Raw genomic sequence first — 68,843 nt, forward strand, 5'->3', positions numbered from 1 at the left:
ATGGGTCCAGAGGAAGGCTACAAGGATGATCTGATGGCTGGAGCACCTTCCCTGTGAGGACAGGCTGAAAGAGTTGGGCTTGTTCAGCCTGGAGAAGAGAAGGCTTCAAGGAGATCTGATAGCAACCTTCCAGTTCCTGAAAGGGGCCTACAAGAAAGCTGGAAAGGGACTATTCATAAAGGCTTGTGGTGAGAGGACAAGGGGAAATGGGTATAACCTGGAGAAGGACAGATTTAGACTAGACATTAGGAAGAACTTCTTCACCATGAGAGTGGTGAGACACTGGAACAGGTTGCCCAGGGAAGCTGTGGCTGCCCCATCCTGGAGGTGTTTAAAGCCAGGTTAGATGGGGCCTTGGTTAACCTGATCTAGTGGGATGTCCCTGCCCATGGCAGAGGGGTTGGAATTAGATGATCTCTAAGGTCCCTTCCAACCCTGACTATTCCATGATTCTATGATTCTGTGATATCTCTTATACCCTCCACTTGCCTTAAGGCTTTATTCGCCTTTGTCCCAAGATTAACTAAAATTGGACCATGATCCATGGAGGCCTTTCTTTTCTTCCATCTCAGACTGTGATGTTTTACTAGTTGTAGTTACAGTTTACTAAATCTATATGCTTACAAAATGAAAGAAGGAAAACTGGGGCAATATTTTTACTGTTTCTGTTTTTATCTCTGAATTTGCAACTGTAGATCATGATGTCATTAGGCAGAAGTTCCACCCCTTCATCTCCATTGCTACTCCTTGCAGATCTATGATCTCATGGGTGATATGTAAAGAGGGTTCAAGCTGTGTTTTAGAAGGAGAAGCTTTTCCTTATTTTCATTTTGGTATAAAATCTTATAGATCTGATCTAAATGTTTGGAAATGATAACACTTTCCTTATTCTCTTTTTTTTCTCTCTCTCTTGTACTCTATCCTCTAATTCCTCCATATCTGGTCCTATTATTTTTTTTCTTCATCTCATCTTCTCCCACATACAGGAACATATTTATTAGAAATGTGGAATGTAAGAAAGTAGAAAAACAGAATGGAGAAAATCTGATTTTTCTAGTCAGACAAGACTCTGAATCTACATTTGTCCTCTTACAGCTAAAATTGCATTTCTGCTGTCTTACACCTATCCCTCCAATTTTGGGCCCAGTTGCTATACTGGAGGATAGGACACCAACAGTCAAGTCTTCCAGACTTCCTGTATTATATCAAAATCGTTGGCCAAAGGGGCTTAAATTAAGGTATTCAGGAGTCTACTTTTAAGAGAAGATTCCTCAATCCATGCCATTCCTGCCAGTTTGATGCTGGTGACAACAATGGATGCCAAGAGCCTGAAGAAGAATTGCAGGTCAGCAGGAGGGCACCTGAAGAGCAACACAAAGGATTTCCAACAAGTGTCAGCTTCATCAGGGGCCCAACTTAAGTCCCTCTATGTAAACACATGTAGCATGGGGAATAAACAAAAGGAGTTAGAGATGTGCACATTCCTGCAGGGCTATGATCTCATTGGCATCACAGAGACATGACAAATGGACCCTATGATTAGACAGTTGGAATGGATGGATACAGGCTCTTTAGGAAGGACAGTCAAGGGAAACAAGGTGAAGGTGTATCCCTCAATGTCAGTGACCAGCTGGAGGTGTTCCACCGGGGCAAGGATGAGGCATTAGCTGAGATCTCATGGCCAGGATTAAAGGAAGGGCAGGGGCAGGTGAAGTTTAGTGGGGCATTGCTAAAGGCCACTTGACCAGGAAAAGTGAGCAGATGAGGACCTCTGTAGACAGAGAGGCACAGCCTCATGTTCACAAGCCCTGGTCTCCATGGGCCCTCAACCACCCCAATATCGGTTGGATGTACAACACAGATGGGCACAAGAAATTCAGGAGGTTCCTGGAGTATGTTGATAATAAATTCCTTCTCCAAGTGATAGAAGAGCCAATGAGGAGAGGTACTATGCTGGACCTTGCTCTCACCAACAAGGAAGAGTTGGTAGGGAATGTGAAGCTCAAGAGAAGCCTTAGCTGCAGTGACCATGAAACGATGGCATTCAGGATCCTTTGGGCAGCAAGGAGGGTGCGCAGCAAACTCACTTCCTTGGACTTCAGGGGGGCAGGTCTCTTCAGGGGTATGCTTGTCAGGGTACTATGGAATAAAGTCCTGGAGGGGAGAATGGTCCAACAAAACTGGTTAATATTCAAGGATCACCTCCTCCAAGCTCCAAAGCATCCCAACAAAGAGGAAGTCAGGCAAAAATGTCAGGAGACCTGCATGGATGAATAAATTGTTCCTGGACAAACCCAAACACAGAAAGAAAGCTTTTAGAGGGTGGAAGCAAGGACAGGTAACCTCAGAGGAATAGAGATAAATTGTCTGAGCAGCCAGGGATCATGTTAGGCTAAAGACTTGATAGAGTTAAATCTGTCCAGGGACATCAAGGACAACAAGAAAAGCTTCTGTAAGTGTGCTGCTGCTGAAAGGAAAACTAGGTAGAATGTGGGCCCTCTCTAGAAGGAAATGTGAGACCTGCGACAGGTGACAGGACAAGAGGGAATGGCCTCAAGCTGCACTAGGGGACGTTCAGACTGGATATCAGAAAAAAATTTTTCACAGAAAGGGTCATTGGGCACTGTCACAGGCTGCCCAGGGAGGTGGTTGAGTCACCATGCCTGGAGGTATTTAAAAGACGGGTAGACAAGGTGCTTAGGATCATGGTTTAGGGGCAGATAGGAACAGTTGGATTCAATGACCCAAGAGGTCTTTTCCAACCTAGTGATTCTATAATCTCTTAGAGCAAGTCCAGAGAAGGGCTACAAAGATGATCAGAGTGCTGGAGCATCTCCCATACAAAGACAGGCTTAGAGCACTGGGCTTGTTAAGCCCACAGAAGAGAAGGCTCCAGAGAAACCTCACAGCAGCTTTCCAGTACTTAAAGGGGACTACAGGAAAGCTGGAGAGGCACTCTTTATCAGGGATTGCAGAAGCAGGACAAGGATAACAGTTCTATGATTCTTTGGGAATCTGCCTGGGCTATGGGTATTGCTGACCTCACAGGAAGCTGAAAAGTGAAGTGTACTAAACCTTGTAAGCTCATCACATAATATGGTAATACAGTCTTAAAAAGCATTCAATAGGGTAGACATTTCTTTGTAGATTTTAGAAAAAAATAAGATTAAAATATTTAATTAGGTTTAACTTTAATTCCATAAAGTAATCTTGATGAAATGCCCTGAAATGAACTAGATTTAAAAATAATTTAAAGATTGTCTTGGTCTTCTTTAATGTAGATCTGAGTTTAGAAGAAAATTTTCTTATACAATCAAAATGATTTTATGTTCAGTTTGAAGGTCACAACACAAAACCTTCTGAAAACATTCAAGTACTGCTATCACTGCAAAGAAGGTTGTTTTCAAGTATAACATTTCCCAAATAAGGCAATTACAGCATTGGGCCCAATTTTAAACTGCATTTTTACTAAATGAATAAAGGGTAAATGTATCTCCAAACAGGGGCGTCTATGACAACTTCATGATGTTTTGTTGATAAAAACATCTCTCACTTACTTGCTGAAAGTTATTTTAACTGCTTTCTTCTCATAATTCTGTTTTCTTCTCAAACATATTTCTATGGAGATGGATAGTTAGTCAATGCAGGTGTAAAAAAAGTAATAAAATAATGAGACTTGTCAAACAACATTTTGCATAAATTCCTAATTTCTAGAGGCAAGTGTCTTGACTTACTGGGCTGGCATAAACTGAATAATCAGGCTAATGTCAAAGACCCACTGCTTAACCTTCTGTATGTTACTATTAGGGAAGCAAGTTTAGTTAAATAAGCACCATTAAAAAGATATTGTAAAGAAAAAACACCCCACATAACTAGCAGAAAGAAAACTTATAAAATTTTTCTGGCTATTTGCTGTACCAGTCAACAAGTGGAAGCTTGAGGTAGTTCACCAAACAGAAAAGATCAAACTATTTGGAAGATGCTATTGCACCTCATAGAAGTGACATGCAAAGTAGAACCATACAGCTCTACCATCTAGCTATTGAGGATCTCCAGGGATGTCTGGGATGCAGCCTGAGCCAACATAGTTAACATCCTCTTCCTTCCCACTAGTAATAATTGCCATAATGATTATTCAAGAAGCTGGAAAATAGGGCCCAAATAAGTCCTAACAAATAGGTGTTAGCATCAATATTACAGAGTTAACATCAATATTAAGACTTCCATGAGTGGGTAGCACATTCAACCTTGTGAAATACTTGAATTGTTTACTTTCTCACCCATCTTGAAAAGAAGCTCTTCATCACAGTGTTTTGAGAAAGCACCACAAAGGGATTTTTTTAAGTAGAAAAGGTTTAAAGAATTGAGAGCTACCAGGGAGTCTTGTGCCATTCTGGAAAATGTAAGTTCAAATTCAAACAGGATACAGGTTGTAAGAGCCACAGCACTGTGTGCCCTCAAGGTGCAGACTAAACACTGCTTTTAGCACAACCTGAGAACACACCTAGAAGATGATGCTATGCACATGAGGTTTCCTTGAGAGTCTGAGAATCCCTTCAGGGTTTAAATACTTTTTAAATCAGCCAGGAATTGGGTAGCTGCATGCATGCCTTGTCAAATAAATGCTGATGATTAGGGTACCTAATGGGAAGAAAAGTATACTTAGGAATCTTCAGTATTAGAGGAATGTGCAAATTCTTTATTACCATTTTCACATCCCAATAAATCATTACCTTCATATTATTCTCCTCATAATTTTTGACACCTTTGTTATTTTTTTTCTGTAGCGATACTTAGTACTTGATCCAACAAGACTCGATGTTAATTAAATATGATTACACAGTAACTTTGATGTTATACTTGGAGATTATCCCAGAATCTATGTGAATAAAGCAGGAAGGGATTGGTTCACAACATGGCAGACCACTGAACTTTCCATTGCTCCATATGTAAACTGCTATAGATTGCTTGATTTTTGAAAACTCCAGTAGAGGTACGTAAGAATAGTTCCATATTCTTCCTCATCTGCAAGCATAAAAGGACCTGTACATCTTTCTGTTCATTGTTAAAACATATTTGTAATACAGCAACACATGGTATTTTCTTGAATAGGATACAAACACATCATGGGATCTCTTCCAGCTAATGCATAAATTTGAATTACTATGAAACCACAGTCACTCACTACATTGCCTGAGATAGCGTTATCTGCACTCAGTAATATGTGGAAAACCCCTTGTTTTCTTCAAGTCATTTGGAAAAACACTTATTTTCAATGAAGTTCTCATTGCTTTAGTTTACCTATGCATGATCAGCATGGTGTTACATCTGCAGACAAACTAGCATGAGATTTTTCGACTTTCATTCAAGGAGTCTTTTCCTTCACTAATGCAGAGAGTGTACGTGACCTCTTAAGATCTTACAGTTTGCAGTTCCCCGGGACTGCGTAATGGCTTCTAAATCATCTGCGTCTTACTGAAACAGATTGATTTTTTTTTTTTTAAAAAATTAACTTAGCTCTGGATCCAAAACATTATATCTAGTCACATTTCTTCATGCTAATAACTTTAGGTCAAGTAGCTGTTGTAATTAGTGAAGAGTGAATAGAGTCTTAGGATTGGAAATGGTAACAAAGCCCTGCCTTTTTCATAGTCTGAATACTCAGTGCAATACCCTTGTCTAGTAGCTATACTAAACCTCATTTTGTCCATAAACTGCTTGACACTTTTCCTTTCTACAGGTTTGACAGAGCAGATCCTCTGTCTGCTTTTTCATTTTTAGTATTTTACAAGCAGATGTTGGGTCATGAACATGATACTATGCTAAAGTTCACCCTGAAGCAGACTTCAAGTACTTAAAGATCATGGGTGCTGTCTGATGAGAAGCTCAACATAAGCTAGCAGTGTGCACTCACAGCCCAGAAGGTCAACTGTATCCTGGGCTGCATCAAAAGAAGGGTGGCCAGCAGGGCAAGGTAGATGGTTCTGTCCCTCTACTCTACTCTCATGAGACCTGACCTGGAGTATTGTGTCCAGTTCTGGAATCCCCAACATAAGATGGATATGGAACTTTTGGAACAGGTCCAGAGGAGGGCTACAAAGATGATCAGAGGGTTGGAGCACCTCTGCTATAAGGACAGGCTGAGGGAGTTGGGGTTGTTCAGCCTGGAGAAGAGAAGACTCTGAGAAGACCTTATAACAACTTTCCAATACCTGAAGGGGCAACAGGAAAGCTGGGGAGAGGCTTTTTACAAGGGCATATAGTAATAGGATGAGGGGGAGTGGCTTTAAATTGGAAAGTGGAAGATTTAGACTAGACATTAGGAAGAAATTCTTCAGGATGAATGTGGAATAGGTTGCCCGATGAAGTTGTGGATGCCCCCTCCCTGAAACTGTTCAAGGTCAGGTTGGATGGGACCTTAAGAAGCCTGGTCTGGAGGGGGGTTGGTACTAGAAGATCTTTAAGATCCCTTCCAACCCAACCCATTCTATGATTCTAGGACACAGGATGCCAATGAAAAGGTTTCAGCTTTCTTCCTTTGCTTATGCTTCCATTGTCCATGGTAACCCAACTTTAATTCCGATATGGGTTTCTATTAGATAAGCAGAAACTAAAAGCACATTTATGAAGGAAAAGAAAACATGTACTGACCCATTAGTGACCAAGCAGAAAGAAGTGCGATGATGACATTACAATTACTGAAAGAGGATCTTTCAGATTTTGCTTTGTCAGTCAGACATATTTTTGCTGTGAATAGGTTAATACAAGGTTAATAGCAAGGGCACACTGTAAAACTGGGAGTGGAAGGACTATCTAACCCCAGTGCTGCTCACATGGAAAAGAAACAGAACAAAACAAAACAAAACAAACCCTATTGTTTTGTCATACTGAATCAGTGAATCTTCAGTTAAGCTATTGTTGAATTATTACGTAGCTACAACGAAAATGTTCTCAGAAGTACTTGATAAGCAGGAAGAACTGCTTGTAGATGTGATTATCAGTGGCATCCTTGAAATAGGGGAGTTCGAGGTATTGAACAGTGTTGGAGTGGCAGTGTACAGAACCTGGATTTCAGCTGAAAAGATTTGACTTTGTCAAGGAAATAGGTGAGTAGGATTCCGTAAGAGAAAGCTCTAAAATGATCTCTAAAGGAGCTCAGGAAAACTTGGAGGTCTTTAAGGGCAGCATCCTCCAAGTGCAAGAGTAGTTCATTCCATTACTTAGGAACACCAATAGATGTCTCAGGAGATTGATTTGACTAAGCAGGGAATTCACGATGGTGCTCCAATGCAAAAAGGCAGCATAAAAAAAGCAAAAGAAAGGTCAGGTTACAAAGACAAAATATTGCTCAAACAGGTAGGAATGGTGTTACGAAAGCTAAAGGTCAGCTATAGCTGACAGTCACAAGGGTATCAACATCAACAAAAAGAGCTTCTATTGTTATGTTAGTAGTAAAAGCTGGAATAAAGAAAATGATGGCCTATTGTTGAGTGGGTGGGCAATTTAGAGTTAGTGGATGTAGAAAAGGATGAAGTACACCATGCCTTCTTTCCTCAGTCTTCATCAACAAGCTGCTTAGGCCTCTGTACTTGGCAGGAGAGTTCAATTAAAAAAGAATTACCAGTGGAAGAATGAGTCAATGATCACAGGCTGGGGAACTTCTGAAGCTGAATAGCTTCCCTTTAGTCACTGGACAAGACCATGGAGCAAGTCCTCTGGGATCATGAGGAGGAACTGGTTTGGAACAGTCAGCATGGATTTGCCAAGGTTAAATCATGCCTGACAACTTGACTGCTTTCTGTGATAAAATTATTTGAATTGTGGATAAAAGAAAGAACTACAAATGTTATTTACATCACATTTGGCAAAGTCCTCAATGGAGTCTAGCTCAGTATACTTGTATTCAAGTTGGGGCATTGTGGTCTATATGGGTGGACAACGACATGCAAAACCTGATTGAATAGTCAGGCTCAGAGGGAATGGTTAATCGACTAGTGGACTGTATTGTACCTGGACACCAATAGGCTGCATTCCACCTGGACACTGTATGTTATGGCAGGTATTAGTCTTGTTCAACATTTTTATCAATGATGTGAAGGAGGTGACAAAGTACTTGCTCATCAAATTCACATATGATGTCAAATTGAGAAGATCATTTCACATATGTGGGGCCAGGACTGCTATCCGAAGGGGCCTAGACAGGCTGGGAGAATAGACCAAAAGAAAGCTTCTGAAATTCAGCAAGTGCACATTCAAAATCTGCACTGCAACTCTGTGGGCTGGAAGCTGATTGGCTGGGGATCAGGGCTGTTGAAGAGGATCTGTGGAATCTTGCTCAACAGAAAGCTGAATATGAACTAACAGTGTAGCCTGACAGAGAAGGAGGTCAATGACACCCTGGGCTGTAGTTAAAGGGATGTAACAAGTAGATTGGAAGGCATGATTATTCCTCTTTACACAACAATACTTAGACCACATCTAGAGTACTGAATATAGGTTTTGGTTCCCCAAAACAAGGAAGACAAACTGAATGAGACAAGATGAAGGCCATAAAGATAGTCAGAAGAATGGAACACTTGCCCTATGAGCAGATGCTGGAGAAACTGAGTTTGTTCATCCTGCGCGAAGGAAGGCTGCAAGCAGATCCAACAGTAGACTTCAAGTAAATACAAAAGTTATTGGAAGGATGGAGCTGGGTTCTTCACAGCAGTACATGATGGGAGGATAAGAGGCAAAGTTAAAATAGGAGGTTCCGACTGGATACAAAGAAGAAGCTTTTTGATATGAGGACAGTTCAACACTGGAACAGATTTCTTGGAGGGCTTGTGCAGTTTCTTTCCTCAGGGTTTTCGAGATCAAATTAGAGAAAGCCTTGAGCAACCTTGTCAGACATCATAGATAACCTAGCTTTGAGTAGGAGTATGGACAAAATAACCTCCTGATGTCCCTTCCAACCTGAATTATTCAATTATCTTATGACTCTAGTTCTAGGAACTTGCCCCAACAGATACAATGTCAAACAATATATATTGTACTCTGTTCTATCCATGTTCTGTGCCACCTCCTAAAAATACAGAATAAGATGGTTAGACAGAAGATTCTCAGTGCTATCTGTAGGAATCCCTGGCTAACTCTTTTGATCTCATATGACAATAAACTTGAAAACTCAAAGTCTCCTTTGAAAACTAAGTTTTTCTTCTCTTGTAGTTTTATGATCCATATCATGAAATGAGGATCTTTGTTCAGAAAGGCTTGTAGTGATAGGATGATGGGGAATGGGTTTAAAGTGGAGAGGGACAGATTTAGGCTTGACATAAGGAAGAATTTCTTCACCGTGAGAGTGGTAAGGCACTGGAACAGGTTTCCCAGGGAAGCTGTGGCTGCCCCATCCCTGGAGGTGCTCAAGGCCAGGTTGGATGGGGCCTTGGGCAGCCTGATCCAGTGGGACATGTCTCTACCTATAGCAGGGGGGTTGGAACCCGATGGTCCTTAAGGTCCCTTCCAGCCCGAACTATTCTATGATTCTATGATTCTATGATTCTATGATTCTATGATTCTATGATTCTATGATTCTATGATTCTATGATTCTACAATCTATTCCTTACTAAAGAGCTCTACCTGGTTAAGTTTCTTTTCTTTAGATTTTTCAGTGCGAAGACAATGGGTGGAAACATAACAGAAAGGTTAATTAGTGGTTAATCACTTTCGTATTTTTCTCATGCATTTGCTTTGTTTCAAATAATTTTTAAAAACTCTCCTCTCCTTAGTTGATTTTGTTCTATTCAGTGACTTGTAGAACAGGACTCTCACTATTGCTGACTTTATATTGTTTATGTATGACAGGGCTTTCTCAGTCTCAAATGTTAAATATACAAGTAAGTGGCAAATACCAACAGGAAAGGGTTACTGATATTTGTAAGTGCAGAAAACACTCAATACTTACAAACATGCAATTCCCACTTGTGTGTATGTGGGTGTGTGTTTGATGTGATCAAAATTAATAGAAATAGACCAACCATGTGTCTGCAAATGTTCAGAAATCTTATTTCAAAAGGATGCAACTCATGAAACAAACACCCTTATTAGAAAGTGAGAGAGAAACTGAAGATCAGTTGCACATAACAGAAGAGAACAGAAACAGCATGACTAAGTAGTGCCCTGAAAACATATGATCCTTAACTACTGGAGACTGTGAAGATAAATGGGAACAGGGAGCCTGTAATAATGAGCTACAAGAAATACTCAGAAGACAGAATTAAAAAAAAAATAGAAACTGAAAGGAAAGACTGCAGGAATTCTGATGTCATTATTCAAGTGAAAAGAAACTACTGATCTGTAATATGGCACTTCTGATTACAAGATTTGATAGTATTTTTTAAATAATGATGAATTTAGGTAAAATCAGATCAGAGTGCAAATAAAACACTGCTAGATTTACTCTGTAGTCTGGGCATGTAAGACACTTATTTGTTCAGAAGCTGAAATCTTCATCTTTTTTTTCAATGACTGATTACAAAAAACTTGAGTAGCTTCTTGAGGGCAGGCTGAAAGAGCCAAAGCCTAGAGGTAACGGATGTGTATTCTGGTTTTGTATCTTGAAAACAGTGCAAACCATTTCTAGGCCCCTAAGTCCAAGGAAGTTTTGAGAGCTGCTGAGAGCTACCTCTTGTTGTTCTGACATGATCTGCCAAGAATATGCAGGACTGTCTGGTCATCTCTCTTTCCTTAAGCATTTCTTATTTGCTGACTCAGACGATTTCTCAACCAAGTTTCTGTGTAGAATGAATTTCTTTTTTTGCCTGGTGTTTTGCTGTTGGGAGTTAAACCTGGTAGGCAGTTAAGCCCAACACAGATGCTTGCTCATTCCCCCTAGCCTATGGGGAGAAAATTGGAAGGGTAAAAGTGAGAAAACTTGTGGGCTGAGATGAAGACAGCTTATTGACTAGACAAAAAGCTAAGTGTGCAAGCAAAGCAAAATAAATAATTCATTCATTACTTCCCATCAGCAGACAGGTGTTTAGCCATTTCCAGAAAAGCAGGGCATCATCACGAGTAACAGTTTCTGGGTAAGACTAACATCTCTACCTTCCTCTTTCTTCCTTCACCTTTTATTGCTAAGCACAACTTCTTATGGTACAGACCACCCATTGGTCAGTTGAGCAAAAGATACCAGTGTGGAAGAAAACCCCAAATTAGTTAGTACAATAAGAGAAGAACCTATCCCCTAAACATCCAAATCAGCCCAGGTATCTAATGAAATAATGTGCAGGCCCAGGAGAATGATTGAAGACAACCTCCATTAAATACCCAGTCATCTTATGTGCTTTTATATCCTAATTGCATGTTCTTCAGGTATGCCTAGAGTAAAGAAAATACTATGGAAATTGCCTGAACTTTTCTGTAAGTCTTATGTACTCCTTAGTTCTCAAAATGCTTTTGAAGCTGCTATGTGACTACCATTAAAAAAGAAATATTCTAGGAACAAGGTAGAATTCATGTTTGACCATAAAGACAACTTCAAGAGTAAAACTCTGCAGTTCTTGAGAAGAAAACAAACATGGTTTGTACAAACAGTGGAGAACTTAGGTACAGGTGCCTTGCAAAAGTGATGGTATGTATAGATAGAATTTTTAATGGATTTCAGCAATTAGAAGTCTGCAAATATGAGAATGAAAAACTGGTTTGTAAATTGGTAAGCTATCTCTCTTCTGACCTTCGGCAATGTCACTCTAAATGACAAGCCCATTAAGAGGAGGGAAATGGTAGCTTTCCTCACATTACTGTGGAAAACAAAATGGTTATGCCTTTATTCTCAAGGGACCCATCTGTTTTGTACGTGATTATACACAGTCAGCCCTATAACAAGTGCAGTTATGTTTCTCTTTATTTCATTTTTTGAATTTACTCCTTTGCCTATAAGCCTGTGCTGAAAGTACAAGTTTACATACTTTATGCACAGGGTTCAGAGGGTAAGTGAAGGTGCCCCACAGAAAAATACAATATATTACTCCAGAAGCAGCTTGTGTCTGAAGACGGAATTTATGCATGTAAAGTGTAGACAGAAGAAGACAGGAGGAACACAGGAGAAGACCCAGGATGAAGTATGTATGTGAGGAATATCTCAGAAGGTTGAGATTTTTTTCTGTATTTTAGCCCTAGGATAAGATCTCCCTAGAAAATCTCATTTTCTAACAGGCTGTGCAGATTAGTTTTGGTATCAGGTTGTGATCTTTAAAAAGAGAGCTTTTTCTTTTCACAGAGCTGCAAAACCATCAAAAGCAGCTTGTAAGCATATCATGCAATTGATCATAAAAAGTCTATCATATCTTGATGATACCTTTTCCTGTCAGGGTGTGGCCCCGGTGATACTGATCAAAAAAAAGGCATTTGGGATAAAAATAGAGAGTTTTAAAGAAAAACTGACAAACTGTTACTCAAAGAATTCTATAGAAATATATAGGGAAGGAGCTGTGGGAGTAGTGAACAAAGAGGAGGACAGAAGAAGAGGAACAAAAATACTTCTTCCTTCCTGCTAAAGAAAATAGAGGCATACATGCGGTTAAAATAGAAAGACAAATGCATGTCTAGAGGAAATGTTTCTTAGCATAGATCATCAAAAGAGGTGTGAGAACCAGTTATCACCAATAGTACACACACAACTGTTGTGAATAAAAGAATTCGTTTTATTAACTCTTAACAATTTCCTATGACCTAGTCTTATATAGGCAGACACACTTAAATATAAAGATTTTATTAAATACATCATCTAGTTTGTATCATGACACTAGATCATTCGGGCTGTATCGAATGTTCTGCTAATAAGAGAGACCTGTGGCTGCATTTGTACCTTCTTAAGGGGGTGCTCCCTCAGGGTCTCCTAGCACCCAGTTCACCACCCACTGATATTGGAAAGTCCTCTTAAAACATCCCAAAAATCACTTCCAATAATGCTGACTTTACCTGAGCTGTGTGTTCAAGGGTATAGATCAATATTAATGAAGGAAAAAATGTTAAACAAAGTTTTAAATGGCTACTCCCATTTGAAGTGATTAAGGTGGGGAAATACATAGCTACCATATGTAAAATATCCTATCTTTGCCCTTCACAGAGAAGGAGAACATCCAGGCTTGTTGTGGAAATGTAATAGCTAAAGATCCTAGCACAAGCAAATAACCTGGATTGACCACATGCCTTCTTTCAGCATGGATTCCACCAGACCTTGACTCTGAAGAAACTCTTACACTCTTAAGTCCAGCTAGGATCACCATCTGGAAGCTGATGAGCCTGTCCTTCCATCAGCCCCTCCCTGGTGAGATTAATATTTGTTAAAGGTCACTCATTTTAGAATTGACACCTAGATGTGTGTGTGCAGACTGTCCAGAGCCAGTGCCAGCTGTTGACAAAATGTCATAAAGGTGACCTTTTGCACACTGACATTTATGATCCATTCCTGATTATTTCATGCATGGAATATCATGTGGTCTTACAAAGGGAGTTGGTGAGGTCTATACCAAACACTGAGACGCAGGAGGAATAAACATGGCACAGTTCTCAAGAATTTCAGTTCTCAAGAATTCCCAGTGCATCACATTACAGTGAGACAGCATCTATTGATTCACCAGGCCAGGGCACTGTCCCCAGGAGACCAAGCAAGGTAACAGTACCATGAGCATAGTCCAAATAAATACTTCTTATCTGAATCCATTAGATTCTGTTTCATGTCTGTCACAAAAATAATAATGAGGTCCATATCAAATAGTGAGACACAGGAGTAATAAGCATGCTTCAGTTCTCACGAATTTCAGTTCTCAAGAACTTCAGTTCTCAAGAATTCCCAGTGCATCACATTATAGTGAGACAGCGTCTATTGCTTCAAGCAGTCCAGGGCACTGTCTCCAGGAGACCAACCAAGCTAATAGTACCATGAGTGTAGCCTGAATAAATAATTAACTCTTATCTGAATTAGATTGTGTTTCATGTTTGTCACAAAGGTTGATCTATAATAATAAGAAGAGTGAACAGCGAGTTAACACCGAGTGTCTTCTGAAACTGAAATCTGCAATGGAAACTTTTTTATTATTGACTGAGACTTACAGTGAAGAGATCAAGTCAGTGCTTCAAGAAACCCATTTTTTGTTGTTAGATATTTAAGCAAAAATGATGGAGACCCTCAATAACCATCAGAAAATGTTCTGTGGAATGGCTTTGAATGTTGCTGCATCATATGCAGCTGTATCTCAGCTCAGATGAAACTATAGAGCTTTATTTGTCAAGCACTGGACACTAAAATAAAGGGTGAATGGTAAATCAGTCGAATTTCCTTCCAGGAGATTTTTTTTTCTGGGCAGGGTAGTGAGTTTTCAGTTATCAGAAGCGTAGTAGGAAGAGCCAGAGAACAGTTTACAACATGCATGAGAACAGCATTGGGCAAGAACTTATTGTAACTTACTCTCATTTCCTGAAAGGCAGGACTGTTTCCTCTGCTCCATAGAAATTGCCATAAAATTCTTTTTATGCAGAATCAGATCTCATATTTCCTATATAAAAGTTTTCAAATGGAGATAATCTGAAACAGTGAGAAGACAGTAACTAACACCTTGATATCAGGTTGGGTCTGTGGAAAGCCTGAAACCACAACTACAAGAGGTATGAAGTGTCTCATTCATCTCAGTCAAAGTTTTAGATGTTCTATAAGCAGCTGGGCAGTTTAAAAATTTCTTTCTCAAGAGACTACAGAAATCATCACAGCTGTCAAAGAATCTATTTTTTTCCATCTGGTTACTGAGCACTTCGTTTGCCCATCCTTGGGGATTCTGTGAATCTACCACTTTCTTTTCAACTTTCCCGCTATGTTCCAGACAGGAATGGAGCTACAATCAATGCACTGCAAGTGGCTGTCAGGTCAGCTTAACTATACCGATAATAGAGTTGATTAGTAAATGTTGCAGATATTATCCCCTAGAAACTTTAATTTACTGATGGATATTTTACATTAAAATTCTTAGATCAACTTAGAACTTCTCAGAGGTTTTTAAAAATCGTTCATTCTGATAATGCAGGCTGGTTCAGCTTATGGAACACTGTAATATTTTCTTTCCCACTTCTACTTCTTTCTGAGATATAATTGGTTGAAACTAAAAATCAGCATCAGCCTACCAATGCATTTGACTAATGAGTTGGAAGGTGTTCTAAGGACAAAGTTTTCATGTACACAGAGGGATGATAGTAAAGTGTGCTTCTCTTGGAGCAGCAGACAGGAACAAATAGCATCAGATCTTACATACTTCGCAGTTATCAACCTGGCATAAAACAGTAGCAAGACCAGAAACTTATCGTATGGCCCATCTCAGAGATGCTTGCATCTTCACTAGTTTCATTTCTTGAATTGCAGATTTCTCAAGGCAGGCCCCAAACTCTTGCCAAAGAGTTCCCTCTGCACATTTAAGAGCTTGATTAAAATATTATAATTTCAGAAATAAAAATAAACTCATTCTTAAAATTGATATTTTATGTCTCTAAATATTACCCCAATATTCTGTGAACCAAGTATTTGTTGAATTGGTTTATTGCCATTTAGAAAGCTTTCAAAAAAAACCTGAAAGTTGATTTTAACTTGTTAAAGTTAACAAGTTGTTTTAACTTTTTGACTTCTATACAATACATAGATAAGAATTGTTTTGTTATTGTAGTTATTATAAAAATATGAAAAAATAACACATAATACTAGGACTAAAGTTAGATATTGGAAACAGGAAAAAAGAAGTGCACATGCAAAGTCCAATTAAACTATTTTTTCAGTAGATTAGAAATGTTATTGATATCTAATAAACAAGTAAGACACCCTATTTACAGCTGAGTTTCTCAAGAGTGTGGGAAGCACTTCAACAGGAGTTTATGGAAATTCATTATCAGGATTCATCCCATTTGTCTGGTTTGTCTTGTTTGCTTTAACACATAATAGAAAGTGAAGCTCTTAACCAGGCCAAAAAGGAAATTGTATTAATCATTTAGGAAATGATGTGAACATCAAATTCAACAAAACATGATTATACAGGCAAAATTAGTCTTTCTGCTTTTGCTTTGCATGTTTGTTGTTGAGAAAACTCTCTGTACCTATGTGTATTTTATTGAAAGCAGCTATAGCAAAGACTATCACCATCCAAAATAAGTCATTCCTCTATATGAAAATATGGCTTCCTCTCCCAAGAGCTTGTACTAAATTTTTCACTAAACATTTAATGCCTTTAATAAATAAGGTTGTTGGTAGTTCTTATTCTGAACTGGAAATCAGTACTTGAAACTTTATACACATTTCCTGAAGTGGATTGCTGTGGTAGACCAGCTTTAATACAAAAAATTCAACGTGGATCCAAACATGACAATCCAAAAAAATTGATAACTAATGTCCATGATTGCTACTAGAGAATCAAACCCAAAAATTGGCCCATGGTATTTATTTTGGACACAAACAATCAGACAAGATCCTCCATTTATTTAATAATTTTATTTTCAATAAAATTTTACTACAAGCAACTGGATCAAAATATTCACTCTTATTATATTATCATAAACTCAGAAGTTGTTTCAGTGAAGTAGACGATAGTTTAGGTTAGAAGTTTCAAGGAGGGAAGGCATGTCTGCATTGAAATTGCAAAATTGTTAGGAGGGAGAAGAAAGACAACTTGCAACTGCCAGGAGGAGCAATACTGTTTTGGAATTTTAGGATATGACTCAAAAAATTTAAGCTAATCCTGAAGCAGCACATTCATGCAGAATGCTACATCAAAAGGGCTTTGCCTTCATGTGACTTCAGTCAATGCTCTTTCTGAGTCTGAGCCAGACTGCATTGAACCAGATCAAATCTGAGTCTAGTGCTTCCTATTCCTTCATCAGCTGAGGTTCACATGGGCACTGCTCATCTGCATATGTCCTAGTGGAAAAGGGTAGAAATTCTTCATTGACATGTTAAATATACTGCTTCCAGTTTCTGGTGTGTCCATTATGTCTGCTGAATTTTCCCACTTCACATTTTCTTCTCTAGCTGTTTATCCTCCAGATCAAATAAATTATGCTAAAAATGGTCTGTATCACTCATCATCAAAGTAGAGGTTATGCAAAGTTGATTGGGGAATCATTTACTGTTGGTAAAATGTTCTGTCCTTTTTTGTATGAGGTTTTTTTTTTTCCAGGATTATTTTCTTTTAATATGCAAGTCACCTCAGGAAATTGAAAGACAAATTCCAATAGCAGCCAGGAAGGAAATTTTTATGATGAGGATGGTGAAACACTGGAACAGGTTGCTCAGAGAGGTAATAAATGCCTGTGCCTGGAAACATTTGATGTCAGGCTGGATGGGGTTCTAAGCAACCTGATCTAGTTGAAGATTTCCTTGTTCATTGACAAGGGTGGACTAGATGACCTTCATAGTCCCTTTCTGCCCCCAGAATTCTATGATTCCATGATTCACTATTTATTTGCATTACACAACTCCAAAGATAACAAACAAGTCACACAGTTCTGATGTTGTTCTGTGCATGGGTTCTGTGCAAGGACTTTGAAAGCTAACTATTACAGAATGTAATTCTACAAAAGAAGGCACTTCCTTGAAAATATCTGCTACTGGAATTTATCTTTTTATGGTGAAGAGATACAGAAATCTACAAAGGCCTAGCACTGTTATTTGAATTGCATTCTGCCTCCTACAACGTCAATATGTTGTTTTCAGCTTCAGGATCAAAATTCTCATTGTTCATAGCAATGAGGAAGAACACAAAATCAGAGCCAGGTCTAACACAGCTAATACTTCATTGTTATTGTTATGTCATAAATAGTAGTCTTTTCGTATAAACGCTTGTACTCAGCTTTATTGCATTTCTGCAGCTTTTCAAACTAAGACTAATATATTTGAGGGCAGAGGGAGAAGGGGAAAGCTGTAAGTTCTCCCCTTCCTGCTATTTCCTATTCACTTTTTAAAAAAAAATTAATCTACAATTTGAGCAGGAGTTCACAGTTCTGTGCCATATTTTTCTCATTTCCATAAATCATCAGCACAAACTCCAAAGGTTTTGGGAAGGACTAACAATACTTAAGTGAGTGAGACCAAGCAACACTTTCAAGTCAACAAAATGAGGCAATTCAAAAGTATGCTGTTGAATTCCAGAGAGACACTCTTTTCTTTTTCAAGTAAGAGAAAGAGGACATTTAAATAAACACACATAATTGCAAAGACCACGATGCTCATTTCAGCACCTGCAAGAGAGGAGATGTGGGAGATGTTTGCTGTGAAATTTCAATACAATCAGAAATCAACTGGATTCAGCTTTGTCTTTATCTGCTTTGATTATCACAGGGTGCTTTGGCTTGAAGTCTAGTGCTAGAAAATAATCCTTGGTTTCTTAAAAAACAAAATTTCTCTTACTAGTCTTGTTGGAAAGAAATGTTAAGACCATGGATAGCTTTCCACTTACTTCTGCTATTGTAATGAAACTCCACACACCTGAAAATATGAAAGACCCTGAAATGACAGCCCATTTCTCTGAACGTTTCTCCATTTTTCTTAAAGTGGCCCTAGGCAGATGACAAACTGACAGACTGGCACATCACCATGCCTGGAAGTGTAGGTGACTCAGTTGTTCAGTAGCTAGTTTTAGACTTCCAAAGAGAGAGAATGCACCAGTTTCTGAACTGCGTCTGCAACAGGTCTTATTCATCTATCCAAAATTCCCTCTCCATTTATTTCAATGCTATATTGTAGCTCACTACCCAACCTTGATGGCTCAGTAATAACTCAGAGAACTACAGTTCAGAGTCCTACTCTTCCACAGAAAACAAAAGACCAGCTTCAGCTCATTTGGGAGAATAATATCTCAGCTGAAATTTCACATTGCTAAAAGTCACCTAACCAGGTCATACATGCTTTCATTAGGAAAAGGATTTCCCACTTCAAAACAGTCAGAATCCTCCCAAGAATAGCAATCACTTATTTTCAAAAGCTTAAAGTGCATTCATGTGACAACAAAATAAAACAAACAAAAAGCCACCAAAACACCCCTAAACAAACAAACCAAACAAATTTCTACACCCCCTCCCCTTCAGTCCTGCTACAATAGCTGTGTTGAAAATCCAGTTAATAGAGACTGCCTTTCTTCAGAGGGCAAAATCGGTCAGGCCCTGAATGCCATCTGAGTAGTTACGTTCCTTTTAATTATCACAATGTCAGCAGCTACCTCTGTTCCCAAGCTCAGTAACTGGGTTTTTTTTCAGTTCTGTACTGAATCATAAACCAGAACTTCAGTTACCTCTCTTTGCTCTGAGAGCATCAGTATTTTGTGAAAATGGAAGGAGACATTATGCTGCATTTAACATTCTGGGAGAGGACCTACAGATCACTTCTTTGTGATGGATGAAATCCTATTACTGCCTTCTTTTGCTCATTTCTGTAGGGCATTAGAAAGCATAACAAACCACCACAGACCTTAGCTGAACAAGATTATCGTCTTGATGCAAATATCAGTGCAAAAGGAGGGACACATTAAAGTAGGAAAGAAAAGACTGCATTCATATATCATAGCATAGGTGCCACAAACCATTCATCAGCAGAGTTCTTCAAGGCTTACGAATGTATGCGGAGTGCTGGAGTGTGCATGAACAGTCGGAGAACTGTTGTGGCAAAATTGATCCGTGTAGTGGGGACTCTGGATAGAAGCTTTTAGACATCATAGACCTCTGCTTCCATGGAATGATTGACCTCTCCACAAAGTTGGTGGAAAGTGTTGCGCCTCAGGATCTCCCAGCCACGGTGAGAACTAGTCCTGGAAGTGCTCCGTGACAAAGATAGACCAGACAGTTCCTTCTTGTACAGGATGTTCCCATTGATTTCCGGATTTTCCAAACCTTTGTCATAGTTCTCCCTATCCTGAGCCTTAAATGCTTCTGTGTACCGCATCATCTTGTGTTTGTTGGGATCAACCCTGTCTTCAACTCTGGAAGAGAATTAAAAACCATAAACTGAATGAAGTAGGAGCATGCCAGTTTATCAACAGAACCCAGCAGCCACAAGAAGCAAGCCCCTCCCAGAAGCATGCCTACTGACTCAGATATTACAGAAAATTTACAAAGAAACAGGGGACTGTGCTAGCACACAGCTGTCTCCTAGACCTTCATCCCCATGATTGCCTTCAGTACCCTTATCAGCCCATTTCCTGATTTCCTGTACTTTAACTCATTGCCCAGCAATGATTTGCATTTTCTATTGCCAAATACCTACCTCACTTGATTCTAGCTCTAGATGCATTGTATGTACCTGCATATTCATCTGTTTCTTTTGTTCTTGTCTTTCCTCTCCTGATACTTCATGGTTCCTGGCATCAGGATGTCACTTATCTTGTGTTGCACTTTTTTTAAGTGCACTTCCACCAATCCTTCTCTACCTTACTTAGAACTTATCTTCTGAAATGCTATGCCACTAAATACAATGAACGTATATGTAATTTTACAGAAACAGATCACATCAACACTCTTTTCTCATAGCATCCAATGAAGAATTGTTGCTGGGATATTGCATTTGTGAAGTTATATTCTGCACCTTGAACACAAGTTGTTACATACTGGTACCACTTCAGGTCTCCTTGTTCTGCCTAGCAGACCTGAAAATCCACAAGGTTCATTTCTCTGCTAAAGCCTGCAGAAAGTCCTATTTCATACAGTCACCACTTCCTCTTACAGCTTTATCAGCAAAAGATGACACAGTTAGAAGTGGTGCATGCCCAAACAAAGTTTAATCTTTTCTTACCATGGAATAAATATTGATTAAAATTAGAAACAATGAGGAATCCAGTTTACCTGTTATTTCAACGCCTAAACTGAAATCCTGGTCCTAAGACTTTGCCACCTGATACAGTCTTTGCAAAGTATAATATAGTTACTAGGTTCACACCAAAAAGAAATATTGCCTTTAATTATTCCTGCACTGTATATGAACCATCTGTAGCACAGCTCATTGATTCTGCCTCAGCTATTTCATGCATCTAATAAACAGGGGCAGTCAACCAAGCACAGCAGTGGACCTTTGTGATATTCATTATGAGAGGTTTGAAAGAAAAATTCAGGCCTTATAACCCATGCAGTTTATTGGGTGTGTTTCCTGTGACTACTGGATAAAAAAAATCATCATCTAATTCCACAAGAAATTGCACAGCAGAACTTTCTGAGTGAAACAGCACTCCAAATATTCCTACTTAGGCCACTGGAAAGGCTGTTTATTAACACATCAGATTCTTCTTCTGGGATCCTTACATGTACACACTAGAAGATAACTCACCTGAGATACCATCGGTCCCCTAGCCCATACTCCAGCCCACAGATTCCAGACCGAGGCCACAGACATCGTGGCAGCTTCCGCTCCAGCATGACTGTAGTAGCGACAACCTTTAGAATAAAAAGAAAAAGAAAAAATTAAAAAAAAAATTAAAGAACGCATACAAATTAGAAAAAAAATCAGACTCTTTTTCAAAGTTATCAGTTCCATGAATTCTGACCCACTACAGTACTTCTTTACAGCTCCATATATGACAAGATAAAATCATAGAATAAATTCACTATAGGCTATTTAGTCTTAACTGTGCCATATTTTGAAGAAGTAGTGGTGCTTTTAAAATGCTGTTAAATTTCTTTCCTTTTGTACATGTAATCATTTGTCTTACTGCTTTCTCACACAAAAATACTACGAAATGGATTTCCAGTTGACTAGCTAAAGAACTTACCTGGATGAACTTTTTTGCCTTTTAAGCAAGGAAGTGAAGCCAACTTCTCTTAAGAGATCTAGAGACATTACCGATCTACTTGTAATTATTATTTTGCATTCTACCTACCCTCCATTAATCCCTATAATTATAATTTAACTCTCAGTTACACAGAAATGTGTTTTGTAAAAAAGATGCAACTTTAATTCTTTTTAACAAGAGATTCTATACATTAGGGATGCATAGGATGGACAAGAAAGGCTGGATAGGCTTCTAGCTGCCATTTGAAATAAGGTAGGAATACCCACATAGGAAAAATGTATGGGAAGACAGTTTAACGTGGAAAGATGTGCAGAAAAGTAGCCTTGCACTTGGGCATGTCAGACTCATAGAAAGGATAAGAGAAATTTGGTGGCTGATATACAGAAGCTATAAAAGAGAATTAAAAGGTCATGGCTTATGGCATTAGCCCCTGAGAAAAATAACGGCCAGGGAAAGGTTTTAAAGTACCTTCTTTAGAGCATGAATTGCAGAGTAAGCAATTGCACTGTCTAGCACATTTTCCCTGGACAACTTTCACCTTTTATTCAAAGTGAACCCCCTACCACCTAAATTACATTACCTGGGCTCTCCAGAGCTCATCCCGCTCATGGGCCACTCTCCAGTGGGTGTCACCCATCATGGCAATTAACAAGTTGAGCATAAGGAGGGTGGCAATGATGGCGAAGGCAAAGTATACCACACTGTACATAAAGGGTAGGTCCACATCATAGTTTGCAGGGCCATCAATGATAGTGAGGAACAGCTCAAAGGTGGTGAACAAGGACATGGGGTAGTTGTAGAACTGTCCAAGGTTTTCAGGGTTCTCTGTCTGGAAGATGATGTAAAAAGCTAGAGGAGAACAATGGAGTCAAAAAGAGAGATGTAGTTTTACAATGGGAATCACCTTTCAAGAGTAACCACGGAGTATTGTAAGAGATGTTGACAACACAGAGTGGTCTGAGAAGGAGCAGCATGTGTTTCTACGGTGGTATCCCCAACTAGAATCACTAGTCTTCATTATAAAATGACTCAGAATTACTTTTATTATTTATTTGTTCTCTAAGTAATAATCTTTTCCTCTTCAAGGATATAAGAAAGTTATGTGCATTAATTTCATTTTCCAACGATAAGTATCATGAATGTAGTACAGTTTTAAGCTTTGCCTTACATATATGTGGAATTGTCTGGATTGTCCTAATATCTATTACCCTGGAAAGAGCAAGAATTGCAAACCAAAATTATGGGAAGAACAATCAGTACTGGGAAAGTGATCACACTCAAAGAAATAGAAGCTATAAACCATCACCACCTTTGCCAGCTAACTCAAAGGGCAACCTGAGAATGAATCTAAGCCCACACACTTAATTCATACTGATGAAGTTGGAACGGGTAACATAAATTTGTTTTCCTTTTGTAGACTCACCTGATGCAAAACCTAGTATCACCACAGCCATGAGCCAGCAAAAGCGCATAAGATCTCCAAATATCATCTGTGGAGCAAAGACAGTGCCACCATAAGGCCAAAATGTCCCACCAAGGTACAGTGCAACCCCATATAAACCATTTTCCAGATTCTAAGACCATGAGTGGTCTAAAGGAAACTTCTTCACTAAAAAGAGAATGTGAAAGTCCCAAACTGTCTGTGCAGACTATCACTTGTCCATCTGCCATTAATGCTAGTACCGAAGGAGAAGTTCTTTCAGTTCTCCACACCTGCAAAGAAGTGTCAGGGTATGTGTAAGAAGCCCATATTTGTTTGAGTATTTTACCTTCTGGATCATGATGGTAAAGGGTCCAAGCATCTGAAAGCCTCGTGCGAAGTACATGACATTGCACCATCCTAGCACCAGAGCAAAGGACATGGGCACCACCTCACCAGTCATGCTAGTGAGACGCATCACCATGGTTACTAGAATCATACAAGCATATGTGATGCTGCAAGTGAAGAAGAGACAGTGAAAAAGCTTCAATAATGGAATCTTAGCTTCCTTTGCATTTTCTTCTCAGAAATTCCAGGACAGGGAAATATGGCCACCAGCCCCACAGGCAGGGACCTAGCAACCCCCATAGGCTCTATCAATTCTACTTGTCCACTCATCTAACTTCCTACGCACCAGCTGAGCCAGCAAGAGAAGTAAATCAAGATAAGGAGTATTCTAAAAGAATGCAGAAAGTGACTCATCTAACAAAAGACAGTGGGGAAAATGAGAGATAGTATATTTATTAGACTTAAAAGTGGTGTACTTACACAATTACATGAAAAGGCCCCCCTAAGATGGTTTGTCCGAAGTATTTCGCCGCTCCAACTCTAAGGATATCTGGGATCTAAAAGAGACATCCTATTGATTTAGAACCTAGACAGATTTCATTATACTATAAAATGCCATGCTAACTGCCAATGTTCACAGGATCTTGGGGCCAGTTGCAACTACTTTGTTTGCTGGTTCACAGTTTGATTTCTAAATGAATGAGTCAAGTGGGTCCCTCTCAGGATGTGACAGAGATTGCTGGAAAATCTAAGGACCCTGGTAGATTGAGAGACTTTGGTATGTGGCAGAGAGATGTTGCAGCACAGAGCTGAGAGCCTGGAGTTCACATAGATGACTGAGAAGAGACCAGAAAAACAGCTGAGCCTCAGAAGTGAAGACAAAAAAAGACCTTCTTGGGGAATCAAAGGAGTGCGTTATAATTCAGACTCACTGTGTTTGCAGCGTAGCCCAAGTCCTGACCAAACACAGGAAGAGTGACCTATCCTTATGGAACATATATGGGCAGAAAGAAACCCATTCTCAAGCCCCATTTTGCTTCAGTTCACCCTGATATCATAATTTGAGTTTTCTCACATAGAAGTTTTAGGTTTCTGTTTCATATCACAGTAAAACCAAGTGGGGAATGTATTTGTTTTAAATTTAAGAACTTCTGTTTTTTTATGAGTTCATGGTAAGGAGAACACCTAAACACGTCCACTTCAGAACTCTGACAGATTAAGGCTCCTGTTACGGATCCGTACAGTCACTGACATCCAATCAAATATAAACCTTCCTGTGCATGCACAGAAATCATTTCAGCCCACACTCCTAAACACGTGAGTATTTAGGGGTCCTGGGTGAAGAATCATGTCTAAGAATCTCATGCAACAGCTGAGATTCAGCTGGTATTTAATAGTGCAGCCAGGCCTTCTAATTGCTTCTTCCACACCTGGCATCTTACTAGTATATTGCCACAGTCTTTGTTTTGTCCAATAGACACTGTTGACTGTGTCTGTTGCCATAGGCAGATACCAAAGCACCTAGTCTAAGTAAATAACCTCATTAAGCTGTGACCACAAAGTAAAAATCTGTCTTGATTAAACTCGAGACTATATAGCTCACTGTTTCCCTTACCTCAAGGACCAAAATTACTACAGCTCCTATGACTGTGATCAGCTCCCCCACCAGCCTCAGCTCATCTTCATATGTTGTATATGATTCCTGAAAAAAAAAAAAAGAGTGAAAGGATATTTTAAAAGGAGTTGGGGAAAAGAAGGCCCACTATTAGTGTAGTAAACGTGACTAGGACTGACAAGGTCACAGGAACGAGTCCAGCCCCAGCAGTGGAGAACAGACCATACCCAGTGTTCCTCACTGACTAAGGTCAGTTGACAGAAAGAAAAAAGGAGGACAGCTGCAATTGCTGGCAATTGGGAAAGACTTGGACTTTCTGGTTAAGTAGGTTACAGTAGAATTGCCCAATGTTGCCTCTGAGGCCCTGACTCCTATAGACACATTACCTGCAGCATTTTCTGGACATAGATTGTATTGTCTCTGCTGCTTGTTTTGTTGCCTGTTCGAGGCTTCAGTGGTCGGTAGACGCAGCACATAGTGAAGCAGACCATGTACAGTATGTAGAATATAGCCAAGAAACAGAAGTAGGGACGACCATACATGTTCCACTTCAGGCTCACCAGCTCCTTCACAGGTGTTAGGTCCAAGATCTGGCGTGCCTGAGAAAGGTAGAAAAAAGGAATTAATTGCCAGAAGGACTTCTGTTTATAGATATTATTCACACTGCTTCCTGGAAGAATGTTAAGAAACTATTCTCACCTACTCTATCCAGCATTAGGAAGCTGAATTTATTTTGCAGAAATGGAACACTCAAGTAGCTTTGGATTTGCTCAGTTTGTCAATAAAGAGCTTTGAAAAACAAAAAATGTTGCAGAGAATAGCTTTTGAGTACCAGTGGGAAGTGCAAGAGAATCGTGTTAGATACTGGAACATGTTTGTTATCTGTGTAGTCCTGGACACATATATAAACACTTGAGATAGACCTATGATCCAGGTCCATTAATTCAAATATATGAGGCTGTGTTACTGATAATAAAAGGTATTATTAATTATTATCTTAAGAAATATACTTATTAGGAGTGGGCTAATTTTACAGTAACAGAAAGTTTATAAATCCTGTGAACTCTAGGGATTTAAATATGTAAAAAACTACTTCAATCCATGAATTGTCTTTTACTGCAATTTGAATCAATTTTGAAAAATATTTTGCATTAAGCAAGACAGCACAGTGCACTTCATAGCAGGCAGATATTCTTCTCTGCACAATATATATGTAATTATTAGAACATAGAATCAAAAATAAAATAATACTCTTCTATTTTCAGCTACAGTAAAAAGTTTCTCCCCAGTCTTGTGGGGAGAAAAATTTTTTTTGATTTTTTTTCTCCAAATAAGAATTCTGCATTTATCCACATAAGCTAGTACTAGTTCCAACAGCTACTTCTATGAACTTCAGTAGCATTCCTGGAAATTCTTAATCCCTGGGAAACATACAATAAAGTCCTTTAGATTAGTAATTCTTTTTGAAAAACTGACACTATATTACCTATATTTACCAGGCAACTAAGAGGACTTTCAAAAGATTCCCAAAGTTTCTTTATTTCTGTCTAAAAGTAACCTGTTAATAAACTGGATTTTCTAAAGTTTTCACCATTCTGCTGTGATGATAAAAACTGCAGTATACTTGATGTGAGATATACTGTGAAAAAACTAGGCTCTCCCGACTTACTTCCTTTAGATTATTTATATTATATTCAATGTTTAGGTCCTTCTCTTTTGAATCTCAGTGGTGTAGCTCAAATATATGTAGAAGACCATATACATTTCCAGGAATAAACAGAGCATCAGTGAGCATCTTGCACGATATGAAAAATAGTGCTGCTGCATAAGCTGAGGCTGTGATTCTGTCAAAGATATGCATATTTCCATACATACTGTGCAGCTGAGGGATTCTATATGAAAACGTCATCAAAATAAGTTGAGACCATAGTTTTAGAAAGGACAAATAGGCTCGATAAAAAGTAAGAGCAATGGAATTATGAGCACTGGAAGGAAGAATCCTCTCCTATCATACAAATCCATTTCAAAAACTAACAGGAAGAATGCAGAAATTTTCTTAAGTAGCCTCGTGGTTGATCTGGATGATTTAAACATGCATATAGAGTACAAAGAAAATATAGTGAGATGTTATGAAAAAAAAATTCAACAACTTTCCTCTCTTAAACATTGCTAATCTATGCCTCTGCATGAATCTATGGTTTTGCTGCTGGGATGACAACTATAAAGCTTGGAAAGATCACGGACACTCCACTCTTCTTAATCATTTTCCTAGGACAAGCTGAAATTGTGGCTACATGATCTGTCTAACAAATGTCATTATTTCTTCCTACAAACTTTGCCTTATTCACGTCCTTAGTGTGTCACTACTACAGGTAACCCCATTTTATGATGTTACGCATGTAAAGGAGGTATCTTAGTCATGTGGTTATTTCCCTCCTTGTAGGCAACATGGACCTACAGACTGCTACTCAGCTCACCTGAAATATAAATTGCTCTCCGGAAATGCTTAGTTACTTGCGTTTCTCTATCAGCCACGTGTAGAGCTTAGAGTAGCTGTAGTGCTTAATTAAACACCTCAGTTCTTTAGCTTAATTTGCCTAGTATGGACACACAATATTGTGTGAAAAAAAAGTAATCACTCTCACCCCAAAGTAGACGTTCTGCTTAATAAACTAGTCTGTGAGGAAAGAATGAACCACATGGGAAAGGAATTAAATTTACTATGTTATGCACTATTGGGATGTATGCAACACCGTTAATGATCAGAGCACTACACTGATATTAAGAATATGTAAAGGAGAATATTAAGGTCTTTTCACACTAAGTTCTATTGAAAAAAATGGCCTGTGACTCCCTAGTGGTCATAATCTACATTGGATCAAATTTCATGGAAGTATATTCCACAGAAGCAACAAATGTTATTTTCAAAGCAGACGTATGATACTGATGCAGGTTATCATGGCTTCCAAGATCTGCAGTAACTAAAGAGCTAGATCTCTAGTTTGGGATAAAATGGATCACCCTGAAGTATTTTCAAAACAAAATTGTCTTTTTCATTCAGTTACAAGCCATATACTACTAAACTGAAAGTAAATTATCATTTTTTTGGTGCCTCCAAACCCAGAAAATAAGCATGGATTCTTTTTATGTTTTTCTGTCATCTTATTATAAGGGTCCATATTATCTAAGGGTCCATATTATCTAAGGGTCCATATTATCTAAGGGTCCACTCCCAGTTCAGAAAGAATCAGTATAGTTGAACTGAAAGTATGATTGTAATGGATTGCTACATCTGAAGCATGAGCATGCAGTCCTTCCCTATGTGGAAGTGTAATTTCTATTGATTTAAGTAGAACAGTAAACACTTGAAGTGTAGAAACAGGAATATGGCAGGTATGTTTATGAAGGATCACTGTTTGTTTTTTATGTCAAGAGGCTTCATCTACTCCAGAGAGAATCAAAAGCAGTTGGACCGAACTACTTTAAGACAATCAGTGTTATTTCATTTGCAGTTTCTCAATCTAGAAAAAAATGGAAGCATTTATTTGGCTGTTCTCATGGAACATATGCAGCGTTCATAGGAGTAATAAGCCACTTTTCCAAAAATCCTTTTTGAGGTTGCCACCCAAGCAGCAAAATGCCAACAAGGCTTCCTCTCTAAAAGGAAGACAAAGGCATATAAATAATTGACTGGAAATTGCCCTCAGTTCTGATGGCACCTTAAGAGTAAGAAAAAGACTAACTAAAATTTATCTGATAAACTTTGAAATGTTTTTGTGGGGCAAGGTGGGGAACACAGAACTGAGAAAGAGAGAATATTCCTGTCAGCACAGCAATAGACATCTTTTGTATCAGATGAATTAGCATAAGAAAATTGGAACATTTTTCTAAATGTAATTAATAGTTGTCTGAAGTTCCATGGCTTATGTAAAAATATTACATTTTACATTTCTGCATTATTATCTGGGTAATACTTAATTGAATAATCTATCATCCTTCAGCTTCTGCTAGTAGACTGTTGCTTAGAGTATAAGTGGGATTAACAAGGTGTACTTTACACCTTGCTTATGAATTTGACCCATACACTTTATTAAATATTTCTAGCCTTACTTCTTGTTGTAATGTTTAGGGGAGCACTGCAATAAACAAGAAAGACACCTAAGTCAAAGTGGCACGACCAGGTTTCTTTAAAGAAAAGCTTCTCATTGCACTCTAGATGTTTTCCTTCTTTTGCTGCGTTGACCTGTTTCTTCTAAATCAGCCAAGGACAGATTGCACAAAGTGGAAGGCATATGTGTGTTTCAGTAAATGGATATGACTCTCAAATGGCCTGTGAAATATCCTTAAGGATCAAAAGGAAATGAAAGATAATCAACCTAGCTAGATAGCCTTAGGTGTTCTGTTCTGTGTAGACGTCAGTATTTTAGAATTTTTTGCATAGAAGAATAAATTTTATTTTCAAAAGGATTATATTGGTTTAGAAGCTCACTATAATCTTCCTGTAGCTTAGTTCTCTTCTATTTTCACTGCTAAGAAAATATATCTTAGTACATATTTGTGTATGCATACCCCTTAATATAAGAGGAAGCTGCCTCTTACTCGGGCCTGAAGATGCTACTCTAGTCCGGTGCTGGACCAGGAGGGTATGACAGGATGGAGCAACACATTACATCCTTCCAGAGGAGACAGCAAACATTTTGGACCAAATATATATCAAATACAAAAAATAATTACTTTTTATGCATGAAAAAATGGCAATTACTCATATTTAAGAGCATTCCGGAAAATAAAGAAATCATAGTATCTCAATAGTATTTGGGGACATCCACTGAAATTAGGAATCTTGAATCTGCATGCACTAAATTTTTTGGGAGAAGACAGGCACTATGTGCTTTCTTTTAGTATTATGGTTTAGTCTTCTGGACAACTTCTAAGATTATTCTATTTTTTTGACACAGACTGCTTTCCCCTGAATTTACGTTTGTATTGTCACACACAGAAATCAGAGGATTTTACATAAAAGCAAATGAGAGTTTCATATACTTCCTCCACATTGTGCAAAACTCTCCAGTATCTGAAAATTTTTTTAAAGACGCTTGACAAAAATTTTGATAAATGGGAATAATACAGAATGGATAAAACTATGCTAATTAAAGCGTGTTCTGATTAATTTCATGTATTCCCTGCAGCACGTGGTACAAAATCTATGTATAATGTAAATGTAAATGTAATCTATGTAAATGTAATCTATGTATAATGTAAAATCTCTATGTATAATGTAAAAGAGCTTGAACCTTCAAATTCATCATTCTTCTTTTATAATCACTACAGTCTGCACATACAAAGCATGTGGTGCCCACAGTACCTCCCTCTTCTTCGTTGAGACAATGAGTTCAAGGAAGGACTGATCTTCAGCCCAGGAGTCAATCTCTGTGAGATCATAGAGCACAGTGGTCAAGGGGCCAAATGACCAGAGAATGTGCTTCCGCTTCTGCATGAGGTATTGAAACATCTGAGGAGAAAAGAAGGGGTAGAAGAAATTAGAAGTTTTCCAGTATATAGTGTATTTCCAATGAAAACAAAGAATGTTGTTAAAAACTCTTAATGGTCATGTTTTCTTTGAACTTTTTAGTTATTACGGTTCTCGTATCTCTCAGGAAAAATTATAGCAGCTTAAGAAGTGGAAGAAGTTTTTCTGACTCCTATTTGAGTATTAGCTTATGCTTCAGGTAGAGAATAGGTGACTTTTATTCTAAATTCTAATCAAACTGCTAAAGTTATTTGGCATACTCGTAGACCTTGACAATAGATTTCATATGGAATTATATGATGATTAGAAAACAAATCTTTTATGCACTTCTACAAGTTATCAGGAAAGAGCTGTAGCAAAGGATATGATCCTTTCCTTTGTGATTTACAGACAACACACTAAGCGTCTCTGTCTTTTTGCTAAGAGGAAAGATGAGAGCTAACACTAAATATTGAGTGCTTGACTATAAATAAATGTCTGTGGATACCCAAGTTTCATGTGTGCCACTTTTAAGGTAATGAGATCTAGACAACAAAGCCAATAATTTCAGTCAGACTTCTAAAAAAATATTTAGAGTGAATCATTCTGTTAATACCTGTTTAACTCAAATGCTTCAAAAAATGGGTCAAAGATCTTTTCTTTAAGCACTTGTTTCTTTCATTAGGATAAATAAATTTCTTATACAGGTTTTCTGTCCTACATAAGACTTCTGGCAAAAACTGAAGGACTTGTGCATCTTCCACCCACTGAGAACACACACAAATTTACTTAGTATGGATTATGTTATTTCAAGTTCTCCATTTCTAAATAATCTCTTTTGTATGAAGGCAACTGCATCACTTAAACTCACCACAGTGTTGCCCTCAACTCCAGCCAGTTTGAATGGAGTAAGCCCCTCATTGTTAGGAATCAATTCAAGTGATCCTGATCCCTCTTTGTTCCTATCATAGGAAAGTATCAGGCTGTACATATGGCAGGCAAATGTCTTATTAGGTTGAAGAACCAGGATGTGAAGAACAGTGTTACCTATGAAGGAAGCAGACCAGAAAAAATACATAGCATAGCCCGGCCATGTGTTGGCAATTGACTGATTACATTAACAGTGGCTGTCATTTTCCTCACAGCCCTCATCCAAAAGCTGTTTGTAATGAGAGAAAATAATGTGCATGCACAGACAACAGAGTCTGATTTCAAGTGTCCAGACCCACTATATGCAATTTATTAGGCCCCACACCACATACCCAGGTAATCTTGAGCTCTAATGTCAGCTCCGTATTCAATGAGCAACTGTACAATTTCCTCATTTCCCACACAGGCAGCAAATGATAGAACATGCTCCCCTGCAGAGAAAGGAATGGGAAGAAACAACATTAAGAATCCAGGAGGCAGAAGTCGAAGCACACTGAGGTAAATCTAACCTTGTTATGAAGTCAGTGGTTATGAAAGGAAGAGTTACTTTCATGCCCTACTCCTCATCCTACTCAGAAAGGAAAAGAAGACATGCCCCACACAACACTAAAAGGAAGAAGTATCATAAGAATGTTGACAAGTAACTTGCAGTATATGCTGCTAGGAAAAAATAAATTATAATTCTTATGCAATATATATATTTTGTATACATACAAATGTATAAAAGATGTATTATTTATATATTTATATTTATGTAATATTTACATAATCATATGAAGTCTTACTTTCTGCTAAAACGAGTGTGACTGATGACACTTGGAGACAGAAGCCTCCACTTATCCAGTTTAGATGGGGTCAAAGCAAACCTCCCTCATAGTCCCTTATCACTCTGCTGGTTCCCTCCCAGAGCAGCAAGGGGAGAAGATAAGGCTGTACCAAAATAGAGAAGATTCTGGGAGCTGCGCCTGAAGAAGTGCCCAGTGGCCAGTGCTGTGCGGGCATTGGCCCCTTTTTTGAGTAAAGCCTTCACCAAAGTGATGTTCTGGTTTGCTGCTGCAATGTGGAGAGCTGTCTGCCCTGTAAGACACGGAAATAAAACCTTGGCTTCTGAGAAAATAACTTCATGCTATTGAGTAGCATGCAGTTCACATTTCAATCCTGGTAAATCTAATTTTTTTGAAACTGTATCCATCTATATGATCTAGATTTGACATTATCCCTATAGTGTGCAGAAGGTTTAACTGCAGATTTTCCAAGGTCTCATTCTATGTAAAACTTCTATGAATTCATGAAAACTGACTTTGTAACCCGCCAAAAAAACTCCAGCAGGATGCACTTTCTAGACGTCTTCTAGGGGAAAACAAGAAATTCCACAGACTTCCCGGAAGCACACTGAAAGCTTATGTGTCTCAGAAAGGACTATGCTTTTCTTCAAGAGACAAGAAAGCCATGTCAAGACAAAGCTCCCAAAGAAGACTTGCTCTAAACCATCAAACTAGGTATTAGAATTTTTAAAATTCAGTTGTTATTATTTTAGTGGTTTCTGGATTGTCTAGCATATATGTGCAATCAATCATAACCATTCTTTAAAAACCTATCTCAGAGTCTAGACTCAAAAACACATTCCCTTTTCTTTGTCAACCCAAGAACTACTTTTTTTCTCCTTTCAGAGGAGATCATGCAGGTGTCACCTTTGTCTCACATGACTATTGCAGAAAGCAAACTGTATGTATCTTTGCAATCCCACTGTAGCAAACTGGTCCACCTGTGATTAAGTATTTGTCTGTTACACATTTGGATGTTTGCACTTCTATGGACTTGAGTTTAGTATAATTCCACCTTCCACAAATGGTCAGGAGCCATTTGTATGTTGTTTTTGCTATGTAACTGTTTAGCAATATATTGAACCAGAAGCATATATGCCACTTCAGTAAATGTAGAGGCAGCACTTCCTCCCTTCTATTGCAGAGAATCCTGCCCTTCCTCATTCCCTGAGGTGCTACCTTCGTAGATCTCTGATGTCATCCTCTCATTGACAAGCTCGGGAGCAGCTTCCATCAGAGTCACTGCAGCCTCCACATTATCATACAAGGCAGCTACGTGAAGGGCAGTCTCCCCCACTGCACCTGAAAACAATACAAGAAGCATGTGAGTCATCTACACATTTATCTATACGGGACGAGCAGAAACTGATTTATTGGGGTGGAGAATTATGGGAGTGCTAGGTCCTCCCTTGAGTACTGCCAGGTGCCACTTCATCACGTGACATGGTAGCAGCCACATAACAGCGTAGTCTGTCCTTCACTCCATTGAAATCTGAAAGCTGAACAGAGACTTCAGGTGCTTGTGACAGCAGACTTGGGCATAAAGTGAATGAGCACCAGCCCTGCCACTGACCACCTTTCACAGTAAACCATCTTCCTCAGTCCCTCTAAATAAAAGGCCCATTCAAGCTGTAAATCTCTCATCCTTAAGATTTGGTGAGCTTTTCAAGTTAGAAAACTCACTTTGTGGCAAGGCTGCTGATATACAGTTAAGTAGCTTGAGTCTGCTAATACAAATGTTTTAGTAAACTAACAAGCATCCTACTCTATTCGTAGCAGGCTCTTGCCTTCCACAGAAAACCATTTGTGAAAGTAATCAATTTACCTCTCTGATAGATATCACATGTTCCATCAGTGAGAAGTTTCCTAATGGCTGGGAGGTTGTTCTCTTTGGCAGCCTGGAGTAGTGGGGATTCCCAGATCCTGTAGTCAAGAAAAAGTGGCTAATAAGAAACACAGTGAAAACATATGGTGCTTCTCTCCACAGGTGGCATAGCCTATACTTGAGACAGTAGTATCTGCAACATTTTCACTGAAAGATTGATAATGTATACCTACTATCTGAAGTATTTTTATAACGCAGTAAAAAAGAACTGGCAAAAGCCCACAAATGTAGTGCTAAAAGCTCAGGCAGCTCACTATCTCTTGACTTACTGAAGCTTAACCATGTGGTGGCAGCGGAGGGAAAGATCGGAGAAACCAATAACCAAAATGTTTCTGGTTCATATAGCTCACATTTTGAGGCACAGAAGACAGAGAATGATGGGTCATTTGATACCCCTCCTGCCAGTAGACTAGTTATCTCAGGAGCCAGAAAAAGCCAGTAGTTTTTTTTACACAGCACAATAAATTACAAAAGGGTTGGCATCTGAGTTGCTCCCATAATAGATGGAGAAAGTACAAACAAGAATTCCTCCTCTGCAATAGCAATGCTGCCTGTGGTATAATTAAAAGAACGAGCTCTGAAATGTAATTCCTCAAGATGCAAAGTTATGATGAAAATTTTTTAAGCTTAGTTATCCTATTTTTTTTCTCTGATGCTGAGAAAATTGAGGAAACTCTTGGGTCTTCCATGAAGCTCTGGGTTATTTCAGGAGATCCTTTCGGACTGATGAACAATTTACAAGTAGTTACCAAACTTCACTACAGCAAGTTCCTTTGATGCAAACAGTAAGTCAAGGACGTGATCCTGCCCTTCTACTCAACTCTGGTAAGGCCATACCCAGAGTCTCATATCCAGTCCTAGGATCCTCAGTACAGAAGACGTATGGAGCTACTGAAGAGAGTTAAGTGAAGGGCCACAAAGATGGTTATGGTACTGGAGAATGTTTCATATGAGCACAGGCTGAAAGAACCAGAACTATTTAGCCCAGAGAACAGAAGGCTCAGGCAGCGTTCTCATCAATGTGTTTAAGTACCTGAAGGAAGGGTGCAAAGAGTTATCTGCAATGCCTCCATGCTCAGTACCCAAATAAGCTTTGCCAATATCCAAAACAATGAGTTTGCCACTCAAAATCACAAAAAAACAGAACAAAATCTACTAATTTGGGTCTGTTATCCCTGAATATTTTCAGATTTATCTTTTAACTCACAAAAAGTGTTCTGGGGTCTTTTTAATATTTGCTTTTATACAAATAAGAAATTCTACATAGCCCAAGTTCAAGAGCTAGAGATTTAAGGGGAAAAAAGACCCTCAAACCCAAAGAAGCAGCCTACATTCCATGAATTTTCAGCATGCAATAAGAGATTCCCCTCTCCAAATAGCACAAGTTAAGTTTCAGATCTCTGTTCAGATGCAAATTTTATACTTTTAATATCAACTTTGCTTCTTTTATAGTATAGATATTATATTTGTTCTTAATTATCTAGCATGGCTCATGTCAAGCTGTAACATGTAATGTGAAATACATCTAAGGAACATAGCAGAAAAACATCAACTTCAAGCTGATACGAATAAGAACATCAGCCCTCATTTTCCTACCAGTCCCAGTCTGTCCTTTTATTGCAATCTATTACCAATAAACTGGTTGTTATTCTCACACACAAACAGAAAAATGCATGTTGGACAAATACATTAGTGAAACCATATAACTGGAGATACATTCAATGCCTTCTCCTTGTTATACCCCATATTTCTTCATTGTATTCTGTATTTCTTGTGTTATTTAGTTACAAGATTTTGGGGGTACAAATTATAGGGCAAATACTACATAAAGTAATGAAGGGTTTGCATTAAGTGATTACACTGATGTTAGAATACATTATCTATGAATATAACTTTATTATAAGCCACAAGAAAACCCGCATCAGAGAAAGAGATAGAGAGACTATAAATTGCCCATTGCACAAAATGTTTTATCAGAAATTGTGCTTATTAGGTATAGGATAATTTAACAAAACCTATGGAAAATGGGCAACGTGAATTCTGCAGCCTATAGAAATATTTATTTCTTGCTTGTTCTCTTATGAACAATAAAATCTTGTCTCCAGATTTAATCCATCTGAAATGTGTGAGTTCTGTAGTCCTTTAGAGCAGAAAGACACTCATGGACTTGAAAGAATTTGAGGGATAAAGCATACCAAAAAGCAGTATCAGAATTACACAGATAAACAGGAATCATTTGATCAAGTGTAAATTAATGGGCATGGGCTACAAGTAATAAAAACATAAGTGAACATTATAATTCCATAAAAGGAGCATTCACTTTAACCAACATCACCCCGTTTTCTAAGTCACTAGAAATTTGACTAGAAAAATGCTTAAGAACAGAGGAGAAATAGAAACATTCAGAATACGGAGAACCATCTGAAGAAACCATGGAGTCATTCTGAGATATTTTTAAGCACCCTTCAAACTCTTAGCCTTGCTGCTTAGTGTATTATTTATTCTTTAGCTTACTCATATGTCTGTTGCGTTAACTGCTAATTACAAGATGATTTGATAAGAACATTGCATCTAGGATGAGACAAATAGGAACAAAATAAAGAGGCACTCTGAGCATTCGCTGTAAGATTTAGTATTAGTGAAGCAAGCTTGCCACTTCTGCCATTATTTTGACTGAGAAAGATTTGGTGTTCCTAGAGAATGTAAGTTTCAGAGGTAGGAAGTGGGAAGGAGGTGGAGTTTCAACACTATAAACAATGCTCCAATTAATATGATGATACTTTACTGGGTAGGCCTTTATCCCTCAAATGACCTCAGAGACAAGGAAGAATTGGGCAAGAGACAATGTGGGAGGACACAAGCACAATACCTTTCTCACAAAATTCTCCAAAGCCCTTATACGTGACTAATGAAGTTACAAGCCTGCTAAGAAGAGACACTTCATAACTACTATATTCAGCTTTCAGAAATTTAGGGGGAAACTGTCAAGCCTTTCTACTTATTGCAGTAACTTCCAACTAGGCTTAAAGAACCAGAGATCCCAGGCCAAACAACAAGCTGGTGAAGAACCCAGAACTGTTAGTAAATGTCATGGCACACAGTCTCTGATGCCTCAGAGCTCCATGACTTACACACTTATACTGTATGCTTTTACTCTCATTCAGTTTTCTGTCTCAGAATTGGGAAAATATTTTACTCTCAGTTAAACATGTCATTATAAGTGTCAACTCATTTTTGATACATTACAACACTGTGCTCTGTGCTAAGCATATAAATGTCAAGTACTACATGAGCCAAATTCACCAATACACAGAATAAAAGTCACCTGAATCTAGAGCCTTCAAAGCACTTAAATTTCTTTAAGTTTTGCATGTTCAACCAGTTTTCTTCTTGACCCATCAAACATGATTTTTACATTTTACAGATTTAGTTCCTGTGTGTCAAAGCAGCAGCACATAAAATCTGTAGTTTACTCTCTCAATAGAGCAGCCTATAGCAGATGCTTCGTTTCCATAAAGTAGCTCTATGTCAGTGGATGGAGAAGGTGGCTTTCAGAGCATGATTCAGCAGAAACCTATTTAGACACTTAGAGCATAATTCAGCAAGTCTAAGTTAAACTCCTCCTGTAAGTCATTCTCCTCATCAGGTATGGCGTCGCGAGACACTAGGATCGCTACAATCCATCAGCTTGCTTAACAGATGGTTCAGTGATATCGTCAGGAAGCTGTGAGCTGTTTTTCAATATAGGTGAGGGCAAAATCAGCAACACCCAAAAATCCATTGTGAAACAAAGAGAAGATAGAACACAGGTCAGATTCTGACTGAGGCAACCATGTAAAATAGTTTTAAATAAGGTTAAAGATTTCATAAACAGTTTCTGCTACTAATAATGCTTTTTGATTTACAGCTTATTAAGTATTTCTTATGAAGAGATAAAGAATGCAAGGGTAAGTCCATACGTCTTAACTCTGTCATAACAAGAAGAATTTGGATTTACAGGGTTATTCTTTTGAAACAAGGAAATATGTTAAATATGTGAACTGTCTGGACAACAACAAATCTGAAGCTTCTTTTTCAAGACTGAGTTCACCAGAGGCACAATGGAGCATCTCTTTCTCCTCTTTCCTTCCCTTCTCGGGTTCTACTACTTGAGTTATTCAGTGTATAGCATTTTCCTGTTGTTTGCTCTAGTTTAAGTTTTTCATCCACTTGCTTCATGCATTATCCCCATAGCTATGCCAGTTACTGAGTGTCTAAAGCAATTCTTTCTCACTGAACTATAAATTCAGCAGCAGCTTAATATCTCAGGTTCCTTTCCTTTCACTTCTGCTCCGAATATCCATACCAAACACTCCACCAAATAAATACCAAAGGATATTCATCTTCTCCTTTCCTTCTGCTAGTATGTTTATGTAAATGTATGCAAGATTTCAGGAAACCAGAGGGTTGCTCAAAGGAAGCTAATCAGCCAGAAAGAAGATCAATTCACTCCCCTACCAAGATGCTAAAGAATGAGTTACAAAGTAACAGCATGAAATGAAAAGGAGGCAGATAACAGGGGTTTAGATGGTCAACACAGGGACAGGGTCAGCAAGTTTCTTCAGCACTGATAGCAAGACTTAGCAAAGTAACTGGAACCTCTTGTGCATGTATGTTGAAGCCCCTATGACCAACAGTAAACAGAGCCTCTTTGGAAATAAATTAAACAGTTTACTAACTGGCAATTCTACTAGACAAGAAACTGACAGGGAAGTCTTATCTTTTCCGATATTTAGCTATCTATCTACTACACTAAGCAACAGAAATCTTGCTTAGTCACTTCCAGCAGGGCAATCTCCTTGCATTACTCTCCTTTGTTTTTTTTTTTAATTCTGCATCTGAGACCATCCTAAGAATAATCCCATGATAGAACTGGATTAACAGTTCAGCAGATGCTAGTTATTATTTTTGATCACCGAGTTATTCATAAAACAAATTTGTTCTCAGAAGCATAACCTTATCCTGCATCAAAACTACCAACCCTCTACAATAAGGATTTCCTTGCATTTTTATTCTAGGTTGTGTTCCTCACCCTGTGTCTTATTAATTTTCTCTAACAGCTTTTATATTTGAGCTGTTTAGTTGTTTTGCTTTGTTTTTTAATCAAAGCACGAATTTCATGTTTAGTTCTTCACAAGAAAACCTACAGCCAAGTTTAAGAAGTCAAATAGCCTCCTAAATCTATGAGCCTAAGCCATGTCTTATGCACTGAGGTCAGATGTGTGCATACCTGTGCATTGTTGGGGAAATGTGGCCTCTGAAGGCTCTTTATCCTTGTGAAATTAAGGAGGCTTCTTTTCCATTATTAGACTCAGAACTTCCATTAGGATGAAGATGCATAAGAAAAGATTAGAAATGCTGCCAGTGGTGCTTTTTACTTTATTTTACATACAGCAGCAGAATTTCCAACAGGTTGTTCTTTGCATCTTGTCTACCCAGAACCACTGTTATTGAAACATATTGCAAATGACGTGTCGGAACTGGGAGCTGGCACGTTCATTTCACTATCACCTTTAGGAGCAAAGGGACCAGTTAATACTGATAGGGGTTGTGGATTTTAAGACAGGGGAGTTCTATGTTGATTTGTGCACTTAAAACTCAGTAAGGAACAGCAGAACTATGGTGACATGTCTCAGCAACTTAAGAAAGAAAACCAGCTTAAGAAAGACTTGTCTTGTCTATAAGCTGAAGGTTCCCTGTACAACTCTTAAGCAACTCAGTTTAACATCATTAGGCTGAGCTACTTTTTTTCTGACATGTTTGTATTCCAGGGGAGCAAAACACTTTGATAACATGTTTGTTAGACTAAAATGCCACAAAAGAATTAGGAAATTGAAGGGGATATAAAGTTTTTATTGCAACATGTTTGGAATGACCACAGCTCTCTGTAAGTTACGCAAATTGCCCAAGAACCTCTAATGCATTGTTTCTTACAGCACATAATTCTACAGTTAATTAATGTGCAAAAATGCTTGGCTTTGGTTTGTTTTGGTTTTGTTGGTTTTTTTCAAATGTACCACACATATTTAAAGCTTTTATTAGTATTAGAATAATTAAGCCTCAGAGCATCACATGAAGGTCAAGTCACACTACTAATCCTTAAGCAGCAGCTGTGGGAAAGAAGAGACACAGAGATTATAAATCAATCAAAGTTATAGAGGCAGGCAATAGCAGAAAGAAAAATGTAGCATTATTGTCCTGGATTCACAAACTCTCTCCAATTTATTTATTAATTACTTTTTATGAACAGTGCAATTCTCATATGGTGGAATTTCTAAAACTACATGCTAGGGAAATTTTGTTCACAGTTCCTTAGAACATCTTACACTGAAAGCCAAATTAAATAAAAAAATAAAGAAAATAAAATAATCAAGCAATGTCTCTCATCATCTCTTGCAGAAGAGCTGTTAGATTATGACAGGCGTGTGATTCCTCCCCACCTCTACCAGGCCTGAATTTTCCTAAGTATTTATCTCTTTGTTTCCCATGATTATGAGCTAGGTTGGGCTTTTTTTTTTTTATATCTATATGCTCCAGTCTATGTAGATTCAGGGTTTACTTCCAAAGATGATTCTAGGAAGGATGTATAAGATGCGACCACTCTCCATGAGGCTCCATACTGACCTACGGTCTGTGTAAAAGGGCAAGTCTTGAGCAGAAAGAGACCAACAAAATAAACTCGGTGTCTTCTTTAAAATTAGGAGATTTGTATCACATTTCCTGAACCTGAATGACCCTTTTTGAAATATCACACAGCACAGGATTAAGCCAAAGAAATCCTTCACTGTGGATAATGCTGAGATCAGCTGCCAGTAAGAGTCAAAGAATTGTTAAACATGAAGAAAGAGAATGAACAGTAACTTACAGTGAAGGTGAGAGCTACCAAAACTGTTAGCTTCCAGGTATTACTACCACCAGTTGCAGGACAGGAAAGAATATTGTCCTTTTGCAGACCGTGTGCAGTTAGATCATACTAGTTAAATGGTAACCTATTAACCACTGGCTTTCAATAAGATAATAGTAGACTTTAATTCCTGCTTATTATTGCGTGAATTCCAGTGCCATTAACACTAAGAAGAACTTAAGTTGATGCTGCAATACTGCAATTCCACACAACAAAATGACAGGAGGAAGTAAAAGCCCTCTTTGCTTACAACAGTTTTTCCACAAGAGCAAAAGTTTTATAAGAGTGGTTCCCATACATAAGTCACCACAGCAGGTTTTCCTGTTGTATTTTTCCTGTCTGTACGTCTTTATGAATATGAAAGCAATAAAACTGGTTCAAGTCCTCTACAAAATATTCATTTCTTTCTCCTCTAGCTGAGTGTCTCTGGGGACAAAAAAAGGAAAGCAAAGTGTAGGATAGTAAGAGGGAGAAATAGTCCTGTCCCTCTTTAGGAAAAGAGTATCCAAATATTTGCACCATGTAATTTCTGATTGAATAGCAGAAGGCAAATTTATGTCAGTTGAAATCTCTGGGAAACATATAGACTTATAATGTAAGGAAACAACATTGTCCTCACGCAACTCTGATTTCACAGACAATGATATTATACACACTACCTTTGTTGTTATGCGGAGTTTTATAAAGAAACTCAGAAATAGTGATCTAAGAGACAGTTATGAAGAATTAGTTATATTCTGAAGAGTTTTTCAGTGTTTGCATTTGAAGATACAGACTGTCCCCTTCACAATGTAAAGTCTGAGAGGAGTTACTGTGCCTGTTAACACTCAAGCCATGGAGGTGAGAAACAGCAGCCTGACCCAGGAAGCGACTGACCACCAGAATGTAGAACAACATCAAGTCCATTATATCCCATAGTAAGAGTAACTTTAGAGAGACATGAAGTAGAATCCTTGCAATCAAAAGCCATCATCTCTACTGACTGCTGCATATACATCACACACACTCTTAATAACAATTAAAAAAATCTACCAAACAAACCCTCATGCATTTTCTTATGAGCTTTACTAATGAAGAGTATACATTATTAATTTAAGACTGAAGTCCTGCAGTCAGGGCAGTTCAATTGCAACCTCTTAAAACCACCTGTGAAAGCAGATAAGGTTGGAACTCCAGAAGCATTCCACCTTGAAAGAAGAAATCTGATAAAGTGCTCCAGGGTTGTTTAAAGTTTATCTACTGGCAGAAAAGCCTAAGGGAAAAGAGGGAGAATCAGATACAGGGAGAGGGCAGCAGAAGAAACGGAAGACAAGAAGGCTGAAAAGCACTGTACCTTTTCTGCTGGAGTAAGTAGATTTCATCCAGATGTTTATTCCAGGATTTTTTGCCTTGCAACTTCTGACTTAGTCCACTCCAGATCCGGAAATAGAAGGGCTTGTTATCCCCAAATAAAGGTACCCCCATATCACGTCCCTGTTTCTCTCTTGCCTAGCTGCCTGAAAGCCAGCAATCCTCACTTTGAAAAAAAGTTAAGGAAGGCTCACTACAGGTCACCACTTCTCTGTCCGAGTCTGTTACTTACAGAGGACACCGTCTGTCAGCTGCATCAGCTGATCAAAGTACATCTAAAAACACAAAATAAAATCGCTTGTCCCTAGCAGACCATACCTTGAGCCTCATCAAGTACTTAGTTTTCAAAACAGCCCAACCCAAAGGTGTGGCTGATTTAAAAGTATCTTGCCAGCAGCCTTACCCCTCACAAAGACCCTATACAGCATCAATGTCCTATGATTCTAGTAATTAGTTTCTGAAGTTTAGAATTTAGAATTAATTATCCTCCTTATGTATCTCTGAATTCCTCTGGAAAGCAACATGTAAGCAATTTTGAAGTAAACAACCGAACAAGTCAGGCAAAACACCTTTTAGGTGAGTGAACATGTGGGAACGTGCCCTAAAAGACACTGTGCTTTGGGAAGGGAGGATAGACACACCTCCCACCTCAACCGTCTGCAAATCCCATTGAAGAAATTATCATTATAGACTCCACCTTCTCTGTGTCAACACAAACAAAATCACTTTATTACATACATTGGAAGAAGAGTTTATGTAAATTAGTGTGTAAACTTTGCATATTTCACTTTCCTTTAATGTTCAACAATCTCACATTGTTTCTTCAAATTTCTTTCATTGTTTCTTCACATTTATTCCCATTTCTTCTGGAGAAGTTTATTTAGGAAAGGGATGAAAAATTCTACTTAACAAAAACTAGTTTTTGATATAGAAAAACATCATCCAGGTCATGGGGGGGTTAGGGGGGGTGGAGGTCTGTAAAGCAGTAGACACAATATCAGAATGAAGAGGGAAGACTTCCTACTTTTTGTGAAGAAACTGGAAGCTCTTAGATTCTAATCTTTTCCTAAAGACTTGTCCTAATATTCTTGTATCTTCGATCAACAGAAATATCCCTTAATTCTTACTTCTGCTATAGTGGAGAAAGGTTTGGTTCAGGGTGCCTGGACCTAGGCAGAATCAGTAGGTAAGGGAGAAACTGGTGCAAACCAATGCGGCTGAGCCATATCTTTGAAACTTCTGGTTTATTCAGAGGTTATTTAGACTTACCAAACCAGGACTTACCAGGATTCACATCCAAACTTCTGTAAACTGATAATGTATCCTATCCTATAAAAATGTAAATCACCACACATAAAAAAATAATGCTAAAAGGAAAACTTGAGAAGTCATATCCTAAAATGTAAGATTCTCTGAATTGTCCAGTTCTAGGAGGAAGCATCAGGTTAAATTGTCATAATAGGAAGAATTTATTACTTGATACATTGAGAGGTTAGTGTAACACCAGCTAGATGTTATGAGCAAAATGTGAGGAGTTTTTAACATTATCAATAATGTATCCCCCTTTCTTGAGGGATAGGAGCAACTCCACTCAAAGTTGAGAAAGACATTTAGACACCGAAGTGTCTATGATAGACAACCACAATCTTTATTTTCCTGGACTATTCTCGCAAGCAGAGAATACTTTCTACTGTCTCTCCAAAGAGCAAAAGCCCTAGAAGCCTGGTATCAGCAAGACATGCAAGCAGTGACACATTTCTCCCTCTTCTGGGCAGCAGTGCTACTGCCACCCAGACAGCAACCCTAAGGTACAAGTGAATAACAGACAGCGGATTGAGGAAAGTGTTCTCAGCTGTCCATGAAGGCAACAACTGCAGCAGCCAAGGAAGTTCAAACAATTGCAAACCAGTATCTCACTCAGGTGGACTCCCCACATTCTTGGGGGGGAGCTGATTACAACTCTCATTATAGCTGCAGATTGCAGTAAATCTGACTCAATATTTTTCCTTTACCCAGTTGTATGGATATAAAGTCTTAATACTGCAAAAGAGCATTTTCTTGTAATTCATGACAGAGGTCATTTTCAAAAGTAATAGAATATGGAGGCGAAATATGGATGAAATATGTAAGAATACTGTATGGTGCAAGTCCTCTTTAGTAGACCACGGCCATATCTCTTAAGCACAGCTGGACTTTCAGTCTAGCAGGTGGCTGTAAAGAGTTTTTTGAAAACTAAGGACCTGATAAGGCCTAGTAGTTGATAGTAGGGTGGATTGCAAGCCTGTACAGTTTTGGTGTATGTGGTTTCCCACATACCTGTTCCCTGCTTTTAGCATTTTGTATCCCTTTCCAGACTCCCAAGTCACATTATAAACCCATCTCCTAGCCTTCATTCTCAAGGCCTACAGTTAGCTCCTGACATTATTCTAGCTCTACCTATTCCTTGTTCCAGGCTCCTACTGCAAATAGAGTCTTCATGCTGGCTGTCGGTAGTCTCCTTTCCTGGTGTTTCACTTGATTTCTTTTGGTTTTGATTGATCAGATTCCTGGAATCTCTTGGTTCCAACTTGGCCCTATCTAACAAATATGACAGCTGAAGCCAAAACTTCCTTATACACAATTTCCCTCCTATGTCCATAGGCTGTGAATAGAAATGTAAGCATGAAGAAATACAAAGGATAACCTGGCCAAAGTTGTTTCTCACACCACAGTGTCTAACAACACAAAATTAGGAGCAGGCTACAAATGATAGGATTATGTTGGTTCTGTGAAGTTTAGTCACCCCATGATTCTAGGAGTTCTATCAGTATTGCATATGGCACAGTTTAGGATGTGCTGCCTTCCATGGAGTTATAGAAACTGTGGAAGTAAGCCTATATGTGGAAATACTTCAGCAGCAACTGACGATTCCTATCTTAGAATCATAGAATCATAGAATAACTAGGTTGGAAGAGACCCACTGGATCATTGAGTCGAACCACAATCTTCATATACCTGCTACAAATATAAGGGAACAAGAAAGTAGTTTTTGCCACTGGGAGTTGTAATCTTGCCAGAGACACTACTCTACAATTTCTTATAGTGTATTGCATTTCATTTAGGTCAGCCTAGATTAAAAAAAAATAACACATAAATAAAAGCATACATCTGAATAGCTGAGTATGAATGAACTGACTTTTGGTGACCTTGGAACTTCAGTTAGCTTTCTCCAGCAACACACTTGAAAAGGAAAAATTATTACATAAAAATTATAGATGACGACTACAGGAAGATTTTCTACATAGTCCCCAGTTTTCTCTTCATTCCAGCACATCTTCAGTTTCTTGTTTCTTTCAAATATTGCTGTCTGAAATCGCAGAGTCGAATATAATCTCTGAAGATGTGAGTTGTGAGAGAAAAGGATGAGAGAAGCAGAAGCAGAGGAAAAAGCAATGAAATACAACTGTTTCTGAGTACAAGTAGAACACAGAACAGAAAGTCAAGAACTCACCAAGTAAACAGTAAGAAGTGGTGTAGCTTCTCTATTTGTATAATGGACAATTTTCTATCTGAGAAGTTTGTAATAATAACTAGCCAATAACTGCTTGATGTATTACAGATATGTTAGGGAATGCTGCTGGACTGTGATATTTCCAGTTGTTCAAGTTATCATATCTTACTTGTGTAGCATAGGAAAACAAAGCTGTGGATGATTGTATGCAAATGCACAGTATTAGGAACAGCTTCATATCACACACATGAGTGTTGAGATATAAACCCTTAAGGAGTAGACAAAAATAACTAGATATTCCAGAAGAAGCATACTAGTATTGTTATATCTCCAGTCTTGATAAATTCGTATCTTCACAAGATCTCATCTACTGTGTAAACAGGAATTACTTAACCAACGGTAAATCACAGATAATTCAGAAATAGAAGTAACTTAATAATTCATTATAAACTATATCAGTGCTCAGGCATCCTTTAAGATTCTGCCGTGTATTGTGCAACTAATCCCAACGTGCAATTCTGTGAATCTGTCTCCTGTCCTGAAGAAGTGCATAAGGCTGGAAGCAAGTTTGTTTAAGTAAAATATTATGCTGAATTATCTTAATTAATAGTATGTGTTTATTGTTTGTGAATGTGTGGTTAAGCCTGGTTAAAAAGATACTTAAAGTGGAGCAGGTCTCCATTTCTTGACTTGGAGTAGTAGAAACAAGGCCAACTACTTGTGATAGACAATGGCAGCAAAGGCACAGATGCCTTTCCAAGCCTGTTGCCTTCCGGAGGTTCTGGTGAGTTGGATGAGGGATCAACAATAGTTCCATTGGCTGTTACAGAAAATCCTGATGCAGCAGCACATGGATCACTAGACTTCATAAAACCATCCCCACAAATATTTGCACCATATTGTGTAGCATTTCCAGGAAAAGACAGAAGAGACAATAGCAAGAACTGAAGACTCTGGTGAGCTATTAGCTTAAGTTTTCTATTGGTGAGTTGAGATACTTACTGTTGGTTTAGGCAAGAGACCAAACCCCCAGCCTCCTGTGGAGGAAGAGTGTCTCGGGGACTCATGTACTTAATAAAATCAGAAGTGCATTCCTTTGGAAAAGATGGAATGAGTGAACATGAAACAGAAATTCTAGTCCTGCATGCAGGGAACTGGTGGTGGGTCCTAACATAAAAATAGGTAAAGTAGAAAAATTAGAAAAGGCCTTGGAACATCACCTGGACTGTAGGATTTGAAGCTATAAGATATTGAAATCAAGCTGTGAGAACCATCTCATTTGGATTTCCTCAAAGGAGATCTGGGATTTTAAGATGGTCTTACTAGGAATCTGTAAACCAGACTGCAATACAGTGGAAGAAAACAGTAGCAAAAAAAGAGCACCTTACTAAATAGTTTCACCTTGTGGTGAGTAGTGTCGTAAGAGTACCTAACTTCTGTTCTGTGTGTGAGTGTTGGAATTAGTGGACACTGTTGTTTTAGGCTCTCCTTGCTCCTAAAGAAACACAAAAGTGTGATAAGTATATATCTGAGATGTATCAATGGGAATGTTAACCCCCAAATCTGTGCCTAGTATTTCTGCAGTTTGCAGAAACAAAGAAGTTAGTCTGACAGCTGCTTGACCTCATGCCTTATGGTGTTGAATTAAGACTGGGTGAGTACACTGGCTCCCAGTTTCCTAGTTGGCATCAAAGATTGCCAGATACCTCTAAGAAGTTAATCCACACTGATCTGACAGAGTTTTTTGAGCCAATCCTGTAGTGATTGTGCTGTTATATCAGGATAGCAGACAGGAAATCAGATTTGATTGTGACTAGTTTATTTGTGTGACAACAACTGATAGCACTTAGTAGTTGGAACACACAGCTCTGAGTTATGCTGTTGTCCAAAGCCTCATTAGGGAGCTCCTGAATATACATTTTAGGTGGAAGAGGGAGAATTTTGAAGCTAACTGATGATGGCAAGTGTTCAGCTTTAGTCCAGACTAACATGGGAGCCCTGGCTACTTCCTACCAGTTCCATCACAATTTAATAGGTCCTGTACATACCTCTGCACTTAACTACTCTTCTAGTTGCAGTATCGAAGACTGTTCTGGTGAAATCTTGACCTGTTCTGAAAGTTTTGGCAGTAGCACAAGATCATGGGAAGAGGCCAGATTTGACTAGTTGTTCTGCAAAATAAACTTCATCAACACACTTTTCATAGAACTAGTATTAGAGTAGAAACAAATATTTTGTTTCTTAAGTGAACTTGTTGCTTTCAACAACAGAAAAGAAATAATCATTGAAAAATTAAATATAACGTGTCAATGTGTCACGAAGATCATAACTTAACAAAGCACCACAAAATTTATGTCAAATGGTAAGAGGAGGTGACTCAATAGTAGCCTCACTTCTCCCTGTTTCAGATCTAATGTCCCGATATAGAGGTGTGCTCACTGTAGGTCCACTATTGCTAGACTTGAGGTCAAGGCTGAATGTAATGCCAATGAATGAATAGCAACCATGAATGCATGTTTTATTTTAGTTATTCCCAATGTCCTCATTAGTGGGCCCCTTAGCTTTTAACCTGCTTGTCCATAGAATCATAGAATCATAGAATAACCAGGTTGGAAAAGACCCACCGGATCATGGAGTCCAACCGTTCCTATCAAACACTAAACCATGCCCCTTAGCACCTCGTCCACTCGTGCCTTAAACACCTCCAGGGAAGGTGACTCAACCACCTCCCTGGGCAGCCTGTTCCAGTGCCCAATGACCCTTTCTGTGAAAAATTTTTTCCTAATGTCCAGCCTAAATCTCCCCTGGCGGAGCTTGAGGCCATTCCCTCTTGTCCTGTCCCCCGTCACTTGGGAGAAGAAGCCAGCACCCTCCTCTCCACAACCTCCTTTCAGGTAGTTATAGAGAGCAATGAGGTCTCCCCTCAGCCTCCTCTTCTCCAGGCTAAACAACCCCAGCTCTCTCAGCCGCTCCTCGTAAGACCCGTTCTCCAGCCCCCTCACCAGCTTGGTTGCTCTTCTCTGGACTCGCTCCAGAGCCTCAACATCCTTCTTGTGGTGAGGGGCCCAGAACTGAACACAGTATTCGAGGAGCGGTCTCACCAGTGCCAAGTACAGAGGGAGAATAACCTCCCTGGACCTGCTGGTTTAGGACTGATATATATGCTTTGACAGTCCTCTGTGCCTTAATCAGCAGTCCTCTGTGTCTTAACTAGCAGAAATTGACTACCCTCTGCTGGACTGATGAAAGTTTGTTTGCATTGTTAATGGTACCATAAATACATTCAAAGTACAAAGGGTGTCTTGGATAAATTTGTGGATGACACCATAGTGTGGGGAGTTGCTATGCTGAGAAGTGATAATCTTTATCAAGCATTCAGAGAATACTCCATAAAATGAAGTAACAGGCCAACAGGAAGCTCATGGAGTAACATGAAGACAAAACCCCATTCCTGGGTCTGCGTTAGAAATACTTCTGTGCGTCAGTGCAGACTAGGGAATGATTAGCTGGGGATCATCTCTGCACAAAAGAGTCTGCAAGTTGAGCATAAGCCAGCAGAGAGGTTCAACAACATGCTAGACTGTATTAGCAATACTGTGGGCAGTATGTCAAGTGAAATTATTATTACCTTCCATTTCAGACGACTTAGACTTCATGTCCAGGGCTGGGCCTCTGGTGCAGGAGAGATACTGGCAAACTGGACCATGTCAGACAGAGGGCACTAACATGGATGATAATTGCTTGAGGAGAGATTGAGAGAGCACGGTTTATTGATTATGGAGATTATTAAGGGGGTGGTAAGGTGGGGGAAGACACAGATCTAATGGCAATGTCTAACTACTTTAAACAGGATCATACAGAAAATATAGGCAGACTCTTCTCAGAGGCACCAAGGATAAAAAGCAACAGCTTTCAAACACCAGAGTGAGGAAGGTTCAGCAGTGGAATAGGCTGTCAAGAGAAGCTGAGAGGTCTTCATTCTTTGAGCTTTTCAAAACTTAGTTGAACAAGACTCTGAGCAAGCTGATCTAGCTTTGCTGTCGGCACTGCTTTGAGCAAGGAGAGCCTATAGCCTTTTTAAAGGCTTTGAATCTATGGAAGTGCTTTTAAGAAGTAAAAATCTGACAACTCTTTAAAATTTATACTTCCCTAACTAACATATGAACTTCCCGTATCTGACCATTACATATTCATGGGTGTTAATGCATGGTAGCACTGTACAGCCATAAAAATGACATCATTATCAACATCTTCAAACTATCCAAAGCACACACTGGAGGTGGACAACTCTCCAATAAGTGTGACTCTGTAGTCCTTTAGGGGTTTTGGGGTGAACCAGCTCTATTTGTATTTACAGCACTTGTTGAGATGTGAATACTGCTTACAAACACACTTCAGTTTGTGATATAGTCATGAGTTATAACTAATCAACTGTGCCTGTAAGTAGGAAAGAGCTAAAGCTCCATCCCTTATTTCTGCTGAAAAAATAAGTTTTAAAGGCTGACCTTAGTAAACAAGAGAAAATTCACCTTGTAGTATTAACTGTTTAATTATTTTCTGAATAGAAATTTATGAGGTTTGGAGGGTTTGAGTTTTGCTAGACTAAACTTGCAAGATCCAAATTTGCAGGGAAAAAAAGAATTTGCTTTTCATAACACATGGAAAACAATTGTTTCCCTCCAGCAAATAATTTTAACATTGTCCTATTTGGAATATATACACACCAAGGGAACAAACACACTGTAGTCACCATAGTATCTCTGTGTGTTAGCTGAAGGATTTTGTATGAGAACCTGCCACCAGCCAGCTACAGCAGCTCAGAATCCAGTGTAAATGCCACCAACCAAACTAGCTAATTTAGAGCTAGCTTAGGTATCCACCATTACAGACAGCAAGATAAACCTGCCTCAGCAAAGATCCTTTTAGTGTTCTCTGCAAACAAGCGTCCTCTGTGAACTCTTATGTTTCCTAATCTGCTATCTCTTGAAACATGTATGATCTTTGCATTTAGAGTTAGAAGAAGCAACTTGTCTGTTTCTCATGATCCCAGAGTCAAGTCGTTGGAGGTTCAAGACCATCCTTCTGGAGAAAAGTAAAATGGTAACATCACGTTTTTGAGGAGGACATCCCCTGAGACACCCAGTTTAACTTCTCAAGCACAAAATCAGATCAGCTGAATCTCTTACATAGATGGTTTTTCATTAATACAGCAGAGTAACTAGTGTTGGGGCCCAAGTCTTTGCCTATCTTCTGATTTTAAGCCTGTAAGATCAGAGGTCATGTCTCTTGAACTGCTCTAAGAACACTGTGTCTGGGTGACCTTCAACCAAACCCTGGGGAAAAGACCACAAAGTATTTTTCCGCCTGAACATCCCCTGTGCACCCACGGCATTTTTCCATAATTTGCCCTTTGGAGTCACCAAGTTTACTGAAAAAGAAATGCTAACTGAATACATTTATTCCATTTAGCTGCTCCTGTATGTAGGATTGCCAAGGAAAATTGTTATGTATTAAAGACTTTTCTGCCTTTTAAGTTCCTTCTGAAGCCAGCTATGGATATTGACTGCTAATCTATTTTCACATCATACATACATAAACCTTACTTGAAAACTGTTTATTACTATTACAGACCAGATAATCAGTTTAGTGTTTTGGGTCTAGTCTTTAAAAAGTGTCATGTCACCTCTTGCTCTTTTCTTCTTTAGATTATGTAATTTTGAATATTTCCTCATTTAGACATCTCCTTTTCCCAACAGTTTGAGATATTTTCATTTCCACTATCTAGTAATAAAACAATAACTCATTTTTTTTGGCAGCCTATTTCCACAGTTCACAAAACACTGTGGATTTGCAGACCCATGAATACTCTTCAGCTCTGCAGATTTTTCATGGACACTTTTAGTTCCATACTATTTTCAGTTAAAAGTGTCTTTGAAAAGGGTACATTATTGCCAAGAAGAAATTGAGGACTGATAGTAACTTCTCATTTAAAAGAAAATTGGAAACAACTATACCGACGATACAAATTATGAACTATATTGCTAAAATTCTTATCTGAACTAAGTTCCTTTAGCTACTACAGCTATGTTTGAAACTACCAATAATGATTTCTTTGCCATGTTACGATGAACACAATGTCTTAGCCTCATTTTTAGTTCACATTCTGCGATACAGTGAGTGTTTCATAAAGGTATCCCTATGAATTGGGGCAGACAGTCAGCTACTACTGGTTTTTTGCATTACACGAGAGAGATAATTTTTTAATAATGAATAGAGAGATGATAACATGATTATAAATCATAACATAATTTAACACTGAATAGTATAAATGGTCAGAGTTTTTCCAGTTATTTACCCTAGGGGAGTGATATACATTGAAACGTCTCCCAAATGAACAAATAACTTTAAAAAACAGGAGTAACTTACTACAGAGTTAATAAAAGATTATAGTGCGATTTTAAGCATACTTCCTACTACTAGGAAGCAAATATAATTTCTGCCATTTCATCTTTTAAAGCAGCTCTTTAATATTGCCTTTGCTTTGTGTAATATTATCCTTTCCTGTGAAACTATATAAAATATTTTATATTAATTGCATATTGATTATGTTATGTAGAAACAGCAAACATTCCAAGCCAATTCCAAACTAGGAAGTCATGGGGAGAAAACCGTGAGAATATACGTTTTAACTATGTCATTTCACATGAAAAGAAGCTCAGAAGTTACTCACAGGAGTTACTAAACATAAGACATTTGAACTTCCTCACCTTTGGGGTTTATCTTCACAAAAACACTTGTGAATGTGCTATCTTTGCAGAGAAGGAGGAGAAACCACAACAAAAAAAAAATCTTCAAAACAACTTCTGCTATTTTTTTCTCTGGGCTAGACTACAAGACATACAGAGAGAAACTTGATATGAAGCTGAGTTCAGGTGCTGCAGTGGTGGGCATGGTTCACATTCCAAAACATAATGATCAGAGTAGGGATTGGGCATCACATTATCAAGAGTATCATGAGAAGAATATACACTCTGGAAACTTCTGCTCTCTGTTGCAGTTCTGAGAAAGCATGATAGTATTATGGTACTAGGGCATACTTCTGACGCAGCTACACTTCTCGGAAATATTCACTTGCATTATAAACAGAAAATGTCGTTTGTTGGCAGTGTCAATATATTCCTATTTTGGAAGGAATATCTGTAAAGCAGGGGGCCTCAAGTTTACTAGAGCTTTATCCAATAGATAAAGAGAAGGTCAAGCGCATTACAGAAGATGTAGATAATGCAATGCATCTAAGCTCATATCTTTGCAGCTGCAGGCATTACGTCTCCAGTCTGTCCTGTGACACAGTCTTCTCAGTGCAAATGCTTCACAGCAGGCAAAAATACCTTTCTCCATCTCCAGACAACTCCACTTACACAATTCAAATAATTCAACAAGAAATAACATTGCAACATTCAATTTTAGCTTGACTGCTTTTGTTTCAGCAAACCGAAAAAGAAAGCACTACAACTTCTAGAGTACTGTATTGTGCAACTACCTACGCCAGACTCCTTCAAGACTATTTGTAACAATCCCACTTAGCTAGTACATATACAGCTACTGCTTAAGCAAAATCTTGGCTCAAAATGGAGCCATTGTTGTTTTGTAACTGACTCCTTTTCAAAATCAGAATATAGTTATATTTAAAGGGGCAGTGAAATCTCTTACATCTGCCTATTCCATTACAGCAATTCAGACTTGCAAATCCAGGTTTATAAATACCAAAGGAAGAAACAGTCAATTGGAAGAGTAAAACTTCTCTGAAAAGACAAAAACTAGAATGATGTCTATGTCATGGAAAATTCAGAAGTGAAAGTCACTGAGGTTAACATACAGTGTTCCAAGGCTATTTAGAAAACACAGTTAGAATAATAATAATAATAATAAGAATTTTCTTAAAAATAATCTTAAATTGTTTAAGCAGAGTATTATTTAGTTAATTATCTTAATACAAAATATTCTCTTTTACTAGTAAGAGTGACTGAGACATATTGCATGACGCAGATTGTGCAGCTTCAGGGGCAGTTCCTTGTAACACCTCTGACAGCAGTGAACTATCTCAGACTTTCTTACAAACTACCTAATTATCTTGGATCTGCATCTTATCATGGCAGTGCCCTCATTTACCCCTAGCCAAATTACAGCCTGGAAGGAGACTGCAGCAGTGATTTGTGTTCCTTATCTAATGAATAGTTACATCATGTGGTCAACCCTGGAACAGGTTCAAGTGAAATTAAGACAGAAACTTGTATAATTGCCCATTCATAAAGAAAACATGTCAGAACAATGCCACTGATGTTTTGCCTGGGGAGGAAGGGACACAAGGCCCTGACAATGCACCTAATGACTTTTGCATTCCCACCATGGCTATACCATTCTTCTACTCTGTACATTCCATAAGCGCATGGAGGGTTGCCTCAAGTTCTCATTTGTAAGAACCTTGGGTACATGTAGCATCCACACATTTGGAGGCTTTATTCTGCTGCTGTAATGAGACATACTCATTTATTTAAAAATCATATTTATTAATTTAATTAAATAACCGTGAGATTGTATCTTTTCCTGCACAGGCCTTATATCACTTCACAAATGAAGAAAAACATTAATAACTACATCATAAAAGCTAAATAAAATACAAAGGGATGGTTATACACAGATTCCATGGAAAATCAACTGAACTTGCATTGTACAATGTCTTCTGTAGAAAGACCTTCAAAGCCTGCTGTGCATATCGCACCAAGTCCCTGAATTTTACCAACTTCCTAGATTATTAAGCAAAACACATATTAAGCAAACACATATTCAGAGAGCACAAGGTATACAATATAACCTATACTGTATTTCTTATAATCTTAAAGATAGTTTATTAATTTTCTTAGAGAACTTGTTTAACAACTTTCTGAACTAGTATGTATAAGAAGTTGAAACTCTTTTGAAGTCATTTATGCTTTATCTCATGTCTGAATTTGGCCAGGGTAGCCTGAAATAAATTAGAGAAAAGAACATCAGAATGCTTTACAACAAATATAATAAAGCTGTTGTAAAGGAGATTCCAACATTTATTGAATGCACAGGGTTGGTGATTGCCATAAAGATATTTGGATAAATTACATAAGACCAGACAGAAAGTGCTTCAACAGTTAAAGATGGTTTTCTCTAAGCTACTCGGATTCCTCTGCTGCTGCTGAAGGCATCAATTTCTTTGTGCATTTAAAAGAAGGGGACTGGCAGTAAAGTATTCTGCTTTAATAGCTCCCAGCTGTGAACTTACTCTTTTATCTGAATTCACTTTCTTCAAAATTATAAGCAGTGGTGCTTAACTCACGTAAATCTAGATATTAAAAAATTACTTAAGTCTGAGATGGTGCAGTAAGTAATTTATCCTCTTGTAGTACAGCTGTTTGAAGTGTTTGGGAAGGATTGCCTCCTGGACATGACTCTTTCTCTTGTTATTAAAGAAGACTAGGTTTAACACAGGGTTGAAAGACTAGTAGCTAACAACAAAGCATCTAAATTTCAGTGAGATGGCTTAGGACCCTACAGCCCACCATTTGCCTTAAACATGTAAAATCCTAAATCCTACTATCTAAGTATCTTTTGAACACATTTCTAAATCCCTAAGTCACTTCTGACTCAGCATCTTCTATAACCTACAAACTTTGTTTCTTCAGCACACATTGTAAATGTTATTTAAGTTTCAAAGTTGCTGTCCCTATAAGAGGCAGATGCCTGTCCAAAACTGTGCAGAAACTCTGGTTTCCTTTTCTAAAATTCACACTGTGTAACTTGTATGAGCTTCCACTGTTTTTATTTTAAATAATGGATAACAATCAGACAAGAACAGATGAAAACATAAATTGCACAAGCAGAAAATGAGAATAGGAAGTGGCAATACAGCCCATGCTCCAGAGGAAATCCAATTTGCAATATTTTTTATTTAAATAATCATTCAGTCATTGTCACTATCACTCCCAACTCAGGAGCTTTTCTTTTCTTGTTACTTTCATGGTTACATAAGGTGAAACCTCTGATATCTCTTGCATGCGATGATACAACCAAGACACTTTTATTTTCAGGATTTAATACTAGTGGTGCAAAATGGCCACATTTTGAAACCCCTGAAGTTCTGCTCTTTTTCATCCCTCTCTCTATGTTTCCTACGTACTGATGAGCTTAGAAGATGTGAATTCTGCATAAGAAATTAAAGAGGGAGATTGACTTGCTGTGTAATGTATATGATAGTCATGAAAAACAGATTCCAGCAGACTACTTACCATTCTGATAACAAGCATGACAGAAAATAAAAAGAACTATCTGTCAAAGGGGAACTAGTTTATCAGAATCTGCAGTACACTTTTTGACTCCCTGCAACACAAATCATTAGCCATAATATAGAACTGTCTGCAGTCATTCCTACCCTATAGTCCCCCAAAACTTCTGCCAGTTCCCTCTGCCTTGCCCTGCATCTCTGCTTTTATTTCCATTCTAGGATCTTCACACAGTTCTGCTTGCACCATTCACCTTTATCCTCTTCCCTGGCTTTTCCTGCTTCTAGGCACTTCCAAGGGGATCTGCTCTCAGTCATGCTCTGATGTCCCCCATCACAGATTGGAGTATGCCCAAGGTCTCTGTTTCGTCATTTTTCTGACTGTGGCATCAAAATCAGCCATTAGGTGTGCCTTTGGTTGCCTGGCACTATCCTGTTCTCTGAGGAATACAGCCTTGGGGTAGGATGCAGAAATTCACTGATTATGATCTTTCGGTCCATTTCCTTTCTTCCCTCCATTGGCTTGGTTTTGCCTCAAGGCGATTGCTGCTCCATCTTGGGAATGACTTTACAGCCTCCTCTACCTCCTCATTACAAATCCAATGGAGGTTTGACCCCTCATAGGAGAGTCATCTGATGCAGACAGTGATAACCTTCCTGGTGCTGCCAATTGTCCCATGCTTCACTGGACCGGAGAGCTGTTTTACTAGAATTTTATGCACCAGCTCTTTCAACCTGAGGAGGGAGAAAGAATATATTAACTGGCTTGTCTCATCCACCTCCCCCCAGCTCAATCAGAGAGCAGTGCTGTACTGGCTTGGATATTTTGGTTATCTTTGCACCTCATGCTGGGTCATGTTGCAGAATTAACTAAGAGAAAAACATGATGTATCAAGTCAAAATCCCTAGAAAAATAAATAATTGGTATGATTCTGGATAATCTAATTGTTTCAATGCATTTATCTCTCTCATAGGCTACTCATTCCCCATCAATTTGGATTGACTGTATGGACAGAGGAATTCATATTGACTGTTCTTTTCTTCCTTGGTATCTCTGCTTTAGAGAAGTCCAAGAGCAGTCCCTGGGCAACACTAAGAATCCACTCCAATGGCTACAGAGATGCACCTGGATATCTTGGTCTGGTTAAAAAAGCACAACTTTAGGCAGGAATCTCTTGTCCAGTGCAGCCAGTGTGACACTAAGCAGAAACAGCCATAAGGATTCCAGAAAAAGACAATGCCATGTGGACAAAGTTTTTTGAATAGGAACTCAGCCCTCTTCAGAAGCAGAAAGTGGTATAAACGTAGCAGTGCGCAGGCCAGGGGAGTCCAAGCACAAAAAAACTCAGTCCAAAATATGTCCACCTTAGGCACAATATCCAACAACATTTTAAAAAAATCAGTGAAATTAATCTATTGATGAACAAACTTTGCCTCCACATGGGGTGGTAGTGCTGACAAAGTGTGATTTAATTCTGGAAACAGAGATGAACTGGAAGAAAAGTCAACATTACTTCAATTCTTACAACCTTTTCTTGCTCTTTCTTGTGCTGAATGGAGTTTTCACACTTACTTGCACCCACCTATGCAAAACACTGTAGCAGGGAACATCCATAAAAATATTCATAGACTTGTAGAATCATGGAATGGTTTGGGTTGGAAGAGACCTTAAAGATCATCCAGTTGCAAACCCCTGCCATGGGCAGGAACACCTCCCAATAGACCAGGCTGTTCAAGGCCCCATACAACCTAACCTTGAACACCTCCAGGGATGGGGCATGCACAGCTTCCCTGGTCAACCTGTTCCACTGCCTCACCACACTCATTGTGAAGAATTTCTTCCTAATACCTAATCTAAATCTTCCCCCTTCCAATTTAAAGCCACTCTCCTCATTCTGTTACTACCTGCCCTTGTAAACAGTCCCTCCCCAGCTTTTTTGTAGGCCTCCTTCAGGTATCGGAAGGTCACTATAAGGTCTCCTCAGAGCCTTCTCTTTTCCAGGCTGAACAAACCCAACTCTCTCAGCCTGTCCTCACAGCAGGCATTCTTCAGCCTTCCGACCATCTTCATGGCTCTCCTCTGGACCTGTTTCAACAGTTCCATATCCTTGTTATGTTGTGGATTCCAGAACTGGACACAGTACTCCAGGTGGAGTCTCACGGGAGTAGAGCAGAGGGTGAGAATCACCTCCCTTGCCCTGCTGGCCACACTTCTTTTAATGCAGCCCAAGACGCACTTGGCCTTCCAGGCTGTGAGCGAACATTGATGGCTCATGTTGAGCTTCTCATCAATCAGAATCCTCAAGACCTTCTCCGCAGGGCTGCTCTCAAGCACGTCATCCCCCATCCTTAACTGAAATCACTGGCCCAGCTGCAGGACCATGCACTTGGCCTTGTTGAACCTCATGAGGTTTACACAAGCCCATTTCTCCAGCTTGTCCATGTCCCTCTGGATGACATCCCATCCTTCTGGTATGACAACTGCACCACTCAGCTTGGTGTCACCTGCAAACTTGCTGAAGTTGTGCTTGATCTCACTGTCTGCGTCATCAATGAAAAAGTTAAACAGCACTGGTCCTAGTACGGACCCCTGTGGGACATGACTTGTTACAGATCTTCTGCATACGAAATGCATAATGTATACAAGGTCTGAGACAGACAATTGAACATGCTACTACTATCAAACACTCTGAATAAAAACCCATTTTCTAGGCAGTGTCGTTCTGTTTTCTGTTGTTTTTCTTTTTTTTTTAAAAAAAAAGAATTTTACATTTTGATTTTGTGAACTCTTAAGCCATGGAGCTGCATTTAAAGAGCACTGCTATTAGCTTAAACCTTTCTCATATCACATTTCATCTCAGTACATTCCTTTCCTATTTTCATTACACATATTTGCAGGAGAACATATATAACCACAAATGAAGGAAAAGAAGAGGCATAGGCATAGGCATTTTTTTTTTTTTTTTAAGGCCATGTCTGCTATGGAATTCGAAGTGTGTGGCACTCAGTAAAAGGCAGCCTAGCCTTCTGTCATTTGTTTCTACTGCCACAGACTAGCACTTGCACAACTGAGCAGTTAACTGTATTGAAATCTCCCCTATTAAAAAAACCTGACCTAATAATACCTATATTTAAAATAGTTTTGTTACCTAATATGCCTTATTAACTGAACCACACTAACACTTCTGTCAGCATAGGAAAAGATGTAGGAGCAAGCATCCTGTTACAGGATCCTTTGTTGAGGCAAGAGGCTGGACTTAGGCCAGATAGAATATGTCACCATAACCTTAGAAGCAGTATGAGATTTCACATCTGGCATTTATTTATTTAACTACTTCAGGTTAAATAAAGAATTTCAGAGGTGCAGGTAAGGACTTGAAAGTAGTCCACATTCTCTATGAGGAATGCAGAATACTTTTGATATACAATCTTACGCTGGATTGGGTACAGATTCCTTTAGATACAGAAATCTGTGTAGGGAACATGCCCCTTGACATTGCTTTACTAGTCACGCTGTAGGACTGAAAATTCCATGTTCCAGTCCCACTCCCGCTTATTCTTTCCAGTGCACTCTATCTTCACACCTTTTGAAGCTTCTGTCCTTTTCTATGTTAGAGTACATAGCTACTGATACCTCATATATTTATCTCACTCTTTATTACACACCATTCAGTAGGAGACAGTACATAGCTGTGTAATATTTAACTATTCAACTTCATGAATATTTCAGAAAAAAAATTGTCTTTCAAGTTCCTAAAGTCTGATTCTAATCATCATTTTCTGGGCTGAGTATAAAATCTTTTGAAGACTAGCTGGAAAAAATATCTTCAATGCTTTAGACAGCAATCTGAAGATGACCCAAGACACTCTGGTGTAGAAATCTCAGTGTCTATAAATCAGAGTGCATATATCCTTGCATGTGCTCATATGCAAGGAGGGGAGGGGAGGGGAAGGGGAAGGGGAAGGGAAAAGAGCACAAAGGAAGAAAAGCCAATGGTAACATAAAACTGTATGTAAATTCAAGAAGTGTGGAAGGTATTTGGTACAGCAAATTGTAGTTGGTGTTAAATGCAAGTTTGAAAATAATTAGAAAATTTTCTCCCAGGCTACAATGTGGAAAGTCATCATCAGAGTCCTAAAATGTAGTCTGGACAGACACTCAATTAGAGTGGGCACATTGGTCTGGCAAGGTGAATGGCAAGGGTTAAAAAGACAGGGGATTGTTTGCTGTTCCTGCACTGATGTTGTTAGATCACCATCTAGAGGTCACTTAAGAACCCATGCTTGTCATTCTGCTTCTGGTTTTTTTTTTAAATCTCTTCTATTCACAAAGGCTGTGTTAGCCAAATAGCACAAAACACTAATAACTGATTAAGCACTGAAGTAGGACAATCATTACATTTTCCTTTCCCCTCCACTTTAACCAGCCTTAAATATTTTTTGTCCCGTTTCAATAAGTTGCTTGTGAGCACGGCTGGTAAGGGGGAGCTACAGAACTGTTGAATAATAAATGTGATTTTACACATCAGGTGGCATCCTGTTGTTATGACCCTATCCCATTCATTCTATTTCTTTTTAACTTCGACCAGAGTCATATTCTTATTGATTCCCCAAAGTTTTCACGCTCTTTCATGCTTTGGTCTTGTGTTAGCTGCCTGTGATGAAGAATCCACAGTGTTGCTGCCTATCACCATGTGACAGCTTTGTATCTCAGAAGAGCTTGGTGATGTCACAATGTGCTCTGAGTAAGACTGTGGTGCTAGGGAAACCCTGACTCCATTAGCTGAAAAAGGGACAGGAGCAGAAGTGTCTTGTGCCGACCAGGAGAACTGGATGGGGAGTAATCCAACCCTGATTGTTTCCTTGGGATTTATCGTTTATCTGGTGGCTGTCTTACCAGCCTCTTACTGCCCAGTCTTCTGTAATGCCCTCATATCACCGAAAGGCCAGACCATGATTCACGCAGCCAAGAACGGACAGCAAGAGGGAAACAGTCCATTAGCAGGTGAGAGGATGGGCTGAAGCGAGGGGATGAGAAAGAGGAGGGTTGGAGAGCAAACAAGGGCATATGGACACAGAAGCTTGGTTTTGCAAAGAGAAAAGCAGAAAAGGAAAGAAAAGATATGTGCCAAGGGGCAGTGGGAGTCACGTAGTCCCCAAGGAACAGGGAGCCAGTAACCGTGACAACAAGACCAGAGGGCAGGGACCTTGCTTTCCAGAGCCCAGTCCCTGCAGCCTTGAGAAGGACAAGCAGAATAGGCCTGGGGTTGGTAGTCAGGGTCAGACAAGAGATCACCAGGGAAGTCCACATGATGAGAAAGGTCCAGCTTCAAGGAGGAATGCTTATCAATGTCAGGATCAGGTGTCATGACAGCCAAACACAGACCTGTGACTGCCCAGCCCTACACTTAAACAGAGGATGTGGGAGGACAAACAACTTCAGGCTGAGGGAGGGTCATTAAATGAGTTTGCTCATGGCCCTGACTGCAGCCTCCCCTCTCAGCAGGTCCTCCTCACACTCTACAGAGATTCAGGCTCAGAATAGACATGCAGCAGAACAATTTGGTTTTATGGGACACCACAGGGCACTTTCCAAGGCTAAAGAACCAGGAAAGAGATAAGAAACTGGGAAATGGGTGTGGCATGTGGAAGGCTTAAAGCTTGGGGAAGGTGGTGGTATGTGGATCAAGTTACTCATAAGGAGCTTTGGAGGCTCAGTGGACTTGAAAAGAAAGGTCCAGGCAACTCCTGGGGAGCACCAGAGACTGGGCAGCTGCGAAGGTAGCGAGGGTTAACTCAGAATCCTGGGGACAGCAACCAGGGCCAGGCCGGTCCCTCAGAAGGTATCACCAGCCCTCTTTAGCTGTGGGTCCAGCTCCACGGCATACATAGAATCATAGAATTATCAGGTTGGAAGAGACCCACCGGATCATCAAGTCCAACCATTCCTATCAATCACTAAACCATGCCCCTCAGCACCTTGTCCATCCATCCCTTAAACACCTCCAGGGAAGGTGACTCAACCACCTCCCTGGGCAATCTGTTCCACTGCCCAATGACCCTTTCCATGAAAATTTTTTGCTAATGTCCAGCCTAAACCACCCCTGGTGGAGCTTGAGGCCATTTCCTCTTGTCTTGCCCCCTGTCACGTGGGAGAAGAGGCCAGCTCTCTCCTCTCCACAACCTCCTTTCAGGTAGTTGTAGAGAGCAATGAGGTCTTCCCTCAGCCTCCTTTTCTCAAGGATAAACAACCCCAGCTCTCTCATGTGCTCCTCATAAAGCTTGTTCTCCAGCTCACTCACCAGCTTTGTTGCTCTTCTCTGGACTCGCTCCAGAGCCTCAACATCCTTCTTGTGGTGAGGGGCCCAGAACTGAACACAGTATTCAAGGAGTGGTCTCACCAGTGCCAAGTACAGAGGGAGAATAACCTCCCTGGCCCTGCTGGCCACACCATTTCTCAAGAAAGCTCAAGTTAGCTTTCATGGAGCAGCAAGTTCTTAGAAAGCAGCTGCTTTCTAAGTGACAGGAAGCCAGCAGACAAATTATCTGCTCTGCAAGTCTGACAGCGCAGGGCACAGTTCCCACAGCCCCCAAGCAAGGCAAGCCTGGATATTGTAGTTACTGGCAGCAACTCTGTCAGGAATACAGATCCATAATCACAAGGCAGGCTCAAAGTCAAGTCGGAAATGAAGGTCAGCAAGCCAGGGTCAGGATCAGATCCAATGAAAGAAAGTAGGGTCAAAAACAGTTCCATCACTGTCAGGCAGGTCCATAGTGATAAGTCCCATTCAAGGTAAAACCAAGAAATCAGTTTGTAGGAGACAGGTATACTTGCAGCAGATCAGAAATAGAGACTGAAGACCCAGGCATGACGTTAAATGAAGCTACTGGTTCCATGGGCAAAGGGTGGGGGTGAAGACCCCAGCTGAGGCTGGTAAGGGTGATTAAGACCTATTACTACAGTCATGGCCCTGAACAGATAAAAGAATGAATAGGGGATGACTCTTAGAACTGTACAGGAAAGGACAAAAGGTTTCATTTTGCTCTGTACTTGTCTTGTACAATGTTCTGATATTCACTTTGGGAGACAGTCGCATTTGCCACTGTGGCTGCCAGATTTCTCATGCCACCTCTCCTAATCAATGGGATGTTGTCTAATAGTAAAGTTCTTTGCCCAGAAACTGTCAGGTTCTCAAAATAGAGCCATTAAGAAGCAGGACCTTTGTTCCAAGCCAAGCTTCCTCAGCACATAGTGGAACCAGGAAGCCAAAAGCCCTGCAAGAATCTTAGACGCAAGAGCTAAAGATTTCTCAGGAGATGATAAATTCTTCAAAGACCCTACTTGAAATAAGAAGCACAGGTTTCCTAACACACAACTCACTCTAAAAATCTGACTACTGCTTGAGAGTAAGATTTAAACCAACTTAAATTGCCCCATGGCAAGTCAGTAATCACTGCCCCTAATTCTTGAAAAAAAGTGACTATCTGTGCACTAGAAAAGACAATGGCTTCTTTAGAGCTATGGCTCACTTAAAGATCTGGTACCTTTTCTGAACTGATCATTTCTCTTAACCTGACAATAGGTCCCACATTTAAACAAAAAAACCTAGAGCTTGTGACTTGCTGACCGTTCAAGTACTGTTTCCTGATGAGTGTTTGAGCTATGCTTCTCTTCCCTTTTCCCTCTTTCTCTTTGCTCGGACAGACACTTCTCTCTGTTATTCAGCACTGAAATTGAGGTAGAAAAACTAGACATTGTCGCAGCACACAACATACGCAAGAAATAACCAAAGTGAAACAAATCAGGAAGAACAACTCTGAGAAGTAGAGCCAGCATGGGAAGACAGAAAGCAAGATAGGCAACAGTCAGGGGGGAAGTGTGTTGAGAAATAAGTGGTGGAATTGGCCAAATGCATGAGTGAGAAAATGAGGGAAGAGAAAATCATGGAAGAAAGACACTCTTGTAACAAGAGGATGAGAAAGATTCTGTTGAAAAAAGGGGAAAACCTAAAAAATCCTGCAAGTGTCAAACCACAGGAGTCTAGATTCCAGTCCCCAGTTCTTCCAACAGCAATAGCAGTATTGCTAGTCTCCCCCTACTGGATGACCGCTTAGGATCCAGCTGCAATTGCATGCAGGGCAAAGGGAGACAAGTTTAGACCAGGTTTGCATACTCACGTCTTAGGCATCAAGAAGCCACACTTGGGAATTATGAGGATGTTATCGAGAGGGTGAGCATTGAGAAATATATCCTAAATGAGGAAGAAGAGAAAAAAGTAAAAGAACAAGGGAAGCAGAGAGTGGGAAGGATTATGAATGAAAAGTTGCTTAGTATGAAGGAGAAAAAGGATGCACAGAGCAAGGGTGAAATGAAGCTGGAAGTTTAGAAAGCAAGGTGAGAAAAGAGGGAAGGAAGCAGAGGTGAAAGGGATCCAAGTATGAAAGACGAGAACAAGAAAAAATCTTATGTTGACCCCTCCCACTCTTAGTTGCAGGGTGGGAGCAAATGGAGGAAACGTTCGTGGTCTCATCTGCAGGGGAAGGAATGGAGGTGATCAACATGGTGCAGCAGGAGGACTCAGAGAGACTGAGGAATTCAGCGGTGAAGGATCAACTGTTGGATCTGGCTCTTTTCCTGAATGCTGTCAGCGTTATGCTCTTTTTTTTATGTATGTTGTAAAGCATGAAATAATTTCTAAGGTCATGGATAATAACAATTACAAAACCTAACCGTGGTTCATGATCACCTACTAGACAGCATGACTTTTCTTCAACTACATCCCAGGGAACTCGCAACACTGAGGACAAGGACTTTGTGCATATATTGAAAGTGTTCCCTCCTCTCCTTAAGGAACACAATAAATTAACAGTCTCATGCAATTGTTTTTCTAAGCCAGAGCTTCCTTCTTGCATTTCCCATATATTCTTTATGTAAAAACATCATAATTAGCAATAAACAAGAATTGATTCAGCTCACCAGCCTCAAGGGTGAATGTGTCTTTTAAACAGAATATTCATAATTCTATCATACATTGTAAGAACAAGAAAAAATTGCATATTTCGGGAAACTGTCCCTCCCATAACCTTAACAAGACAGATATGTTATAAACAAAGAAGCCAAGTGATATTAGGACACTAAAATAACTTTTATACTACACACAAGGTCTGGTACAATGATAATTGCTATTAACAATTTAATTAAAAGAAAGACAAAATTTATTAAAGGAGCAGAGGAAGAGTATATGCTGTTTAAGTGGTAAAGATAAGCACAAGCCCAAATGTGTTATTTTTTTATGATAGGTAAGTAAATCAAATTATTTCAAGGTGCTATTTGTTTATTACTTGTGAAGTTCAGCTAAGAACTCCAGTCATGCTGGGAGCAGTACAACTACAGAACAAAGAAACAGGCCTGGTCATAAAGAGTTTGCAATCAAAGCAATTTTTTTCTCTGAAGCAAACACTTTATTAAGTTGATCAATGGAAGCAAAAACTCTGAATGTCTATTCTTGGAAAATGTTTTGCTGAATTTCTCAGTATTTGAAAAGTATTAACACAGTTATTAGGATTTTCACAATTTTTACAATCCTTACATTGGTAAGGGATGCTTCCACTTGCCATCATCTATTCCGCAAACAGTCCCCATGCAGCCAACACAATAAGTAAAATAAAAATGCTCCCATAATCAAGAACAGTTTGAATAGTATGCAAAAGGTGGCAGTATTTTGTATACTTATTAACTTTGGTAAATTTTTAACATTGGTATACATTTTCTAATTATCAAAACCTGAAGTTGATGTCATTATTAGGTTGCTCTTGAGAATGTGCTTTAAGCAATTCTACTTCTACACTAAAATATATTATTTATTACTCTCTTTTTACTCTAAGGTAAATTAATACCTAAAATTCAATTTCAAGTAAAAATTAAAATCCTTTAGCAGCTCTACTCCTCTGTTTGAATAGTAAATGTCTACAAATGTAGGGGTGTAAAAACTTTTAGAGATGAATGAGCTTCAGGATCCAGAGAAGTTCTTGGAATTCTATTTGTTCGGTATACAGAGACTACTAGAAACCCATGTGACTGTCCTGTACTCCATCTTCAACCATATCCTCAACCCTAAGTAGAGACTGAAAAAGGAGAATCTTCTGGAAAAGAGAGAAGAAAGAGAATCTGTTCTCAGCTCCCAAGCCCCCTCCCACCAATGGGGATGCTTTTCTCTTTTGTCTCTTAGACGTATTGCTGATGGAAAAAAAACAGATCAGGGAAGGCCTTCATTATTAAGTGGCTTATCTTTCAGCCTAGAAGTGGAGCCACTGAGTCTTTCATGCTACTTGTCTCCGTTTATTGGCAGAAGAAGTGAAGAGTATTCTTCCCTCTCTGACGTGTGGTTTGCATAGTGACTCATACAACTTCCCTAAAAGCCATTCTTATATGAACAAGTCTTAAAGCTCCTGCTTATTGCCATATCCATTCAACATGACTATGGGACTCCTAGAGTGGACAGGGAAACGTGCTGAACAGAGGGACTAATGTATCAGTCCTTCTGTTTACAAGTCTTCAGATGTTGTTGCCTAGTAGAGACTGACTAGTTATCTCACTATCTTCGGACTTGCTAAACCCCAGAGCTGCTGCACTTGGGACACAGGGCTGAGAGCAGCAGGAAGAGACCCTCTTCCCTTCCCAGTTTAAGAATTTTGCTGCCATAAACCACTGAGGAAAAGATAACAAGAAAAGAAAGGTAGAGGAATGAATAAGAGCACCATATCACCCTAGTGGCCTTGAGAAGATGGTCATATATTCATGGGTCAGGCCTTCCTCTCCCTGGGTTCATATGTCTCCTCCTCTGTTTCCATGCAGATTACCAGATACGACACTTGTTATCTGGGTTCATTGCAGATCCACTGGAACAGTGGAAGTGCTTTGCAAAGTCCTGGCTATTGCTGACAGACCCACAGACACGAAGTGGCAAAGGACTGTGTGGATCTGTGTTCAGGGAAGACTGTAGTTTCTCAGGATCCTGGTGTCCACACATTGTCTGAAAGGAAACAAAATAGAAGTCAGTTTGGCTGAAAGTCCTTATGTGAACAAGATTCAAGTTGCTTCATTTCTCTGCACACATGATTGAGGCTGCTGGAGTAAACAAGGAAACGTGCTTACATGGATGCCAATAATGTCCACATCTTTCCCTTCACCACTACAATTTCAGACTGCTTTTCCTCTCCCTAAACTTCTCTGTCTCAACTTCCCTATCTGACAAGACATCTATTCTTTTGCTATACTACATAGCCCAGAACACAGGCAATTCAGACCACCTTGGAGTTTAGGCTCATGCAATCTTGAAATAATGGAATATAGTTTCAGTGTCCATATTTAGCTGCTTAAGCAAAAACAATGAGTATTCATCAAGAAAGGAGAGCACTTACAAAACATCCCATTACTACTCATGAGACTGAGGGGAAGGTTATGTGACTTTACTGGCAATCCATGTCTTTGCTCTTGTGATTTCAGTCTTTTTAATTGACAAATGATGCAGCAGCTTCCACATTGTCACTGAAATGCAAATCTCGCCACCAACACCCAATAATCTGTAATTTCAGAATTGCTTTTCTGCATACTGCTTTGACCTAATATCAACACATGCACAAAATTTCTCCCTTTGCACAACTGCAGTGACTTATAAGGGTGTGAATTTTCTGTGACCAGAAATCCAATGGTCTATTATGAGGAACCGAACTGCATAACTATACACAACTGCTCAACTTTGCACAAATGCTTAAACCAGGTTCCCAAAGAAATCTCAAACTATGTATGCATGTACTTCTAGTTCTTTAAATAAAATTCTAAACTCTTTTTTTCACTATTGGTCATTTAGAATGACATGACATCTAGTTATTCACCATGACAGAGAGGCAGATGAAGAAATATGCACCTTTTCCAGTAAAATTCCACTTTCCCTGTGTAGACTGCTCAGAACAGCAAAAAAAAAAGTACTCAAAGGCTAGCAATAAAGCATGCTTTCCTTGTCTGCTACAACTTAATTTCGGTAGATTTCAGAGCTTTATAATAGATATATTTGCAGACAGGCCTTTTGTCAGCTTTGAGATCTGTAATACGTTAGGGGTCTTACATGTGTGTTTTAGCTTTCTAAATAAGATTCTGGAACTCCCAGAAACATCAGTTATTCCCAGTTTTGTCAGCAGGGGAAGAGTGAATATTGAGAAAGGCAAACTATAACAACATGGAAGACAATAGAGAGTGAGAGGCACACATGACTAGCCTTGAATTCATTACATGAGCAAAACTGAGGTAGAAAAGCTGATCATGTGACAGTTCGATCTCAGGTAAATCTTTCACTTCTTTGTGCTTCTTCAGCCAATTCTTATAGGCCTGTGGAGAAAAAAAATTAATAATTATAAATCCACCTTCAGATAGTGTCCCA

The 68,843-nt window shown here is 39.1% G+C and overlaps 2 protein-coding genes across 4 annotated transcripts in view; both read right to left on the reverse strand.

Annotated features, from left to right (window-relative positions):
- Window positions 1-19,140: 19,140 nt before the first annotated feature.
- LOC138716715 (transient receptor potential cation channel subfamily V member 6-like) lies at window positions 19,141-43,198 on the reverse strand. Its single transcript, XM_069849884.1, has 15 exons — window positions 42,591-43,198; window positions 34,255-34,352; window positions 33,609-33,731; window positions 32,542-32,682; window positions 31,938-32,036; window positions 31,547-31,722; window positions 30,532-30,678; window positions 25,553-25,765; window positions 25,167-25,253; window positions 24,032-24,108; window positions 23,553-23,718; window positions 23,207-23,273; window positions 22,364-22,632; window positions 21,321-21,427; window positions 19,141-19,983 (listed from the first exon to the last, which is right to left on the reverse strand). Exons 1-15 carry the CDS (start codon window positions 42,719-42,721, stop codon window positions 19,710-19,712), a joined length of 2,175 nt encoding a protein of 724 aa, XP_069705985.1. The 5' UTR covers window positions 42,722-43,198; the 3' UTR covers window positions 19,141-19,709.
- Window positions 43,199-65,275: 22,077 nt separating this feature from the next.
- The window catches only part of KEL (Kell metallo-endopeptidase (Kell blood group)), a 24,957-nt gene continuing 21,389 nt past the window's right edge, over window positions 65,276-68,843 (reverse strand). For 2 of the 3 annotated variants that reach the window (XM_069863478.1, XM_069863469.1), the window contains exons 17-18: window positions 68,696-68,791; window positions 65,276-67,439 (exon numbers count right to left, since the gene is read on the reverse strand). In XM_069863478.1, the coding sequence (XP_069719579.1) occupies window positions 67,263-67,439; window positions 68,696-68,791 (273 nt within the window). In that variant the 3' untranslated portion in view covers window positions 65,276-67,262. The remainder of the gene's footprint in view (window positions 67,440-68,695; window positions 68,792-68,843) is intronic. The other variant, XM_069863484.1, reaches the window with a different exon arrangement.

The sequence above is a fragment of the Phaenicophaeus curvirostris genome, chromosome 1, assembly GCF_032191515.1.
Source record: "Phaenicophaeus curvirostris isolate KB17595 chromosome 1, BPBGC_Pcur_1.0, whole genome shotgun sequence".
NCBI lineage: Eukaryota > Metazoa > Chordata > Aves > Cuculiformes > Cuculidae > Phaenicophaeus > Phaenicophaeus curvirostris.

What these genes read in the sequence shown, in the direction of transcription:
- LOC138716715 (XM_069849884.1), bottom strand. Translation starts at nt 42,721, where the DNA reads ATGGGGGTACCTTTATTTGGGGATAACAAGCCCTTCTATTTCCGGATC. An exon ending in GACATCAGAGATCTACGAAG is followed by an intron (nt 32,683 to 33,608) that starts GTAGCACCTCAG and finishes CGTGTCTTACAG; the next exon opens with GGCAGACAGCTCTCCACATT. An exon ending in TAGTAATTTTGGTCCTTGAG is followed by an intron (nt 24,109 to 25,166) that starts GTAAGGGAAACA and finishes TGTCTCTTTTAG; the next exon opens with ATCCCAGATATCCTTAGAGT.